This window comes from Rattus rattus, chromosome 14, assembly GCF_011064425.1.
Source record: "Rattus rattus isolate New Zealand chromosome 14, Rrattus_CSIRO_v1, whole genome shotgun sequence".
In the NCBI taxonomy this organism is placed as follows: Eukaryota; Metazoa; Chordata; class Mammalia; order Rodentia; family Muridae; genus Rattus; species Rattus rattus.
The window spans coordinates 49,759,165-49,827,199 of record NC_046167.1 but is presented as its reverse complement, the minus strand read 5'-3'; the positions used below and the strand labels follow the sequence as shown (position 1 = coordinate 49,827,199).

The window sequence follows — 68,035 nt, the reverse complement described above, 5'->3', positions numbered from 1 at the left end:
CCAACTGTTTTCTGCCCTGCTGTGACCTGGACTCCTTGACTGTGTGTAGCCAAGCCTTGTAGGCTCCACTAGCATCATCTTCCCCTAGACTGGCCCCCTCTATGCCAGGAGACACTGCCAAGGCCCCATCTCAGGCCCTGGGAAGCATTTGCTCCCTAGGTATAAAATTCCTGTATTACTTATTTTCCTTCATTGAGCACTTGGGCCATCACTGCCTTGACCCTCCCCAGAACACACTCATTGCAGCCCTGAAAATTCAGCCATATACTCTACCTTTTCTACTCAACAGAGGGTGGTATTTGAGGACTCCCCAAATGCCCAACTCTTCTGTAGCAGGACTTATATTGTGCAGACTTGACCACAACATAAGGGAGATAGGAACATTCACAACAATGAGGCAAAAATACAGAAGCCAAGTCCAAGCCACCCACTGCAGAGTCCAACCTCCAAAATGTCTATTTAGTTTTGGTGTCTAAAGGGTACCAGAGGGAATGGGGGACCACATATGTGATGTCCCTATTTCTTAAATGTGTTTAATTCTGTTGCAATAAAGCCCAGACTAATGTATAATTCTTATTTAATTAATATATGACTACTTGTATCACATTTTTTTCAGACTATAAAACCGTCAGAAGGCTGAGGCAGAAGGATCACAAGTTCAAGGCCAACCTGGGTTATATAGCAAGATCTTGTTTAAAGAAAGAAGGGAAAATAAAAGGAGAATTAAATGTGCTGGAAGTCCCAGCCCCCCTCACCTTCTCCCACTAGAGGGATAGCCCTCCTAACAATAACACGAGTGTGGCCTAGAACATCAGAGGAAAGTACAGCATCCCATGGTCACTAGGAAACAACTGAGGTGCCCGTTGTGAGCACCAAGGCCAAGGTCCTACCACCACAGAGCCTGGTTAGAGGCTTATGCTGGGAATCAGTTGGGAGCTGGGGTGGGGAACACCTAGGTCAGGTACTCTTGACCTATAAGCAATGAACACAGAAGGCAGAACGGCCAAAGGCATGCAACTCCACCTGCTTCTTCCATCTGACCTTCCCAGAGAGAAGGTCATCCTCTCCACAGAGGCAGACTTCCGTCCACGTGACAGTTTTGTCTAACAAAGCCTCCTTTGCTTACCGTTGAAATCCCTGTCTTCCTTTTCTGTACTTCCAGCCTGTGGAACTCAGTCATTTCTTAAATGATCCATACTGCACCTCACCCAAGGCTACAGACATAGCAGAGGAGTGAAGGCCAAACCCTTGTGGATAATAATCTCTCTCTGGCTCCCATGAAGAATCTTTGAGACTTTGAAGAGACATTTAGGAATTCCATAAGCTAGATGAGTTGTGTAAAACAACAGCTGAGCTATTATTATTGGTGGTTTATTAATTATTGTTATTGTTGTTGTTATTACTGTTGTTGCTTTTTTATTATTACTATTTGCATAGAAAATGAAAGGCAAATAGTCTAAGACTAAAAGCAAGAGACTGTTAAGGGCCATGTAGCTCCTATAAATGGAGTGTGTTTATCCCAGCAAACATAGAACGATTGTCTATTACGAAGGTCTCAGAGGTGGGACCCAGAGGAAAGGGTTTGTTGGCTTACACATTCCAGTCAGACTCTGTCACTGGAGGAAGTCAGCAGGAACTCAAGCAGGAACCTGGAGGCAGGAGCTGAAGCAGAGTCCAAAGAAAGACTGCTGACTAGCTTGCCCTCTGTGTCTTGGTCAGCTTCCTTTTTGTACAACCCATGACCGCCAGTCCAGAGACAGCATCTCCCACAGTGGGCAGGGCCCTCCCACATCAATCATTAAACAAGAAAATGTCCTCACAGACTTGCCTCCAGGCCAACCTAATGAAGGCACTGTCTCAGTTAAGGCTCCCTCCTCCTGAATAATTCTAGTTTGTGTCAGTTTGATAAAAACTGGTGTGAGTTGCATGTCTTTGGAGGGTCCTTGTGATTAATGGCCTGGTTTCCAGGCTGGAGCCATTTGTAAATGATAGAACGTTTAGGAGTTAGGACCCAGTGTGAGGTTCTTTTTCAGAGCGATATGTCCCTCAAGGGACTGTGGGAATCTCAGCTCCTCCCTAACTTCCTGTGGGAGATGTAAACTTCCCACACACATGCACACACATGCTCAAGTTCCTCCAACCTGAAGTGACTGTGGTAGGAGTTCTTCGCCAGACATGAGCTGATAGAGATACCACACCCTACACCTCCAAGACTGAGTTAAATCAACTGCCCCGGGTATTTTATTGCAGTACTGAAAGCTGACTAATGCTTTGTGCTGACTGATGGAGCCAAATTAAACGTCAGCAACAGAGAATTAAGAAGCCAAGTACTGTGTTTAGTAACACGGCGTCACTGTCCCACAGTCATGGAAGACCTTTTATTTTACAAGCAAACAACAAAATTACATTTATACTGTGGTTTCAGCCAGCATACCAATATGCACAGGCACTGGAAGGGAACATTGTTCTTTGGTGGGATATTCAGGATCCCTTCCCAAGAGGGATGGTGCTGAAGAGCCCCACCCCAGGATATGTGGCAATGAGGAGCCCCTCAAGGTATGGTGCTAAGGAGCACCCCCAGGAGACAGAGAGGGAGAAGAGCTTCTAGCTTTTCACTTGTTCCTTCCACCATCGAGATGTCCCTGCACTAAGGAGGCAGGGTGCCCATGAGAAGCAGGTCCCACCTCCTGGGCCTTGGACTGTGCAGTTGTAACTTGTGAACTACATGTGTTCCACAATGACCACCACCACCACCACCACCACCCTGGAATTTCCTTCACGATCACTTAAGTGTCTGATCAGGAAACAGGAAACAAATATGGTTGTCACAGAGGCTTCGAAGCTATGGAGGTGACTATGCAGCTGAACGCTGTGAGAGAACTGAAGGAGACGAGACCTGTTTCCTAAGACATGTAAACTCTGAAGGAGACCTGTTTCCTAAGGCATGTAAACTCTGAAGGAGACCTGTTTCCTAAGACATGTAAACTCTGACTCTGATTTGCTCCTAGGGGTCTAAAAATAGGACTGTGCATATGTGGTTGATTGACCAGTGCTGGATTCACCTGAGATGATAGGTCAACCATGGTTGACCCTATTTTGAGTATGTGTGGTGGGGGAGTGACAACACTCAGGGCCACATCCAAACTCAGGATCCTCTCATTTTTCTTCCCATTCCCCTGGAGCCCAGGACTGTCCCTGAATATTGGCAGCCTTGATGTGTCACCTAAACAGCTTCCCCTCCTCTTCCTCTCTCTCTCTCTCTCTCTCTCTCTCTCTCTCTCTGTGTGTGTGTGTGTGTGTGTGTGTGTGTGTGTGTGTGTGTGTGTGTGTGTGTTGGGAGGGATAGGTTTTCACTGCTCTATCCCCTCCCTTCATGCTGTAGCCTCACGGTGAGAAGGAAGTGCCTCTCTGGACACGGCACACCAGGAGAAAGCTGTCACAGTGAACCAGTAAAGGGGAAACCGAAAACAGCTGTTCTTACCAGCCTAGTACATGACCCAGGCCTGGGCCACTCCCAGGAGTGAGGCCAGGTACACCGGGCACATCTCCCCTCTTCTGAGCCTGCATCCTGACTGCTCCCACACAGACTATGACTGACTCATCAGTCAGCCCATCCAGAGAGGTTGCTCCAGAACTTCCCCGTAGAGCATGAAAAGGGCCACTTTCTTAAGATTGGAGCCACAGGGTTTCTTGTGAGATGGTAGAGTATGGACGGGGAGGCCTGCAGTTGTTGCCAGGCAAACAGAACAGACAGCCACTCTACCCTCATGGGACAGCCCTCTGGTGCCACACTATGATGTGGACAGAGTTCCTAAGGAAAACTGCACATGGTGCGCACCTGCAGTCTGAAAGGAGGTGCTATAACATCCCTTGAGAGCTTGCAGACACCCCCACCTTCCAAATCTCACCATCGGAGTACTAAGCGGGGCGCATGGCAGCATTGGAGTGGGAGCTTGGGTGTGGGATGAGCAGGCCGGGCCAGCCGATTGGGCTGGGGGAAGAAGGAAAGATGCAGGGACTGAGCTGGTAGCAGGCAGGTTCCTCCAGTATGTTACTCATGTGTGTGGCCTTGGCAAGGGGAAGGAAAAACTGGCACACTGTGCACCCACATGAGATGACACAAGTCATTTCCTCTCATACTCGGCCTGTTGTAGTAGGTGACAGAGGGAGGGACACTTCAAAAGCATGACGTCTTTCCATGATGTCTCTGAACAGCTGAGACTATCCAGAGAGGGGAATGAAGCTATAGATAGCCACTTAGGTGGCCTGCATGCTCCCGGCTTCCCTAGCAATGGTAGGCTGGGATGGGATGCTGGAATCTGTTGTGATGGTAGATGGGGTGGGCTGGGGTGGGAGGGACCGGGGTGGATGGAGTGGGGTGGAGTGGGATGGATTGGGGTGGGTGGGATGGATTGGGGTGGGTGGGATGGATTGGGGTGGGTGGGATTGGATGGGTTGGTATAGGTGGTGTGGGATGAGATGGGATGGGGTGGATGGGGTGGTGTGGTGGTGTGGATGGGATAGATTGGGGTGGGGTGGGATGAGATGAAGTGGGGTGGGTGGGATGGGGTGTGATGGGGTGTGGTGGGGTGTGAAGGGTGTGGGGGGATGGATTGGATGGGATGAGATGGGTTGGGGTGGGATGAAGACGAAGAACACCTTCTGGCTGGCATGAAGTTCAGGGCAAAGATTGTCTGCTAGGAAGATGAGACAAGCAGCCGACGTCTCAGCAGACAGAACCCCCAAGCAGGGGCACTTGGTCCCGGGTGTGCCCACACTACCGAGCCTGTTGTAGTTTGCCTTGTAGCGACCCTTCTCTGATCCACAGATAAGGGGTGGAAACGGAGGTGATGATGTGAGGGAAAGGTGTCTGCCTGACTGGAAAGTGCTGGACAGATGTCAGACACTTCATGGCTACCGCAGCCACAGGTCAGAGGTCAGAGGTCACAAAGCCCATGACTGCCATGTCTCCATGTGGCTGCAGTGAGATGATCTTGCACAACAGTTCTCAACAAGCTGACTTCTGAGAACAACTCCTACAACACCCTCTCCTCAGGCTCCAGTTTCCAAGGCCCAGTCTGGCAGGAGTGACCTAGCTACACCCCGTCAGCCTATCATCAGGACTCTCCTGGGAAATTTTCATTTCCTCATGTTTTCTAATATTGTAAGATACTCTTTGGGGCCGTTGCATGGGTGTGGATGCAATATGCACCGAGAAGAAAATGTTATTGTCGGTGGCAGTGGATTGGTAAACGTGCTTGGTGCTTTACTTCGGGAAATAGGAAGTCATTTTTTTTTCCTGCTCAATTCAGACAAACCCAAACAAAGGAAAATGATAGATATTAGGATACTGTAATTGCTTAGCACATCTCTCTTACGTAAGAAGTAGGCTGAGCCCTGAGCTTTAAAGGGGGTTTGCTTGGCATGATGTCTAGCCTGTGTTTCCATACAGTCCTGGGGGAGGGAGCGGTAGGAGTCACAAACTCTGGCCGTAAGTAGAAAAAGACTGGATCTGTGACGGATGACTCGTGTGCTGTTCCCTCTACATCAGTTAGTGTTGAGGAGTGGTGACAGGGAACATGACCAATGCAGAAAAGCGTTTGTGCTTTCTGCAGATGAGCTGTAAAAGGACCGTAAAATATAAGCCGTGTGAGGCGTCTATAAGGCATCCTGGGATCACCACTGTACACATCAAAAATGGCTAATGATGTCAGAACTGTTTTCACAGATATAGAATCAAATCCAAGAGACAGGTCTTAGCTCAAGTCTATAGTTTGCAGTCACAATAAGTTGCTAGGTACTGACAGCCATAAAGGAGGGGAGGCCAAGACATTGATCTCTCTGCCACACACCCCTGCCCCCACCAACCCAGGGAGTGGATATGCAAACAAAAGTGTTTCTAGAAGACTTAAATGGGCCTTGTTAACTCCTTCACAGAGAACAGGCACAACCTCTGTGCCACTTCATACGTGTGTGTCCATGTGCTATCTATGTCCTCAAGTACACCACATGCACACTGAGGGCAGGGATCCATTGCTCAACACCCTCCTGCAGACGGACAAATGGAGGCATGAAGACCACACAGCCAGGTTGCCAGAGGTGAACCCAGGCTCCCCAAACAATCCAGGTGACCTCCTCTTTCTCCTTCACCTGTCAAGAGGGATGGCTGTAATAGTACCTTCCACACTGACCAGTTTCAATAAATCTATTAACATCTTTCAGTTGATTTTCTTAAATCTACCCTTCTAGTCCAGAAGGGAGTTGGGGTGGGGGAGGAGGGAGAGAAGGAGTGCGAGGAAGGGAAGAAGGGAAGGAATGAGAGGAAAGGAAGGAAGACGGGGGAGCAGAAGGGGGAGGAGGAGAAGGAGGAAGAGGAGGTGGAGAAGGAGGAGGAGAAGGAGGAAGAGGAGGTGGAGAAGGAGGAGGAGGAGGTGGAGAAGGAGGAGGAGGAGGAGGTGGAGAAGGAGGAGGAGGAGGAGGAGAGAGAGAGAGAGAGAGAGAGAGAGAGAGAGAGAGAGAGAGAGAGAGAGAGAGAGAGAGAGAGCGAGCTAACACATTCTAAAAGAATATTGGGCCACCCAGCTTCTGTCAGGTCCACACACTCACAGTTTGGTGCAGGGAAGCCTAGGGAAGCTACTGAGATATGATTATAGGTCCCTGAGAGTCGCTGTGGCCAGGTGCACCTTTCCCACTGTCATCCTGATGAGAGGCCACCATTTAATTTTGGCTTATTAGGTACAGATTTGAAGAAGGTAAAACAACTAACGGTAAGGAAGCACTCCTGTCCTGTACTTCTGAGGATGTGGACCTCCCCGCAACCCAGGCTGGTTAGAATCTTACCACTACACCTGTCTGAAACTGTTAAAACAACATGCGAAGTCACAGTGAGATTGCAAAACAGAGCAGCTACTGTGGAGAACAGTAAGAGCGCTCCTCTGGATTACATGTGGGCTCACTATGTGCTAAGGTAAGCTGAGGGCAGACCCAAAAGGGCTGCAGGCAGGAGTCTGTGATGGCCACCCTCCCAGGTACATATCAGCATTACTTACAATAACCAAGGATCGTCACATAAAAAGGGAAACACTGATATGAGGTTGCTAGAGGAGTTAAATCTGTGGAAATGCGGGGAAGAACAGAAATCGCCAGGGGTCAGGGTCGAGGATGAGGGATGGTTTAACTAAGTGCAGAACTTTAGTTCGGGAAGGGGAAAAGGTCCTGATGGTGGATGGTGGTGACCAAGTCACAGCCACTTGGGTGGCTTTAATTCCACTAAACTGGGTAATTAAAGGTGGCTAAGATGACACATTTTAATACGTATGTATTTTAAGAGTTGGACCACACATTTCCTCAGTCTTCAATTCTCTACACACAGCCCGATGCCCTTTACTTCTCTTTAGAGAGGACGTGAGTCATCCTCTTGACCTACACAACAGTTGCCAGGGAGATCAGGCAAATTCCACATGGCACATCTGTAGCATGACCACATGACATCTGTAGCGTGACCACATGACACCTCTGTAGCATAGCTGGTATCTTCCAATCCCAGCTGAGGCCACGGCCAGGCTGAGACAGTGGCCAGAAGTCGCTGGTTCTCCTTGCAGGATACCTGGTCTATGAACGGGACCTGGCTAGGCCATGCCTCTAGGGGACTGTTCTGAAGCGCAACTCCAGGTCCTGACAGAGGATGCAGGTTCCGGCACATGTGAAGAGGTAGCAGAACTGAGAGCATTGATCTTCTGAACATCTGCAGTCTAGCCCTGGGCCCCAGATGCGGCTTCTGTAGCCTTGCCAGCATCCACCCATCAGTGCCTCGGGCTGATAGAGATTCGTGTCTCTCCCCTCCTCATCGGTCACCTAATCAAAACCAAATGAGGCTGCTAGCAGGGAACTAGCCTCTAGTGTTTCAGTTCATGCCAGAGGCGATGGCCAAGGATCTGGGGAACTACAGAGCATTTCTAATAACTGAAGAACTGTGTGTGACCCGGGCGTTTTCCCCTCACAAGCTGACAGTTGATCAGCAGAGAATGAAAATGCGATCATAGAAATGAGTCAGAGCTCAGCCTTTTCACGAGGGCCACTCTGCCTCTATCTGACCCCAGGACCACAGCTTCTTCACGAATGTCTTCAGTGCGATCCCAGTCACAGGGCTCCACAGGCCAACGTATGTACTGTCACCTTACTTCATTAGAAAGGGACAGAGTAAACACCCAAAGGATCCCTGTGATCTCGCTACACTGAAGTGACCATTTCTAGCAATGCGATTCTCACTGTGATGATGCACTGTTACTTCGTGGGCACAATCCGAGGGCTACACAAGTACTACGTCTGGGACCAACTGACTTCTCCCTGTATGGACTCTTCCTATGTCTGGAGATTCTGCCTCTCCCTTTGAGAGACAGAGTTATAGAGCACCCAAGCTGGGCTCTTTCTCACTAAGCTCTTGGTTATTTTAGGCTTATCTCAGTGATTCATCAGTGGAAATTCATCCCCAGTCAGTGAGAGGTCCCTGAGGTATCACCCGAGGGAGACATAGCCTATCCCAGCACACAAGCTGCAGGTAGGGAGGAGGTCAGAGGCCCAGAACTCATGTGGTTCTGTGGCTGCTAGACCTGGGCACTTGACACAAAGCCACTCAGAAGCCAGGATTGTCATGAAGGGTGTAGTAAGACTGTGACTGAAGGACTTAGTCTGGCCCGTGGTAAACATGCTGCAGGGAATGTGGGGACTTTAGGTGCAGGAATCTGGGGACTTGTCCACACTGTCTAACTTTTCTTGGGGATGTAGGAATAAATGTCCATTCATCCCAAAGAGAGTGACAAAAAATATCCAATATATGGTTAGCTTAGTGAACCAATGAGTTTGTTGTTACAGTCAGGGGTGACTCAAAAGCAGCTAAGCCACCACAGCATGAGTGACAGCTTACAAAAACTGCACCCCTGGCACCACCTGCACAACTTACACTAGGGAGTCCTCTCTCCACAGTTCTTACTGCTCATGTGACCTTAGGGTGGGGGGCCCTGAGCTACTTGCAAGTTCAGGAGCTTCCTGAGACTTGTGAGTTTTCCCTTCCTGAGTCTGACAAATTGTTTACTTCTTAAGTCTTAATGAGCCTCCCTCTAGAACAGACAGTTGCAACTGGGAGAAAACAGCTATTCGACAGTCTCAGAAGAGAGAAAGCAACGGAAGAAAAGTCTAAAGGAAGCTGGTACCATAGGCAGAGAACACAGGCTGGGGAATGTTGGTCTCCAGTCCTCACCCTTCCTGCTGCCCCTCAGTACACCACCTGATAGGTATCACTAACCTAATATCCTTTGGTAGATGTGGAAACTCACCAAGTAGAGGACATTGCCCTGAGGAGAACCAGGATTCTGTAAAAACTAAGGGGAGTGGGGTGTGGTAAACTCAGGAAGGGAGGGGGAGGGGAGGAGAGAATAAGTGTGTAATCAGCCCCGGCCAGGATTCCCAGCCTCCAACAACCAGTTAAAGACTTCACATTGGATAATGCTCTTCTGAGTCCCAGAAGAGACCAGCAAATTGTGTTTGATGAGTGGGTGGGGGTAAGAGAGTAATACTGACTGAACTTTTGGTGACACTTAACTGTGAGGCCGTCCATGTTCAGCCTGTCCTTACCTTTCTTGACCTTGAAATGTTGATGTTCCAAAGTTGTCACAATATCGCTCCTCGATTTTTTGCTTTTCCCCATGTAAGTTTAGGATTGGCAATTTCTAGGGACATTATTAGAAAAATGAACACTATGGCCACCCTTGGAAGGGAAAAGGTCCCCCAACCCCCGCCTTCGGCTCTGATGTCCCTAGAAAAACCTACTTTTGATGTAGGCCGAAGGAGAGAGAGAGAGAGGAAGGGAGGAAAGGGAGGGAGGCAGGGAGGGAGGGAGGGAGGGAAGAGGAAGGAGGGAAGTATGAGTGAACATTCCAAAGTGATTTTTCTGCTATGTATGTGCAGGTTACTGCCTCCGGTAAGACCTAGGCAGTCATTTTTAGGACGTCCTCTTAATGCGCTTTGAGACAAGTTACCACCATCCCAGCATTCACCAGTCTGTTCTCTCTTTGTCATCCTTTGGCTCTTTTCAGAATGCCACAGCCATAAAGTCGTGCATTGGAAATCCAGTTTCATTCACTTGGAAATGGACGTTAAGATGAATTCATGCAGCCAGGTGTTGTTCATGTATTCCCTACTCCTGGTACTCGGGAGGCTAAGGCAGGAGTTTCAGGCTAGCCTGTCTCAAAATAGCCAAAGAAAAGAAACATCAACACACGTGTATGTGAATATTTTGCTTTTCTTAGTAAAATTCCTGATAGGAAACAGGAACAAGGACTTTATGAAAATATCCTCACCCTTGGATTATTGAGTTATTAGTTTGTTCTTTTTTGTTTTAATTCTGTGAGATTTTGTACACGTTTTGATCATATTCATCATCTCTGCCAACTTGTCCCAGATCTCCAATCACCCAACTTTGTATCTTTAAAAAAAAAATCAACATCAATTTGTGTGTCCCAGATATCCTTGGGTGTGTGATATTTCACCAGATTGTGGTGTGTAGGATGATGTCACAGGAGAGGCAGGTACAGGATAGAAGGAGGCCTGTCATTGGAGGAGAAGAAAGGATGGGCGGGAGAGAAGTTTGAAGGAAGAGGAGGAGACAGGAGAGAGAGAGGGGAGAAGACATGGCAGGTGATGTTAAGATTCTGCTCTGTGTATTTACAGGTTGTTATCAATGTTCCTAAGGGGTGATAGTACCAGGCATTGTATGTTTAAGTGGGCAATTATATCTTACCAATTGAATCTAAGATTATTGTGTTGTGTGTTCTTTTATGTGAGGGTTTGAGTGTAGGAAAGTGTGCGGCGGGGATGTGTTTCCGCCAAGATATCTAGCAGATATCTGGGCACTGCGGCGCGGACCTAGCAGGGTAAAAGACACCGTTATTTTTTATAATTTATATATTTTTACAACAACAGTGGTGGACTTCCAGGGAGTCACAGTCTTAGAGGAAAAATGTCTCTCTCCAAGCACCTAACAATTGCCAACAGCTCCACTGATAGGGGTGGGATTTTTATACCCAATTCTCATCTCCATGCTAAGATTGGCTTGGTCTCACATGGGTCTCATGCATACTGTTGTAACTCCTGTGAGTTCATATATGTCTGCCCTGATGGGTCCAGAACACACTGTTTTCTTGTAGTTATCCTATGGCTCTTCCAATCTTCCCATCTCCTCTTCCAAAATCATCTGGAGCCTTGGGAGGGGGAAATGAATTATATATCTGAGAATTCTGGGGTCTCATTCTCTGCATCCTGACCGGCTGTGTTAGTCTCTGTGTTAGTCGCTATCTACTGCAAATAGAAGCTTCTCAATGGGGGTTGAAATATGCACCATTCTATTTGTATAATGTTGTCATTAGGAGTTGGTTTAATACTATATCCATGTTTCAGAACAATAATAATAGGTTCTTCACTAGTGCCCATAGGCTCTTGGTAGGATTAATGTGTTAGATATGGGTTTCAGCTCGTGGAGCTGGATTTAAATCCATTTAAAAGTGATTGGTTACTCCTATGTCTTTATGCCCTATTGCACCAGTGAGCATGTCTTGGTGGAGTTATTGTAACTCACTAGGAAGAAGCCACCTGAAACTACTTATGGTGGAAATTCCCTCTGGCTCTGAGGTTGAGTAAACTTCTTTATCCAGTGAGTAGGACTAAGGCCAAAGACGTAACATAGAGTCCAGTGGACACCAATGAGGAGTGGAACATCTCTAAAGCATGCTTATGGCCATTCAGGTCATAGTCAAAGCAACTGCAACACAGAAGTCCTGGGACAAGTATTCTACTTGTGTCCAGGCTCCCCGTCTCCAACCCAGTACGTTTCTCAGGTGTCAATCATGGTAGTGATACCATTTGGGGCGCCAACTCATGTGCTGGGTAAGTGTGGCCCCAGGAACACAGGAGGCTGAAGTTGATATCTTATCTTCATAACATGTGGGGCTCCTGGGGATGTCCCTTACATTGAAGCAGACCAAGGGTACATCAGCAGATATTCACCTCACGGATTACAGTAAGAACAGAACAGGAAATATCAGGAGGCCAGGGCAGAGTGAAGCTAGTATCTGACACACAACAGCTGCTCACTTGCCTGGGACCCCCATTTTGTTCCTAATATTCTCCTTGTATTTTTCTTCCCAGTGTTATTTCCTTTTTCATTCACTCTTTGCCTTCCCGTGTGTTTGATTTATTTGAATTTTCCTCCTATTAGTGGACTGTTCCTTTGACTTTTACTTTAGCAACTGATTCATGGGACTGCTTCCTTCAATAAAGTGAAGATGACTGCACGGTATTGTGCGTGTCTGCACTGTACAACTCTAGGGATATCCTTACATTGTAATCGCCATTAATAAATGTACACATCTACTGATACTTGTGTATGTGCTTGCTACGACTTTGTGGTGACTGGCTATACAATTGATTTAAAAAATGTCTTGTTTCTATACTAGCCCAGCTAGGCTAATAACTACCTTGATTACAATCAACCAGAAGTGTAGACAACGGACTTTCTGGTTTAGAGCAGCTTCAGAGTTTCAGAATAATTATTCACAGCACAGAATGTGAATTCTCTCTGCACACTGTGGGATCTGACTGCCAAATTGTCACGCTGAGATAGTCAAGTCACCGTCTTCTGCACAGAGCAGTGTTCAGTGTGTGCTTGTTTCCAATTGACCTTACTGAAGTTACAGAGCACTGCTGATCTCTGCCATTGTGAGTCCTGGATAACCAAAAGGCAAGTCAAGAAAGTATGTGTCTGGAAGCTTCCAGGTGAACACCGCTCAACAATGGAGGACCTCGGCATACTGTGGAGGGCCAGGTACCTGCAGGTTGCTGCTGGACATCTGCCCTGGTGGGGTTTCCAGGGATGGTTTCTCACCTGAGAAAATCTGGACACAAAGATAGGATGTGATCTTAAGTCTCCATAGGATTCGGAAGTCAGAGCTGTGACTCCTGATTACACACTGAATCCTAACCTTTATAGGCCAATAGGAGAGTAATAGTCACTGGTCACATATGAATCCTGAGGACTTGACATACACCTGGTATGCATGAAAGTGTGTGGCAAGTACAAAAGGATAAGGTAACCCAAATTCCTGATAATTAAATAAATGTGAGCTGTATGTACGTATGTATGTATGTATGTATGTATGTATGTATGTATGTATGTATGTATATATGTATGTATGTATGTATGTATTCATTTTAAGACCTGCTGGGAAATTTACCATCACAGAGGCAGTTCACTCTGGCAACTTGAATTGTGTTTGTCTATGAAAGTCCCAGAGTGAGTTCTGTATTCAGGATGGGAAGAACATGGCATGGTCAATGGAAACTTGAACCCTCAGCCCCATCAGTTCCGTGGCCTAGGAAGGCCCCATATCTACCTTGCGCCTATGCTTTCTTTTCCTTTAAAGGTGTCAGGAAGCCCCGTGATGGCTCCTGAGTTTAGGTAAGCCACAAGATAGATGCCCTGTTTCTCCTCCTTCCCTGTTTCTCCTGGTGGTTTGAGGTTTAGACTCTTAACTGTCCATAGATAATCATTTTCTCAGGGTATAGAGGAAATTGTTTAATGTGATTGTTCTTCCTCTAACCCCAAGGGCATGAAGGCCACACTGCTCAGGCATGGGAGGACATTTGGGGACCAAGAAATCATCAACCAATCAGAGTCAAGCGACTTTGGTTCTCAGTGACTTCTAGAACGCTGCTTCTCTCTGGCTCCTCTTTTCTTTATTGTGGTTTATTTCACCAATCAGGGACCTTGATGCAATCACTTCCCTGTAATTTGTAGATAGCATCTGCCTCACTAAATATAGAACGCTGCCTCTGTCAGCGCACTTTACAGGCAAGCCCTATCTTGCATGGAAATTAAACAAGAAGTTGGAATTACTAATACCGACCTAACAACTGAGTTTAAGATGTCTGAACAAAGACAACAGCATCACTGGAATAAAGATGAAGAACAACACAGCGACGCTCACCCACCGCAATGTTTTCCGCTCATTTCCAGTCACACACCTTCCAAAGCTCGTGCCCTCATCAACACAGTCCTCTGTCATTATGCTTGCTCCCTAAGTGGGCATTCAGCAAAGGTGGAAAATGTCAAGTGGTGGGGGCTCCCTGCCTGTTGGACTGTTACCTCTGGATTGAGAGGTCACTCTGGAAAGCTTAGGAACAATGTAAGAAAAAAGGGTGGCCGCTGTCTCCTCCTTAGTCAGCATGCTTCCATCGGTATATTCTCTTGGACTAAAGACTTGAGGTCTAAGACCTTCCTCGGGTCTCCAAACTTAGGCCATGCAACTCTGTTCCTTGTTTCCATGTGACTTCTCTCTCAAACCTGGGTGACCCCAAGCAGATGGCATGCTCGGTCCAGGTAGGGGCAGGTGGCAGCCACATGGTGACGGCAGCAGGAGGAAATTGAAGGTGTAAGGACTTGTGCTGTCTTTTCTGTGAGTGTGATCGTGTTCCCTTCCTCTGCCCGCTGTTGGAGTCGATGAAGAGTGAGATGCAGTAAAGAGAGGCCTCAGTGGGAGTGGACAGCTCCTTGGTCACAGAGTACATAAAATTCAGGGAAGGAGGATGGAGGGCCAATGAGACCTAGGCACATGTAGGCAGTCACTGTTGTGGTCCATTCCTAGGACAAATCCCTGAGATTGGACCTGCAGAGATGGGAGCTCTGAGACTCTTCTTGTTAAAAAAAATTATTAATAATGACGATGATGATGATGATGATGATGATAATAATAATAATAATAATATCATCTTCCTTTCCTTCCCAGTCCTGACTCTCAGAAAAACACACTAATTGTTTACTAAATGTTTTGGCCATAAACTTTGGTCATTCCCTGACCAGATCATAACTTGTTCAACCCATTAAAACTATTCAATGTCTACCATGAGGTTAGTTACCCCTTCTTTAGTCCCACTTATTTCTTTGAGTCTCCTCTGCGTCTCACTCAGTGTATTCCTTTAAGTCTGTCCCCTCCATCCTTCTCCCATCTCATTTCTCGAGATTCTCTTCTCCCCAGTCTTGTATCTTAGTGTTTTCCAAAATCCTTTCTTCCTGCCAATGCCCCCGCCTTCTATTTCCTGCCTCAGCTCATTGGCCATCATTTTTTTTTATTGACAGGTGATGTCTATAAGAGATTCTCTCTACATCTCCCATCCCCAGGGAAGGTCCTGGTGATTTCCTTCCTTCCCACCTGAAGTCTATTCAGGACCCACCATTCAGCCATCTGCCTCCAGTCAAGGCTTACAAGGCAAGGCTGCTCTATGCTGTTAGCAGCAAGCAAAAGACTCCAGGCCCCTCTCATGTCTGTCACTGCTCCTCTTGAGAATCCTAATGCTTGGAAAGCAGCTAAAACAGAGGGAGGAGGAACGGGAGTGAAATAGCCAACCACTGCCCAGGCAGTGCCAACAAATGCTTACAACCAGTCAGCAGCAAGAAGAGATAAAACTCTGGTCTGCGGTGTCTACAGATTCCTGTGCAGTAATAACATCCACCACAGTCAGCTTCAAGGTTCCGTCCCAACTCCAGATGGGATGCAGGCAAGTAGAGGAAATGACCGTCATTTGTAAGGGTGGACTGGAGGGTACCAAACCCCCGACTCTTGTACTCACCCTGATTCGAACTGTACATGGTACATGTAATGAAACGTTGCGCACACCCCCCTGAATATATACACGTTTTGTTAATTTAAAAGAAAAATGAAGGTCTGGAGAGATGGCTCAGTGGTTAAGAGCACTTGCTACTCCTCCAGAGGACAGAAGTTCAGTTCCTAGCACCCAGGTTGGGCAGCTCCCAACTTCCTGTTAAGTCTTGACCAAGGATGCAGCACCCCTCTTTTCCTCAGTGAACATCTACACAAATGCATAATGCCCACACACAGATGCACACATAAATAAAAACAAATCCTTTTAAAGAAATTTTAAGCACAGAGATGATAGCAAAATGTAGTTCAAAACAGACATGACGACTATTTGTTCCTTTTTGTTCCCTAACAGAATTTATTATAAGTTTAGGCTCCCTGTTAAAGAACACTAAAAGGAGCCACTTGGCTGCAGCATGTCCTCAATCCCGCACGAGCCTCACTGCCTGATAGAACCCAGGAAACCTTTGTGCATTCAAGATACGTGTATAAAGAGAAGCACATGCACAAGGGAGAAAATGAGAAGTTTCTATTTCTCACTCTGGCTTATTTTAATTAACACTGTGATTTCCTATTCTATCTGTTTACTTGCAAATATTCTGATTTTTCTTTTCAGTCAACTACAATTTTATTATGAACATGCACTATCTCTTTAGCTATTAATCTACTGAAGGGTGTTATTGTGTTTTCTAGCCTTTGTGACTAGGATCGCAATAAACATGGATGGGCAAGCATCTCTTGATTGCCCTTAGGATCCTTTGGTCTATTCTTGGAATAAAAAGGCTGGGCCATTGGTAGTTCTATTTTTAGTTTTTTGAGAAACCTCCATGCTGATTTCCATAGAGGCTGTATGGGTTCACACTTGCCCCAACACTGACAAGGACTCCTCCCTGTCTCCACTGCTCTCCTTGCCAGTGTCTGTTGGTGATTGTTTCTTGAGTCCCTGTACAGTTTCAACTTGCACTTTCCTGATGGTAAATGATGTTGAACAGGTCTTTAAAGTTTTATTGGTCATTTGTGTTTCTTCTTTTGATAACTGTCTATGTGGTCCTTTAGCCCATTTATTGAATAGAAAATTTATTTTTTGTGATATATATATATATATATATATATATATATATATCCCACCCCAAGATATTAACCCTTAGTTGAAAGTGTAGTTGGCAAACAAAATCCCCCTGTTCTGTATAGTCTGGATCCTGACTCTAGTGACTGTTTCCTTCCTGTGGGGAGGCTTTTTATTTCCTTTATTTATTTTGTTTAATCCTATTTGTCAATCCTTGGGGTTGTGTCCTGTGTCATGGGTGTCCTTTTCAGAGATTCGCTGTCTATGTTTCTGTCTTGTGTCAATTACGTCTAGCAGTTTCAGTGTTTCAGGTCTTATATTAAGGTTTTTGATCAATTACAGGTTTATTTTTGTGCAGTATGAGGCACACTAATCCGATTTCACCCTTTGACATGTGTCTATCTGGATCTCCTAGTATTGTTTGAAGAACCTACCTTTTTTCTAATGTATGTTTTTGACACCTTAATCCAAAATTATTTGGCTACAGTGTGTGGCCTTGTTTCTGGTTACTCTAACCTAGTTCATTAGTTTAGTCTGTTCAGTGCCACTGCCTTTGTCACTGTGGTGCCATTCGAAGTCAGGTATTACGATACCTACAGCATTGTTCTTTCTGCTTAGAATGGCTTTAGCTCTTTAATGACTTTCATGATACTGTATAAACTTTAGGATTTCTGTCAAGAACAGCGTTAGACTTTTGTTGGACATTGAATTGAACTATATTCCCTTTCAGGGTCTAGTTAGTTTTACAATATTAATTTAAGTCATTCCATAAGTATGGGAGACATTTACATCTTCTAATGTCAATTTTAATTTCTTTCTTCACTGTCTCAAAGGCCTCGCTTTAGAGGCCAGCCATATTCTTTATTAGGTTCATGTCTAGCTGTTTCTGAAGCTCTTATGAATAATTATTTTTTTAACTTATCTTTCTTAGGTAGTTTCATATTTCTACATAGAAAAGCTACTGATTTTGCATGTTGTTTTTGTGTCCTGTTTCTTTGCAGAAAATATTTAATCATATCTAAGAGGTTTTTGGTGGAGTCTTGAGTAGAGTTTAAATATATACATGCTATATGCAAATAGGGAAGCTCCATATGCAAATAAGGATACCTTGACTTCTTCCTTATTTATATTCCCTTTATTTTTTTTCACTTACCTTGTTGCTCTAGCTAAGACTTTAAGCAGTATATTGAAAAATAATGAGACAATGTGACCTTGTCTTGTTCCAGATCTTAGAAGAAATCCTCTTGCATTTTCTCCATTTAGTCAGCTGTAAGTTTTTACAAGGTTTGTATAATGTTTCTGCTATTCCTTGTTTATTCAGGAAGTCCTTCAATGTTAAGCATTTTCTTTTTTTTTTAAATGATTTATTTATTTATATGTAAGTACACTGTAGCTGTCTTCAGACACACCAGAAGAGGGCATCAGATCTCATTACAGATGGTTGTGAGCCACCATGTGGTTGCTGGAAATTGAACTCAGGACCTGTGGAAGAGCAGTCAGCGCTCTTAACCACGGAGCCATCTCTCCAGCCCAATGTTAAGCATTTTCAAATGCCTTTTCTGCATCTCTTGAGACAATCTTCTGATTTCTGTCCTTAAGCTCACTATAATTACAGGTTTTGTTTTGCATATGCTAGACTAATCGTGCTTTCCTGAGGTGAAACGAACTTGATTATGGTGTATTGTCTTGTTGACCTCTGAATTTGGTTTGCAAGTATTTTGTTGTGACTTCTTAATGGAAGTTGGTCTACAGTTTTTAATTTTTGTTGTTGCATCCTTTCCCAGTTCTACAGTCAGGGTTTTGTTGGCTTTGTGAAAGGACTTTGGTCCTGTCCCGTCTCTCTCTATTTGGTGGAACAGTTTGAGAGTATTCTGTTAAATCTTCATTAAGAGTTTGGAATAATTAAGCAGTGAATCTATCTAGTTTGAGACTTTTCTTTGTGGGGAGATTTTTAATTACTGCTTCAATATTATTGGTTATTTTTAGCCCAGTTATGCTGTTTATATTTTCTTGATTTAACTCTAATAGATCATATATGTTTAGAAATGTATCCATTCATCTAGACTTCTGAGGTTTGGAAATTTAATTTTCAAAGTATTCCCCAATGGTCCTTTGGATTTCACTGTAGTCTATGTTAGCATCCCCTGCTTTGTCTCTTGTTTTCTTCATCTGAGAGTTTTCTCTCTTTTGCTCTATAAGGATTATCAAACTTATTTATCTTTTCAAATACCAACTCTTTGGTTGGCTTTATGTATTGCTCTCTTAGTCTCCATTTTATTGATTTCTGATCGTATCTTTATTTTTCTTGCTATCTACTGCATACAAATTTTGTCTCTCCCCCCTATTCTTTCTTTTTTTCTTTCTCCTAGAAACTTCCAGTGCATTATTTAATATTTTATTTGAAGTCTGCCTTATTCTTTCTGTTAATGGAAACACATGTGGCTATACCTCTTTCTCTAGGTCTGCCTTAACTGTGCATCAGAAGCTGTGGTAACTTGAGCTGTTACTTTCGTCTGACTCTAGGGATTCAAAATTTTCTCCTCTTGCTTCTTCAATGACTCACTGCTCTTTTAGAAGTAAATTGCTCACTTTCCTAGAATGTGCGTAGTTTTGGGTGCTGTAATTTTTAGTTTTAGTTCTATTCTACTATGGTATGATGAAGAGCAAGGGGTTTCAAACATTTGTTTTGTTTGTTAAGGATTGTTTTATGATTTATAATGTGAGTTGTTTTGCTTCGCTCTTCACTGATTAATTTATTCATTTTACATCCTGATCACAGCCCCCCTTCCTCACAGCCCTTCCCACATAGCTCCCTCCCCATTCCTCCTCTGAGTAGGGGGACCCCCCTGGGTATCACCCAACCTTGGCACATCAAGGCACTGCAGGACTAGGCACATCTTCTCCCACTGAGGCAAGACAAGGCAGCTCAATTAGGAGAATAGGATCCATATGCAGGCAACAAGTTTAGGTTAGTTTTTAAGTGGTCAGTTTTAGGTTAGATTCCATGGTTAAATGAGAATAGTGTATACTTTTTATCTTTTAGATGGATGAAGCTGTTGATACCTGTTAAATCCAGTTGATAGCTGGCCTGCTTTAGTTGTGAAGACTCTTTGCTTACTCTTAGTTTTGAAACTCCTAGTTTCATTCCTGTTCCTGTAACTTAAAAAATACTTTCCTCTGTCTCTGTCTCTCTGTCTCTGTCTTTCTGCCTCTGTCTCTCCCCACCCCATCCCACCCCCTGTCTTCCTCTCCCTCTCCATCTCCTTCTCACACACACAACCACTTGAGGAGAAAAAGGTCTGTATTTCAGCTTAAATTTCTAGGTTGCAGTCCATCATAGTGGGAGAGTCAAGGCAAAAACATCAAACAGCAAGTCAAATCAAAACTACAGTTGAAGGGAGAGAGAAATGAATGCACACGTACGTGCTTGTGCTCAGCACATTTATCCACTCTCAAACAGAACAGGAGCCCTGCCTAGGGGATGGTGCCACTTAGAGTGGGCTGGGCCTTCCCACATCAATTAACTTACATCAGACATTCTCCACAGGCTTACCCAAAGACTAAGGCTCATATTGACAGTCTGGAGTCCCTTCCCAGGTGATCCTAGACTTTATTAGGTTGCCAATTAAAGTTAGCCATCCCAGATAGCTGTCTGAAGATGAGACTAGGCATGTTGTCAGAATCTTTAATCTCAACATGCTAAAAGCAGAGGCAGGGAGACTTAACCCTAACCCTAACCCTAACCCTAACCCTAACCCTAACCCTAACCCTAACCCTAACCCTAACCCTAACCCTAACCCTAACCCTAACCCTAACCCTAACCCTGTGGACCTCTGTGAGTTTGAGGCCAGCCTGATTGAATAGTAAGTTATAGCCCAGTAAGGCTTCATGGTGAAACCCTATCTGGCAAAAAAAATTGAGTGGGAATTATTGAAATCTCCCACTGTTATTGTACCTGGATCTGTCTTTCATGCATTTTAAGGTTTCTTAATGAACGTGAGCCCTAGTATTTTTGTGTAAATAGTTACCCTATTTTCTTCTTTCTTGGGTCATCCTTTGTTTTTATATGTTTAAAAAGCTATGTTGGTTTTGTTTTGCATGTTATACTTTTGTATACTATTGTTTTGCTGAAAATGTTTATCAGATCTAAGAGTATTGTAGCAGTGTCTCTGTTATTAGATCCTGAAGAGCTGTCCCTTCAGTCATGTTGTAACGACTTATTTGTCTCCTGGCTATTTTTTGACTTGAAGATTTGAACTCTATCAGATATGAAGGCAGTCCTGACACTTTGGTTTTTGTTTCCGTTTGCTTTGTAAACTGATTTCCATCCTTTGACTCTTAGCTTGTGAAGTCTTACTTAGGGCTTCTATTGTTGTGATAAAACATGACTGACAATGCAACTTGGGGAAGAAAGGGTTTATTCCAGCTTAGAGCTTGTAGTCCATTTTTTAATGGAAGTCGGTGCCAGAACTGAAGCAGAGGCCATGGAGGAGTGCTGTGTATTGCCTTGCTCTCTCCACGGCTTGATCAGCCTGATTTCTTATAGCACCCGGGACCATAACTCCCTCCCCACTTTAATCACTAATTAAGAAAATTTACTACAGGCTTGCCTTCAGGCCAGTATTATGGAGGCATTTTCTCAACTGAGGTTTTCTCTACCTAATGACTCTGGGTTGTATCCTGTTGATGAATAACTTTGCCAGTGGTGTGAGTGTCTTAGAATGGCCTTTGTTCCTTGACCCTTACTGGCTGTAGCACTTGGGAGGGTGAGCCCTGCCCCTCACCAGGACAACACAGTAGAGCTACCTTGGCGTCAGAGGTGGAAGTGAGTCAGCCCCGAGGATATGAGCATGGGGGAGCTGGCACCACACTTTGTCTACTGTGGCATAGCATGGATGAGAAAGAGATGCCCTCCTCCCTCACCTCACCCCTCTCCACCTATGGCCACAGGAAAAGCTGGCTTCAAGGTCAGAGAGCAGGAGAGCTGGCCCTGTCCCTCACTAGCTGTAACACTCAAGAAAGTGGGTCCTGCACCTTGCCAAGCAGCAGAGTACAGTTGTCCCTGCTGGTGTTGGTATGGGTGAACCTTTTTCAAGGACACGAGAGCTAGGAAGTTTGCTCTGACCCTAACTGCCCATGGCATTGGGTGAGCTAGCCAGTGCACTGCTGGAGAGCTCACACTGGTGGTGTGGGTGCAGGAGAGCTGGTATGCTGAACAACTCAGTTACCACTCAGGTCCAAATCCGAGGCTTTGAGTTGGCCGACCCCAACATCTACCCCATCTATGAACTGCTGAACTGTGTGGAAGGGGAGAGTCCTACAGGACCAAAGCTTCAGGATCTCCATGACATAGAACAGCAAGAGGATATTCTATCTGAGAGGAGTCCTGGTGAGGATCCAGTATGACAGTGTAGCAGAAGCCAGAGGCCTTGAACCAGACCCATGACTTATTGCAATGAACACTTGCACATAAAGAAGTGTGGACAAAGGGTATACTGTATGACACACTGTGACACACTGCAGCTTCCAGAACAAGATTTTTGGGAGGTGGGGGGTTGGTGGGAAGGATGGAGGGTGGATATGAAGGAATGCGAGATAAGTGAGATTGGGGTACATGATGTGAAATTCACAAGCGATCGATTAAAAGTTAAGAAATAAAAAAAGGAGTGGTCAGTGTTATGCTATAGACACAAACATTACAAACCAAAGTCCATAGCTTCTGTGACTGATAAGCACTACTGGGATGAGATATAACCTTAAGTACAGTCTTTGATAGGCTGGGTTTAGTGTGAGAAAAATTAGATAATTGAAGGTGTGCCTTTGAGGGAGCTTATAGGACCTCAACTCTGCCCCACCGTCCTGTGTGTGTGTGAGAGAGAGAGAGGCCTGTGTGTGTGTGTGTGTGTGTGTGTGTGTGTGTGTGTGTGTGTGTGTGTGTGTGTTCTGGCCCACATTCAGCTCTGCTCAGACCCATCTCAGCATATCCATCATTCTCAGGTATTGATCCACACAGACAACCATGAGGTCATCCTTCATCATGCAGCTGTGGTCCTTTCTAACCCATGTTTCTCACCATTCCTTCCAGCATACTTCTGTCAGATCACTGTTTCCCAGTGTTCTGATTGTTTTGATCCCTGGTCCCAAAGGAGAGAAGGCAAAGTAAAAGAAAGAGTATAAAATTGTTTCTCAGTGGCATAGAAATGCCACCCTTCTCAGAACCAAACAGGGTACACATGAGAGGTGAAGTCCTTCTAGAAAGAAAGGACACTCTGTCCTCATGAGAGAGATCTGGCCAGGCAAGCAGGTGGGCAGGAGAAGTCTTCCAGGGAAGAACAGGGTACGTGCATAGACATACTGAAGGTAGCCCTTGACCACTGGCTCAGGCTGTAGAGAAAACATCCTGGTAGGCCTTGAGTACCCTATAATTCCTAACTAAACATTTATTGAAAGTCATTTCTGCTAGAAAACATAAGATATTACAACCAACCCTGTAGTCTCTTCCCAGAAATAAGGCCATGTTTTTTCTGGGATGGATGAGCATTGCCCATGTGCAAAGCACCACTGTGTTTGTCTCAATACTACCAACTAATTACAAAAACCAAATCCAACAGCAAAAGTTCTAATTGGAAAGAAAAGTCTAAGACCAGCGGTCCCAGGGGAACACAATACCACTTAAAAACTCAAGTCAGGCAAGCTCAGGTTCAGTAGTAGAACTCTCTGGTGAAATCCTGGCTGTGCTTGTTAACCTAAGCCTATCTATGCTAATAAGACACAGAAAACTCCCAACATAGAAATAGTAGAGCAATTGGTTATTATTTAGTAAATACAATTGATTCCTGATGTTCTGGGCATTCTAGATCCTTGCCAAAGGCTTTTCTCAAAGCTCTGAATCTCTGGGATTTTCACAGGCCAAGGTCTTATCCTGGACTGACAGTCTTCCTATGACACTGAAAGATATGGAAGCTCACAGCCTCGTCAGGAAGTGTGATGCAGCTGAGAACGGCATTCTTTGGCTTAGCTTCTCAGAGAGGAATTTCAGCCAAGGTTCTCTTGGGGATACCCAAGATTCCACCTACACCCTGTGCCTCTCCCCCAGAATCTCTCCTATCAGAATGTGGGCTCACTATACTGAGTTCGTTAACCCCCATGACAACGAACTCAGAGGAAACTGAAGCATAAAACAAAACATTAAAACAATCAAAAAAATATTTTCCCTGGTTGGAGAGATGGCTCCACTTGGTTAAGAGTGCTTGTTGCTCTTCCAGAGGACTGGAGTTCTGTCCCTAGTTCCCACGCATGTGACTAACAAACACCTGTAACTACACTCACAGGAGACCAGACGCCCTTCCTTGCCCTACGGGTACTGCATGTGCATGTTCCTACAAGGACGTAAACTCACACACTCTAAATTAATTTTTTTCTAAAAATGAAAAAAAAAACCCACAACAAACAAACAAAACACCAGGTCTACCAGGCCTTTCAGAACATAGATCTAGGGAGGAGACAGAACAGGAGCAGCACAGTGTGACTAGATGCTCCCCTCAGACTCAGACTAATGGTGGCATGGTTATAGAACTGGCTTGCTTTTCTTCCCTCTCTCTCCCTCCCTCCCTCCTTACCACTCTCCCTCCCTTTCTTTTCTCTTCTCTTCTCTTCTCTTCCTCCTCCCTCCTCTCTCTCTCTCTCTCTCTCTCTCTCTCTCTCTCTCTCTCTCTCTCTCTCTCTCTCTCTCTCTCTGCTGAACACTTTAGAGATCTGATTTCAGGGACTCACAGGCAACCAGGAAGGAAGTCGGCCGCTGACGGCCTCACCAAGAACCCAGCAGAGAGAGGAAGTGTTTCAAGGGCTGTGAGGATGGTGTTAAATATGCTCCACGGTCAATGTTCTTAGAAATCCTTTATTTATCAAATATTTTAAAACACACGGCTTTCCTCATGAAGCAAGTTTACAGCAAAATCCATGAGCTATCCCTCCAGCACTGCAGGCAGGATGGTACCTGCTTTCCTGTCGGACTTAGACTTGGCGGACATCCAAAGTACAAGCTCTAAGCCAGAGATGCACAGAGGTGCACAGGCAGAAGGGCACTGATGCCTTTCACCTTGAGGTGGGTCCACTTGAGTGTGACACATGTAGCAGTGTCTAATAAGAACTGGCTTTCCAAATGCATCTTCTACTTCAATATACTCTGGAGACATGTTGGAAGTGAGTCCAGGAAAACCAGCCTGGCCTGCGTTCATGTGACAGTGAACTGCCGTCGGCAAGGAATGAGTGAATTTCACTTACAGCTCGGGCTTCAGTGAGTGAAGACTCAACTTGCAAAAAGATGTGTGTGGCACGGCAGCGTCGTGGCAACACTGCACTGTATGCAGCAGCCATGAAGTTTAAGGAGATAAATAACAAAAACAGAGACCTTAACAATTTCACAATTTTCACCAATAACAACAACAACAACAACAGCAATAAAAGTATTCACCAGCAGGACGGACAAGACTGCCTGGAAAGGGATGAGAGGGCATTTAAACAGCCACTCAGGCAGTACATTCGGGCCTCTGCGGTCCTGGCATTCTCACGATAAGGCAGGCCCCTCCTTGCTCCAATCCCAGAGTGTATCTGGGTCTTTCCAGGTGAATTCTACCACCTTCTCTGTCCGGGGACAACAAGAGAGGGGCTTCAGGGCTTTTAGTTTTAAGTTAGACACGAATGCCTGCACAAGCACTGGAACCAAACCAACAGCATGTACCCGTTGCCCATTTTCACCCTAGGATGCAGTGCTCCTCGGCCTATCTCTTCAACAGCATCTTCCAGTGAGAGCAAACGAAATTCTACTGTGTACATCCCACTTAGTCTCAACGGGGATGAGGGAGGTGTTCCTTTCTGTGTCAGAAGTGTTTGCCTATCTTCCCATCCCTCAAGATGGAAGCCATCAGCATGTATGTCTGTCAGTGAGACATGAATTGGGGGCCCAAACCATACGCATTTCCCAGAAAAGTCAGCTTTACTGTTAAAGCAGCATAACAGCAATGGGGGGGGAAAAAGAACTCACAGGGCAATTGAAACGAAGCATCTGCTTATGGGACGAAGAGTCATGGTCACACAAGACTAGGCAAAGAGCCTTGGGGAAATGCAAGATACGGTTGATACACTCCGGTAGGACTGCTATGGCTTGGGGCCTCTGGAAATGAGTGCTTCCCAATTTTGCCTTCATCTTCCCTTGGGATAATATACCCCAGAATGTTTTGCATCTATAAGATGTATAAGCGACTTCAGTTCACAAGACTCAGAGGACTGCTGGGATGCACTCATGACAGGTGTCTAAGAAGATGTGTAAACCGCACCCAGGGCACACTGCGGTGGGATTCCACATGCCACTCAAAAGATGAGGTAAGTCTGTATACTTGGGTACATAAGAATGTCATCACATCTCTCTCTCTCTCTCTCTCTCTCTCTCTCTCTCTCTCTCTCTTTCTCTCTCTCTCTCTAAAAAAAAAGGCAACTTCATACATAAGTATTGAAAAGTAAAACATGTTTAAAGAACAGACTGAACTCTTGGAGCTAATTCTAGGAAGGAAGATTCAAACACAAAATGCTTTTCAGTTTTCCCCTTCTCTATGAAACATGCTTCCATTTTCTGCGATGTGTATTATTTATCAAAGGCTCCTTTTAAAAAAATAAAAACATAGATGACACCCCAATGGTCCACTGCTTATTGAATGTATGCTGCTGCTGAAAAACTTAAGAAGAAATATTAAGAGTGGCACGTTAAACAAAAAAAGAAGTAAGTGCCAGTTGACTCTTTCTGAGCCTGGAAGAAACAGAAATTATGTTGTGGTAGGAGAAAAATTCTGGAGCATGGCAAAGCTACCTAAACAAAACAGTAACAAGAAAATAAGGGATCAGACCATTTATGAAGGCAAGGGAGACTCTTCAGGATTCAGTGAAAGAATGTATTGTTGGAAAAGCCTGGTAATTTTGAGACTCTGTCAAACTATTATTAGCACAAGGAAGCATCTAATATACAAAATAAGCAGAAACAGCCCACTGAGTCTGCAGCTGTATACTGAACCACTGGTGTCCGGGACAGTTCCCAAACTACTCAAAGGCTCTGCCCTTCCAGTGTTGCCATGGAGACTACTGATGGCCAACAAAACAAATAGAGAAATGGCACAGGATTTTAAAAATCTCTCTCTAGTATTCTCTCTCTCTCTCTCTCTCTCTCTCTCTCTCTCTCTCTCTCTCTCTCTCTCCCTCCCCTCCCTCCCTCCCTCCCCCCTTCCCCCTTTCTTTAAAAAAAAAAAAGCAACAATTCTAAAGAATGAGAGGCAAAACAAAAAGGGGAGACAGCAAAAGTACTTTGCAGTTTGCAGTCGTTGTTAGATTGGAGGAGATACTACGAAACTGCTTCATCTTATATGTCCCTGATGCTTTTTTGGCTCAAGTGTGTGGCAACAAGAGTCTACCAGCTGGCTTTTAGAGAAGGGCTAGAGGAGGGAGCAAACAGGATACAGGGTCCACTCAGAGAGAGTCTGTAGGACCAGGACGTGATAGCCTAGACTGGGACTAAGAACCAAGACCCTTCACTCAGTGGGCATGGTCCAGGAGACCTACAGCTACTCCACTGGGGAGTGCACTTCTCTGTGGATGGACAGAGTAGTCTCTGGTTTAGACTTCCGTTCCCTGAGAAATGGACCCATAATATGTATGTCTTTTATCAGGGATTTATGCTGCCACGGGTTTTCAGTCTTCAAGCGAAAGGCCATCGACACCAGGCTAAAGCCAGTATTTAAGTACATGTAAACACGACACTGTCAAGTTTCACAGTTATAAGCCGGGGTACAGTCACCCAAGTACTGGCACTTGTCAAGACCTGGATGACAAGCACTTTTCTGAACCAAGCTCCTCTGTTGGGCAGATACAGCTGTTTCTCCTCACGAATCCATGTTTTTGTCTTCAAGCGGGAACCCGCTTCTTAGCTCCAACTGGCTGTCCTGTCCGAGTATTTACAATTAAATGAAATCATTCCTGCTGTTGGCTTCTCACTCTTGGATGGAAGAATGACGGAGGGACCGGTGATAATCTGGAGTGCTAATGTGTTCAGGTAACTCGTAGCCCCTCAGAAAATGTCCACTGTTTTGTTGAGCAAAGAAATACAGTTGTCTGGCTAGCAGAGGTTCCACCTTTAATAAGACATTAAAAAAGGATATCACTAAAAATTCTTCTCAACAGCATACAGTTGGGGTGCCATAAAATGACCCTAGGACTCATAAGTAAACCCACAAGCTACATAGGATAACACAGCGAAGCAGTTCACGTTCAGAGCCATTTGAAAAACCAGTTTTGTTTGCCCTTACAATACCTGGAATAGAATAGCCTGGAAATAGAATTCTCAGTTCTATAATTGAAGATATACATGGCACTTTGAAACCAATTGCCTAGTGGATTTTATATTTAGCTAATTAACTGGACATTATTGGGTGAGACGGTCAATTAAAAGGCTAAGTAAAATGCAGGGGAAGTTAGGCTCATGGGCCTGACAGAAAGAAGGGCTCACCCTGAAGGACCAGATGATTGTGCAATAGACACAACTGTGAGCTGCAAGGAGAAGCCAGAGCTGGACAGCTGCGAGACAGCGGCTCGCCGGCTCTGTGGATCTAGTTTGCTATGAGCATCGATTGCGTTCCCAGGCAGTGCCAGCCTTTACCAAGTCAGGCTGAGCTCTCTGTAGCAATCAATGCTGTATAAATCAATGCTATATAAATCAAACCTTTTTTGTTATTTGATATATAATGACTGCTATGATTCCTCTGTGAGCACCCATATGAATTAAGTATGTAATAAGAAAACCAGGAGAGATCAAGGGTGTGTCCATGCATGTTTTCCATCTACGGACCGTATGGCAATATTTTGAGGCCCTTTGCCTAGAGGACCATTGTTGCCCCCTTTTTTACAGAGCCCTGCTGCACCGAAAATCCTTAAAGTCAGATATATGCTGGGATTTACTCTCTACTTTTGAAATACTGCTTATCTTTGCTAGGTTCATTCACACATCTGCAGTCTCATTTCATATCAACCACCAGTTAGAACCGAGAAAATGCCCAAGGCCAGTTTATAGTTTCGTTGCCTTTTCTTTCTTTCTTTCTTTCTTTCTTTCTTTCTTTCTTTCTTTCTTTCTTTCTTTCTTCCTTCCTTCCTTCCTTCCTTCCTTCCTTCCTTCCTTCTTCTTTCTTTCTTTCTTTCTTTCTTTCTTTCTTTCTTTTAAAGATTTATATGTATGTGAGTACACTGTAGCTGTCTTCAGACACACCAGAAGAGGGCATCAGATCCCATTACAGCCACCATGTGGTTGCTGGGAATTGAACCCAGGACCTCTGGAGGAGTAGCCAGTGCGCTTAACCACTGAGCCATCTCTCCACCCCATTTTGTTCTTGGATTTTACTTTTGCCAAGAAGGGAGGCCGGATGTTCAACATCAGTGCCCAATCCCCATCCCAGGCTGGGTGCAGAATCTCGGGCCTAGCAAGAGCCTTCCATTGAGCTATATGCCCAGTCTTCAATTCCCACTAAGAAACATTATCAGAGCTAATATCCCATTTGCACTGAGATACTGTGGATATTCTGGGAACTAGCATTTACTCAAAACTGTATACTTTTCAAGATATGTAATTAAGTAAAATTTACTAATTAAAATTATCAGGTATTCAGAACTACTTCATAATTAGGTGATCGCTAAACATATCTAAATGAACCCTGACTGTGAGGATGGACTAACCTACCTGGATACCTGGGAGGACTCAGTCTCCTCCATGACCCTTGTCCAGCTATTAAATAATTCCCTAAAGTCCAGCACCAAAAAGATGGCCTGGGAACTATGTGAAGTTATGAGGAACTAGGAAGCTTAATACACAACAGGCAGCCTCCTGGCGGGGAAAGTTCTACTCCAGTAGATTAGACAGCATTTTTAAATACCACACAAGAAGCAGAGATGTCAAGTGCAGTTCTTGGTCCCAACTATTGAAAATTCCTATGAAAGGGAAGCTAACAGCCTCTCTGAAACGACAAAGAATACAGAACAGGCTGAGCCCTGGGTTCAAGGCATCCGCCCTGCTGATTCTGTGGTGACAGAATTTGGTTGGAAGTAGGCTGTGGGTCCCTGAGCTGCGTTGCTCACTGGAGCCTGCTTCCTCCTACACTATTTTAAGGTCTACATTTATTTTCCCAGGTGAGTTGACATTTACTCGTCATTTGCCACTTCTCTAAAAGGGACAGCTCCACAGTGTGTGACTTAAGGGTGATGTAAGTGGTTACTCACATGAGCTGTGATAAGCTTCCTCTGTCTCTGAGGGTCTGGAAACTCCTCACCAAAGCACAGAGTCACCTGGAATCTCGGTGCTGGCCGACCGTGGTGAGCAAACACTTGAAGTTCTGAAAACCCACAAGAAAGAAAACAAAAAAAACAACTGTTCAGACACCTGGTAAAGTGGGTGAACAGAAAGCAAGAGCCTTGCGTGGCTCTGCTTCGGGGGAGCTCAAGCTCCGTTCCCCTAAGTCCAATCCTTAGGACAGACCCCAGACACAAACTCACATGGTCAGGTTCACATATGATTTCCTGACTCGACACTAGTTTTACTTCATTAGTCTGAGGGAACATGACCCATGCTTAAGAACTTGAGTCTACAGCACTAGACTCACAGGAATGCACAAGAAAAACAGAGGACAAAAAAGAAAAAGGAAAGCAGCCACGTTGAACAGCAAACGAACAGCACAGGCAAAGGAGGCGTTTTAATGTAAAGAATCAAAATGCTCTGATGGCCCAGGGTTATCTTTAAACCTCACTAGCTAACCATGGAAGTCACGTCGTCTTGGGTACCGAGGGTATCTGTCTCCCACACTAGCTGTTGGCAGCTGGGTCCCACATGATACTAGGTCTAAAACTCCAAATTGGAGAACCAGAATAGACTTCGATCTCACTTTGGAGACACAGAATGATACAGGGAGAAGGCCCTCTGACCAGGATGTCATGCCGAGGCTAGTCCTGCCTGAGACACATGAAACAGACAAGGTTGCCGAAGAGAAACCTGACCATGGCTGGGGGCATCGCCACTGGATGCAGAGCATTTGCCTTGTGTGTACAAGGCCCTGGCTTCCACCTGCAGCACAGCCAGAGAGCCACATCCAGTCACTGGCATTAACCTTTATTCCTCCTCCTGGCACTAGGTTCCCAGGTCTTATCTGCATGAAAGGACTTACATTAAAAAGCTGCCCTGGGGAGCAGTCATGAGGACTCTACCCTGATCAGATATGAATTCTCAACTGTGCCTATGGGGACTGTCCCTTGTGGGGTGCAGATCCTGAATGAGTAGACATCAAAGATTTCCACTGCTCTCTGCAACCGAAGCTCACAGAACCGACTTCCTGCGTTTCTTTCTCTTTCTTCTTCCAGATTTTAAATCAAACACAATGGGTTTAGTCACAATGTGTAGAGGACACAGCACTGTGGCCGGGAAGACACCTACATGGGGCTAGGTCAGAGTAGCAAGTGATACAACTTTCTGAGAAAGTCCACCTCAGACTACTATTTCCAGAACACAGGGCAGGGATCCCTAGGTACAGAGGCTGTTGGGCCTCTCTGTGGCAATGTCATCTTCCCTGGACCTCTGCGAGGCTTGGGAATTGTGGACAGCAAAACAGCAGGCCCCACTACAGAAGAAGAGGATGAAGGGGAACATCTCTTACTCATTAATAACTAATAAGTCCCAGGAAGTGAAATTCTAGCTCTGTTTTGGCACTTGCCTCTTGCCTGGGTCCCCTTTGGCACACCAAGACTTAATGTACCTCACAGCCCTGTTGCTAGCAATTGTTATTGTTCTGAGCTACCTTAATCAAACAGGAAATTGGTGGTATCCTTCTGGAGGGCACACAAGGACTTCCAGACCCCAGGGAAGATATAGGATGTGTAAGCTATCCATCTCCAGAAGTTATTTTTTCTTTGCCTTGAACCACAAACACTAGAACTCACCCCAAGAGAGACAAAGGCTTAGTCTGGCCAAGGCTTAGGTCATGCCCAGCTCCAAGGGTCCTCATCAGGCCTTGGAGCCGGAGACGATTCTCTTATTCAGTGCCCCATCTCTCAGGAGAGGATATTTGTCAAGGAACGTGTTTGTTTTGGGGGGAAACGAAAGGATTTGGATGAGCTTAAACAAATATTGGCCACCAGAGCTCAAAAGACTGAGGAAACGCCACTAGTACCAAGCACACTGGGGCTTTTTGTCTTCATTGTAAATGGACAGAAGGAAGAAGCACATTGGGATTCGTCAGTCCCCTTCTGTGTACAGACCCCAGGCAGCGCAAATTAGGTTAGGAGGCAGCTACACTCCCCCATTCAGCAGCATCAGTCAGAGCTACTTAGACAAGGCATCACCCACCAATGACACACAGACGAAGAGAAGGTGACATGTGACATGATACAGGTAACACGGGAATATCCCCAGCCTTTACAAAGAAGGAAGGTCTGTCGTTTGCAACAGTACAAGTAAGCCTGGAGAGCATCGTGCCAAGTGAAATTAGCCATGCACACAAAGTCAAAGATTGCGTGATGCTCCATTGCAAGCTCTAAAACAGTTGAACTCGTATAAGTAGCACCAAATGGTGACCACCACACGTGGGAAGTGGCTAGGAAGCTGCGGGTCAAAGAATGTAAGTGTCACTGAGGCAAGAGGAGTTTGTTGAACAGAAGCTGAATGATGGCATATCCTCATGACTAATAATGGACCAGGGACTTAACTGTTGAGAGTAGATTTCAAGTAATGTTCTTACCAAAATAAAAAGACACATATGCAAGGCGATACACATGCACGTGCCAACCAGCAAAAGTTACCCGAACATAGTGAACATGCATTTTAAACTATCACGATGTGCACAGACAAGAGGAAACAAAGAAGTTCAAGTTCAAGAAAAGGAAAGCACACGAGAGCCAGAGGCGTGGGCTGTTTGGAAAGGGCACTGGGAAGAAAGCAAGCTCAGGATATGATGGGGGTGGGGTCAGCAGTCTGCAGAGCAGCCCACTCCCCCAAAGGCATCCTCTGCTGGATTTCTAGGGAAGGCTTCTGGGTGGTACCCCGCAGTGGCAGGGTTAATGACTTCGCATAAGCCAGCCCTGGGCTAATGTAACTACATGAAGCCAAAATTCAAACTGTAAGAAGTACAGGTTCTGGAAAACGTGATCAGAATCCTTCATATGCCAAAGATAAGACCAAGCCTTCTCTGAATACACACACACACACACACACACACGCATACACATACACACACACACATACACACATACATACACATACACACACATACATACATATACACATACATACACACATGCATACAAACACATGCATACACATACACACACATACATACACATATACACACACACACATATGTACATATACACGCATACACACACATGCACATGCACATGCACACACACATACACACATACACATACACACATACACACACACACACACTCTATCTGTGCCTCCCCACACACATGCACACACACACACACACACACACACACACACACACACACACTCTGAATCTGCTCCTTACATTCTGAGCTTTGGTCCTGCCTGCAGTGTGACACTTTTTATAAGGGTGACACATCTCATAACCAAAAATGTTAAGAACGTGTTTCTAACCTTCTCAATTTTTCTAGAAACCCCTAATGAGCTGAAATGTCAGCAGATAAACTTGCTGAGAGCATAGAGCCAATACGGTGGAACTTTCCTGGGGGAGGGGTGCAGGCTGCTGAAAACCCACATTTTAATTCATTAGCCAGATGTAATATAATCACGAGGCAGGAGGATCTCTAGTTTGAGGCCAGCCTGAGCTACAGAGATTCTGACAAAACACACACACAAACAAAACAAACACGTAGAGTGAAAACGATCACGATAAATTAAGAGATCAACCTGCACCATGCAAATGTGGATCCTCTTCCTGGCCCTCTGCCAATAAGGGGAGCACACAGCAGACAAAGGTCAGGCATGAGTCGAGCAGAAACCCTATTTCTGGGTGAGCTCACTGATCCCAGGAGGAAGGCCTCTGTCTGGGATAGGCAAACACTACCATTTGAGACCTTCAAGTCCAGTACCCACCGCCACCTCCATTCTAACGGACTGTGAGGTGTTACCTGATAGAAACTGCTGCGTGTCAAAGAGCTTGCAAGTGTGGTCTCGTTCTAGTTTGTTGGGCCGATCACTGGACAGTGCCAAGGGCCCATCCCAGTAGATCCTGCTCTGGCACAGTCTTTTGGCATAAAGCCCATCTGGGGCCATCCAGAGGACCAGTCCCCTCTCCAGGTGGCTCAGCAACTTCTCAATGTTCTTCCTCTGCCCATTGTCGTCGGGGTAGGGGAACAGGACCTGGTCCAGGTTGCTAACATCATAGGTATGTCCGTGGGAGATCCGGCAGCCCTCGGGGCTGGACGTGGTCAGCTCCTTCACGAGGATGTCCCGGTAATACAGGCAGATATGCAGCCGGCAGTCTGTGAACAAAACTCTGGAAGGTCAGTGCTGATGGACTTGAGACAGGTGCCACCACGCTCAGAGCCCCAAAGACTCAGTGCCTAGACTGATAAGAAGTCCAACAGGTGGAATGCGTGTGTGCCAAGACGCTTCGTGAACAAGCAAAAGATCCTAGGGCCAAGGAAGTCTTGGAGATGCTAGCTACTCTTATTCCCTGTAGATTCTTAGACTCCAGGCACGTTCAATACTAAGAGAAGCTCATGGAAAGAAAGTGATGTCTCTAACGACGATTTCAAACATTGCTGTGGCCAGTTACTCGTCTTTGGGAGGGGTATATATTTCTTGGATTTTTCAGCCAAATTTTATTAGGAAGCGCCTCTGTTATGAAAGCCTTCGGATGATGGTGTTAATAGTGGTGGCACTTTTGTCTACAATATGAAATAATACTATCGGATCGGAATTCATCTTCCAACAATTCAATTTTGATTTTGGGGTTGAACTCTTCTGAGACATCTCAGAAGAAAAGCAAATGTGACTTCAGCTCTGCGGCTTCCCTAAAGTGTTCCCATGATGTCATTAAGTAAAAGCAAAACAACAACAACAACAACAACAACAACAACAACAAAACCTCAAATATGTTGGAGAAAGGTGCTAAAAGAACAATTTCTGGGCTATGGAAAATGACACTTTTATTTTCTTGTTTTTTTTTTTTTTTTTTCCAGGGCTGGGGACCGAACCCAGGACCTTGTGCTCCCTAGGCAAGCGCTCTACCACTGAGCCAAATCCCCAACCCCTATTTTCTTGTTTTTAAGTCAGCTTTCTTGGGGTCGGGGAAGGAATTGATGAGAAATGGTCTAAAGGTCAGTGGTTAATGTAAACCCCCTGGAATCCCTCTAAGCTTTGTGCTTGACTCTGAAAAGAGCCCAACGGTGTCTTCTACAGCTTTAAGACAGGAATCTAGTGACAAACGATTTCGTCGATTTCAGAAACCACTTTAAAATACCACCCACAGGCTGAAAGGGCACACTGGGTGTGCAAAGGCTCCCCAGGCAGAGACCGATTCCGGTGGGGTGGCTGGAACCCAAACAATACCTGGAAAGACTAGCTTTCTGAAAAGTGCACCCAGGGTTGATAATTAATTATGCAAACCAGAAGAAGAAACCCACAAAAGCCTCGCATTCTTCAATGGCATGTTCTGACAGCCCACACCGTGGTGTCCTCCATGTCTGCAGCTACGAACAGCAAGTCAGGCGGTATACCCAAAGAGGGGGGCGTTGGCCACCTGAGGTGACTGGTAGGGCGGGTTTCATTTCATTTAATGTCACCAGAATCACAAGACTGAAGAGATATTCATAGCTATGTATTTCCTACTCTTAGGGCGCCCACGCAATTCTTAGGTATTCCAGAAGAGGATCTGGAGCTTCCTAGTGTCTGTGACAAACCCTGAGGCTCAGAAGTGTCCCTTGCCTATTCTTGAGTGGCTCACAAAGTCTCCCTGAACATCAGAACTGGAAGGAACTAGAGTTTAAGATGTCTTCCTCCCTTGAGAACAAGGGAAGTGTCTAAAATTGTCAAAATGTAGTTGATGTTTTCAGCAACAGACTCTTAGGGTAGCCAAAGGCATGATGAGAAGTCTAATAATTCCATTTGAAAACATCCAAAATAAATCATCTAAAGACTAAATGGACATAGGATGTCTGCTTCAAGTGAGTGTGGCTTTCTAAAAAATGGTCGGTATCTCCAGGTGCAGGCTTCCTTAGCAACGGAACTTTAAAATGAGATCAAATGTAAGCATGCTCAGCGATTCTATCAAAATCGTGAGGGAGTCAGAGCTATATGGTCCTTTAGGGGCATAGGAACTTCTCAGAGGCCAGCGTGGAGAACCAGTGTTCCCTGGAAGCAGTTCAGGACCACTCGTTTGTGGCCAACCCTAAAAGGACCAAAAAAGCATTTGAACATGAAAAGCCTCTGTGTCCATAAAGCCTTTCTACACTGCGAGAATGTCGGCTGGAGGCGGGGCCGGGTTACACTGGAAAGCTGAGCAGCTCGTGATGCAGAAGGCTAAAGACATCATCCAAGTAGTGTTTATAGCAGTCGGTACTGCTGGGAGATTTCTAAGTGTCCTTTATTCAGTGTGATGTCCGCATAGCCTGGACCATGTCTACTCCTGACCCTGGGGACTGCAAGGTCAGAGTCTAAATCCTCACCCAACCTCAGCAGAGGAGGGATACCACCTCCCTCAGAGCTTTATAGGAAGCGCCACACTCACCTGAGAGCGCCAAGGCTTCAGCAGACCTTATGCTTGGCTCAATGGGGATTCCAGGAGCCTGGGACTCAGGTGGGGCACAAGCATAAAAGGTTCCTGTCACCTGGCAACCTGCATTTGCAAATAAAAATCAGATGGTGTCTAAGTAGAGAGTCCGAGTGCAGGGAGGCTCCAGAGTTGGGAGAAGCCATGGCCAAGCTTCCAACCCAAGCTTGACAGCCTCTAAATACCTGCTAACAGCAGAACGTGTGATTATGAGGCAAAGGCCAAAGACCACATCCAGTGAGAAAAATTTGGGGTGATGAGGAAGGAGCTACAGCCCAACTCTGAATGGAAACATGAAGCGCTCTCCAAAACTCATCCATGGGGAAACCGAGGCCCAGAGGAGAGGGATTTGCACCAGACCAGCCCACATAGCAAGTTACCAGCAGGGTCAGAGTTCAAATTTCTATAAGGCTGGTTAAAAAAGTGAATTAATTATTCAACCCCCATTTACTCTGCTCAATGTTTCTAAGTTAGGGGGAAGGGCTGGACCATGTTGCCTGGCAGCAGAGAAGTTATGTTACACTAAGATTAGTCTGAGCATGTATGGAATGAGGAGGGTGTTGGTGAAATTGTGACAAGAAGAGTATTTCCAGAATAATATAAAAGGACTCCTGGAGTGGTGACCGACGTCAAGACTTACATTTAAATAAGGAACCTGAAAGTCCCAAAAGCTTGTCTTATGTCAGCCTGGTGGGGTAGGCCTGTAATCCCAGTGCTCAAGAGTTAAGGCAGAAGGATCCAAGAGCAAATCTGGGTAATTCAGCAAGACCCTACTTTAAAATACACAGTCAAAAGAGGGCTGCGGATGTCGCTAGGTGCACTCTGCTAAATGAGCACTAAGGGAGCCAAGTCGCGCTGAATATTGTTTGTGAAATTTTCTGTGTCTGGTTAACTGGTGTTTCTTCTGTGCAAGCTTCTCTGGTGTCTGGGGGACCCCTGTGGGTCTTTTGGAGCCGGACACTCATTTGTAGAGACACTTTGTGGATTACTTCCGCTCTGATCCTTAGTACCAAGAACAGCTACAGATGACTCATTGCTAATCAAGGGACATGAACCAGCCATGATCTCCTTAAGTCCCTGCCGGGGTGGGCTGGGCACAGCTGTCTACGGGAGAGAAGAACGATATAGACTAGGGAGATAGTATGGCTCTCCATGGGTGATAAGGACAACTCAAAAGGGAGACTGACAAAACCTATCCCTCTGTCTTAATTGGACAAAGAAAACACAGTGCTATGGAAACTAAAAGCATGTTTACCAAATGATCAGACAAAATGTCAACGAGTTTTATAATTGATTCCTATGGCCATTGAGACCTTGTGTTCATCTGTGCTCTTCTCTATGTATAAAAAACGGGGCACTTTTCGGCTACCTGGAATGATTTCTGGGGTCTTCTAGTTAAGTTCCCACACAGAATTATGCCTATTGTGGTTCTGAGGACTTCAACACTTCACAGGACAAGGCAACGCCCCCCCCAACCCCCTCCCACAGCAGCAGCAGCAGCAGCTTCACGTGCTGTGTCTCTGGTATCTCAGTGGAAGGGGAGTTGCCCACACTCTGAACCCAGGTTGTTCTTCTTTCTGCTGCCCTGGTACAATCCTTACCATTTTCACAAGATGGGCTTTGCCAGTGGTGGCCGCGCGGGCCAAACGTCACAGGACATTGATATGGGATTTCTGGGTGTGACTGGTCAGGGGCATAATCCCTCCAGCTCCTGTCATGGGGTGGCATCATGTAGTTATGAACCTGCTGACAGAGCACAGCGATTGCTGAGAGGACGACATCAACGGGTGTCAGAGTCGCTTCATGTCACCCAAACTCCTCAGGGAACCCCTTTTTTTGTCCAGCAGCCAAGTCATTTTGTCCAAAAAGTGGCAGGGACTGTCTCTCACGCTAGGTAGGAGACAGCCATAGAGGGGCTATCAGCACAATGGGGGCATTGTGTAGGCAGCTGTGATTTTTGTAAGGTTTTATCATATGGCTAAGCCCGGCACCAAAAATACTGCAGTGAAATCTTCCCCTTTTAAGCCACCAAAGTGAATAAAACAGTGCTGTAATTCACATCAGGGAAGCCTAAAGAAGTCAGCTGCCCTGTGGTTTCACATGATAAAGCACTACTTCCAAATTCTTTGACTTCCACAAAAGGTCTGCTTCCCAGAAGATTTGACCATCGGTGGAAGCGTGTGTCCACAGGTGGGGCACATCAAAGTCCCCAACTTAACCATGGCGTCAGGGACAGTGACACCACACTGAAACTGAAACATCCTTCTCTCACCAGGTTTTTGTTCAACATTTGTCCTGGCCATAGCAAATAGGAAGTCAGTCCTACAGTTCTCATCTGTGTCTGCCTCTCTGAGAGGAGTCAGCCGAAAGGATACAGCCCAGCCTTCCACAAGACCAAGAGTCACCACTTACCTGGGTTGGCAGAGAGCCATAAGGTGCTGTCATGGGGTAGGGGTGGCCCATGGCCATCTGCGTGTCTTCCAAAGTGAGCTGCTTTGCTCCTGTGTGTTTGGGGGAAAGGAAGAAACAACACAGAGTAAAAGAAGGAACTGACTTAAATCTTATAAAATACCTAAGCACTTAATTCTTAGAATGCATCGCCATATTGACCAATCAGATGCTTTAGGTTTCTTTCGTCTTCTGTTTTTTAAACAATTCCTTCAGAGAGATATTTGTCTGTGTCATTAAACTGATTAAACATGCTCTGACTTGTGAGTCACAGCCAGGGAAGGAAACACCACCCAGGGCCCTGTGACCCACCAAGTGGTTTCTGGTAATGAGATGGTACCCAGGTAAAGCAAGCTGTATGACCGGAACCAAAGGCAAACTCCTGGACTAGTTGGACTAGTTGGCATCTCAGAGGGAGGGAACTCAAGATCTGAGTTTTCATAACTACCCTGGCAGGCCATGTTAAACTAGAAGCTCTAGCAATTTTATTACAAGGAATGATATGTATGAGACGTGTGGTGTGCTCTCTCCTCTTTAAAAGTGCTTAGTTACTAAAGGATATTAGGTAAGTAAAATTTTTAGTGGCTTTTTCAGATTTTGTTTGGAAATTTGACCTGTATCCTAACTGAACGGAGTAACTAAAAACAATGCTTTTAAGTGTATACCCACACACCCACGGGGCTTAAAGTCTGTGAGGTCATCCTACACTAACACCACGGGTTGTCACTGAGAGAGCAAGGGCAAAGAGACTGCTGGGCTTAACCTAAGGCAGAGGTAGAAAGTGACCTTCTCTAGAAAGTACAGGCTCTATGAGTGTCATAATGTGTCTATCCTGCGACCTGTGCTGGGAAAATCCCTTACCTTTTTTGGCTCCCTCCGGAACAATCCTGTAGACCTTGTATGGGTCGGAGATATCCAGCTGACTCCTCTCTACCAGTTCCTCAAAGTCATTGCTCTTGTTCAGAGCGCATCGTAATCTTGTCTTCCAAGTAGGAGGATCTGGCTTGTCAATCCCTTCTCGGAACTTGCCTTTAAATAGTGCCCAAGCCTATGAGGGAAGAGAAGGAAAAGTCAAGCTCAGATCTTCAAAAGAATTCTACGGATTGTATTTCAGAAAGGAAGGTTGGTGTTTCAAATTTGCTGTTGCCCGAAATGTAGAACATGAGGATTGTGGGGCCCTCTAAGGGAAGACCTCATCAAGGACCTTATGGTGAGATAGGGAGACCCTATATGGGCTGTACCCACCTAGTGCCTGAATACAGTGTGGGCAAGACAGAGCTGTGGAAGGGGCAGGCCCCAGAGAGGACATCTATAAAATCACAGAGGTACTTTGAACAAATTCCCTCAGGAAGTCCCCTTCCTCCGCCCTGCTGGCAGGTGGAGGCTGGGGGCTTCACAGTTCAGTGAGCCAGCTCTCTGGGGACATCAGTCCTAAGGACTCACATGGGGTGGGGGAAGGGGGTCCCAGAGAAAGACTTTGAAGAGTCAAATCCACTCAAAAAAAGGAAAACAGAGATCTCAGCTTCTAGAACTAGAACCAGACAGCAGAGGAGCCTAATCAAAGAAACAAAACCCAGAGAGAGGAACTCAGAAAAGTAGCAAAACAGAGACAGGGAAGCAGGGAAGTCCTAGCAGTCGATGGTGGCAGTGGCAAGAAACAGAGAATGGGCTATGTGACTGTTACCTCCGTCCCCCAGGACGCTCCTGGATCTGGAAGTTCTTTCCTCTACACAGACTTAGTGTTGGGACCTGATTTCCTGGCTATGTAATCCCCGGAGAGCTTGCAAGCTCTTTCTCTTCTCCTGGGACTTCTGCTAAGCAGGACCCAATCGCTCGGGCCTCCTTGCAGGAGCCCACCTGACATAGTCCCTTCCTTGGAGCCACATCACATCCAGAACCATCAGACTTTCCCGCTTCCCTGCCCAGGGATCCCTGAATGCCGCTGACCTTGAAGAGGGCTGCGTCCTCCTCCCGGTTGTAGTCCTGTTTGCCCGCGTGTTTCCACGGGATGCGGAAGACGCTCTTCTCCTCGTTCTCCCACACCAGCCCGGGGTACTTGCCGCTGTCGATCTGGTCGATCAACCACTGTCTGAGTTTCCCGTTGCCGCAGCTCACCGCGCTCATGCCGAACTCTGAGCCCCGGCTGCCCGTCTCCAAGTTCATGACGCGTGCTGACCTCCTCCGCGCTCGTGCGCTGCGGGGAGACAAACTTTCCCTGCAGCCACCGTCGCAACGTTCTTGGGGGAGCCCTGTCCCCAAACTCTTGCAGTGCCCACGAGGCCCCGGAGTCTCTGAGGCTGCCAGGTGCTCGCGTGCAGTGCCAGTGTCTCCGGAGTCCCCCAAGAGAAGGTACTTTGACGAGGGTGTGGGGAGCATCCCTTGGCGCGCACCATCCTCAAGGTCCTTCCTCTTACCCCATCTTCCACTCACTGTCTACAATCTCAACGCACTCCATTGGAAGCTCCTAGATACACAACTTCTCTGCAGACCCCGAGTCTTGCGCTACGCTGGGGCGCCCCCTTTGCTTACTTGCCCCTCTCTGCCAACTCCAAGCAGCTTTCGTCCCACTTTTTCCTTACTCTGCTTATACTCCCTCCCCTTCCTGGGTTCAGGTTGCCCTGACGGCCCCAGACAAGAAGGACCTGGCACGTGGACTAGCCCTTATCTAGGTCCTGTGTCCCTATCACGTAGGTGTGCAGTACCTAGCTCTCTCCCTTGACTTTCTTCGATGAACCCCTCACTTTGTCCCCGGAATAATGCCAGGCCTACACAACCAGAGACCCTTCCATGGGTCCTGGAAGCAACAAGTGGAAGTCATATTATTGGACGAGCCTTGCAGCCAAGAAACAGGAGATTCCAACCTGCAAAGAGGGCCAGCGGGAACCCAGGCAGGAGTGAAGGCGAGGCTGGGAATAAGGGGTGTTGTGGACAGCAACACCAGCTCCCTTGCGCGAGAAGTGAAGAAGGGAAGGGGTTCTGAGTTCCCCAAGTTTGAAGCGCTCAGCTCTCCTTGGCCATCCGGCCTAGGAATCACGCGCTGGAGCCCTAGATGAGTTTGGGTCCTTTATGAACCAGGGCTGGGAAAGGAGCTTTCGACTGGAGCAGAGCCAGAGGCTGTCCCCCTGCCGACAAGCTGCGGCCAGTACGATCCTTTGATGACACCACAGTCCCAATAGCTCGTCCCGCCCAGCCCGTGGGAGATGTTCTGGAACGCCCGCCCAAGCAGCTTCATACAGAACCCGCAGTGCATACGTCCTGGGGCAGCGTAGAAGAGTGGAGCCTGAGTCCGCTATCTCTGCACGCTCCCTCGGGGGGGGGGGGCCTCCGGTTCAGAGATGGAAGCCGGGCTTCCTCTACCACTAGCCTCACGCTCCTCCTTCTGCCCAACTCCAGGCTTTAACTCACCTGCACTCTGAGCTGAGGGCAGCAAAGGGTCCCAAGTTCAAGTGGTGAAACTAGGAAAGCGAGGTGAGAAAGAGGAACTTTATAGAGCTAGAGGCGGGGCGCGGTGATGGACGGGGCGGGGCTCAGGGGCCCCGCCTGAGAGGGCGTGGCTCGCCTAGACCCAGGACCGCCCTCCACCCCTGCCCTGTGCCTAAGTGTTCGGCAGGAACAGGAGCCTCGGACTAGAGCCTACCGGGTCAAGGGCTATCCCCTTGCCGACAAGCCCTGTTCTCCATCCCCTCCTGTGGAGGGGGCTTGGGACTCTGACGCACTCAGAAATCCTCAGCTGGATGGGACAGTCCGTATGGCCCGTTCCTGTGAAGGTGGAGGCTTGCAAAGGGGATACTGGAATCTGCACTGAGGATAGCCGATAACTTGTAACGGTTGGGAAGTGATGGTGCGTCTGGAGCCCAGGGGACTTGGTTCTCACAGCATGTGACAAAAGAGATAGACTGAGAGAGGTGGAGAGCATCCTCGGTCCTTTCTCTCTGAGCCTTTAGAGACTATCATGCTCACTAAAACGAAAAACAAAAAGGCAAGTTTATAAACCATGGCCCAGATAAACTGTGCTTGAAACGCTTGCTTATGCAGGTTGAGTGAATGAAACCAACGAATCCGAGATGACTCAGACAACGCACAGCACCCAAAGTTTCAATTATGGCAACATAAAAGAGATGGGGGATCCCTAAGTATTCAGGTAGTTACCGGATGTCAATTCACCTTAAAATGATAATTTTAACCTCAGCCTCGTGGGAGGCAGTTGCCGGTGGGGGTACTAATGCCCCAAATAGAAATAGCAGCTAGGTTGACTGAAGGTTTTACTTCATTCTCATGTTTTCTTCGGCCTTCATATTTGACTCCATGAGCTTTCACCACTGACTTTCTCCAGCTCGGTTTGGATGTCTGGAGCATGTATGTTCACTTGGTGTTTTTGGCAGACCACCAGTTTCTGTATGATTTTAGATTGCTGCCACCACAGGTCAACTCGGAGCGTTTGTAAAGCTTTTTCACTTAAACTTATTTCTCAGTTTTTCTTTTAATGTGCGATCTTGGGTTCTGGAGTTTAGGAGAAGCATCCGATTTCAGGCACAGGAAAACTGGTGTGGAGATGCCCACCCGCATGCGTTTTCCTAACACCAACAGGCTTTCTCAGAAATTAACAGGATGCTATGTCTTGTTATTTTACCTCAATAAGTTTTCCATTGTCAGAGCCCTAGTAGTAAACAACAGAGTTTCGTTCAAAGAAAATTTTGGTCACACCCATTTTCCCCTCTTCTTCCTTTGGGGCTTCAATTCATTCAAAAATATTCTTTGAACACCTTCTATCTGTCGGGAACCGTCCTGGCCACCAGAGACACATCTCGGAGCAAAGCAAAGATTGCTGCTTCAGATAGCACAGCATTGCTGCTGAGGGACTACATGGGTTTTTTTTTTCTTTTTTTTTTTTTTTTTGCACTTTGATGCGCGTGTCCTCTGCCTTGGCTTAGATGGTCTCAACACTTTCCTCAACTATCCACATCCTCTGTTTTCAGAAGTTTAGACAACAGCCATTACAAGACACCTTTTTGAGACTTTACAGGGCTCTCTTGTTTAAAAGATAGGATCACTAATCTTCAACGCCATCTTCTGGTTTGCTCTGCTGCTGTGTGGATCCCCAGAGACGATATTTTAATGATGAGGATGAGGTGAATGCAGCAATAAGCCACCCGCACCATCAAAACTTCCTATTTTATTAGCATCCTTTAGCTGCACAGCAGTGGTGGATGTCATGACACTACCTTTACCTCCTCTGTTGCTACCCCTTACCACTCATCCTCCACCCCTCCCTTCCCCCCCCCATATCTTCAACCAATCTGCCTTTTACTTTCTTACCCTTGCCCCCACCATGGGAAAGCATGTGAGGCACGTGTGTGAGAGACTGCCTTATTTCACGCTATGCACTGCGTTCCAGTGCCAACCGCTCCTTGCAAACACCATGCCCTCATTTCTCTTTCCGGTTGAATGAGATGTCCTCATGAATCACTGATGTTCTCACTGAACACTGAAGTGTTCACGTTGTCACCGGGGGAGAGGAAGGTGTGGCCAGGTGGGCACTGCCAGCGGATCACTAAGAACTTCTTAAATCACAGTCAGAGTGGAGAGGAAGAAAACAATTTAGGGGGTAGGAGATTTCCCATCCTCTTGCCCACTGACACTTAAGAAAAGTGATGTATTTCGCAGTGATGGTGGACTGTTGCTGGAAAGTGCCACAGGAAGTTAGTTAATTGAACATTCCTCCCAAAGGCAGAGCTCCCTACTTCACATATAGTTTACTGGGCTAAAGAGTCACTGAGGAGGGATCCAGTTCTGAATGGGGCAAAGTTTTCATTCATATCTCCCATAACAAGACTGCAAGAAAAGCTAAATATACCTGATTCAGTATTTTAAGAATTGACCTTTGAAAGCTACACATTCACAAGTAAGAAAGCGTATTTTATAGAACCAGTCAGTGTCAGACATCTAAAAAGACATTATTTAGCCCAGGGTATACCTTGGCAGTAGGGTATTTGTTTAGTGAGTGGAAGGCACTGGGTTCAATTCCCAGCAATCAGAAACAGAGCAGTCTCCCCATCAAGAGACGAAGACCTTGTTTTGGATAAAGTGTATTTTCCCATGAACTCACTCATTAAAATGAGAACTACAGTGAGAAAAAAAAAAACAGTAAAATTCTCTTAGGGAAAAAATTATTTTAAAAACAGTAAAAAATAAAACAGGAAAGAAAAAAAAAACCTCTATTGTTTTAATGCATTGCCTCTGGTTTAAAAACAACCAAACCGGGGTTGGGGATTTAGCTCAGGGGTAGAGCGCTTGCCTAGGAAGCGCAAGGTCCTGGGTTCGGGCCCCAGCTCCGAAAAAAAAAGAAAAAAAAAAACAAAAAAAAAAAAAAAAAACAAACAACCAAACCTCTGATGCTCTGACACTCTGATTCTGGGTGCATGGAATGATGCCCACCATGAGCCCTGATGACCACTTCATGGTAAGTGGCAGGAGGAGGTGTCTGGAGTTCACAGGAGTGAAGGCGTGGGTGGCGTTTAACTTACCCATGTTCAAGAGTGACAGTGACCTTGTTTTCTGCAGTGTCATAACAAGGAAATTGTGTACATCACAAGCATTCGCCCACCGACTGTGTATGCCTGTATTGGTACTTGGGGACCGTCACAGACATAATGGCATGTATTCTTCAACCATACCTGCATGGTGCTCAGTCCAATTGTGCACATAAGAAGAGAGATCCAGAGGGGCCACTAGTCATCTCTGTGACTGGCCCAAGAACTAAGCTTTTGTGAACCAGTCTTTCCCATGCATATATCTGTTTGCTGCCCTTTGGGTTAAAGTCAGGGGGGATGAGGAGATGGTGCAGTCAGTAAGCATACTTGGCTTACTCTGCAAGGATAAAGACACAAGTTCAAATCCTTAGCAACCATGCGAAAAAGCTGGGCAATGCTTAACATATATAACCTTAGTATTGAGAGGCTGACACATGCAGTTGCCAAGAGCTGAGCCGAACATTATTAGTAAAGTGATGTAATCTTGGGCTATAACACAAATACTTTAAATGCAAAAGTGCAAAGCATTTTGTCACTTCAAACAGCTCTAGAATCAAACATCCCTAGAGCATAAGCCATCGAGAAGGAGAAGCGGTTGGGAACAGTTAATACCAGGAGTTGGTGCGTGTGGTAGAAAACAAACACAGTCAGGTTTATAGAAAATGAGAGTTGTCATTTTAACCAATTATGTAGTAAGGAGTCACAAAGTCTGTGACTCTGGGGCAACACTGTCCCTTTCTTCTTTCGTCATGTTTATAAGCAACCAACTGTTGCCTTTTTGTCTCCTTTTATCACATGCATTCTAAGAAGTTTCCTTGTAATGCTCCTTTCTCTGGCTTGTTATGCTTGCTACGTAAATAATGACGTGGCGGTAAGCGAGGACCCACTTGACACTGCCAACTCCTGTTCCCAAGCCAACAAAAATGCAAATCCTCTGCAATCCCTGGAGACAATGTTCCGAAAACTGAAGCAAGAGGTGAAAGGCAAACAGCATTGTCTCGTTTCACGCATTGGTCACGTTGGTCGCTTGACTCCAGAATATTCTAAACTGTGTCCGCTGTGTTTGCTTTCAGCAGACACAGTAAAACAGTGCCCCAGCACGTGTCGCTCAGGACTGATGTTGGGGCACCTGTGGAGGTAGAGCTTTTCTTGCAGGGAAAGTTGCATTGTGTATGGCCAACCTGAGGCTCGGGGTGGGTTCTTTCTTGTTCATACAGGCTATTCAGGACCGGTTAGTCTGAAACACAGGCAAAGAGAAAGGATTCAGAAAGAAACATACTGTGCAGGCAATATTCATTATTCATAGTGCCATGACACTCACCGCCTTAGGAGATGAGAGCCGCAGCAAAGAAGGAATTATCTGGCTGTGGTTGGGCACAGAGAGGAATGGCCAGGAGTCCTGGGAGGATTCTACAGAGAGAGATGAGTTCTCAGACAGAGCAGGCAGATGGGATGATAAGGAAGAGGCCCTGAGGCCTGATGGTGGTGGATAGGCAGATCCAGGTGCAGAAATTAGGAAATGGTACCACGGAGAATCCACTTCCCAGATTCTCACAGAGGAAGTGTGACTCTGAGTTGGAGGGTCACGTGGTGGGTTGAGTGTCTTATATCCAAAAGGTTTGGGCTCTCGCTCCCCTGAAACCAATCTGGCTATCATAAAATAGGATCCTCCGAAGCCTGCGCCTTGCTCTGCTTTGATCCATCCCTGCTACGCCTTCCAGGAGCAGAGCCCCTAGGCATCCTGTCTACCTCTTTGCCTAGAGGAGGTTTGCCAGTTGCTGCACATAAAAATATGTAATGCATTATTAAATTAGGTATTTCTGATAAAATGTGTGTAATTGTTTAGTGTAAGTATGCTCGAAGCAATATTTGAAATGATTTTGTCTGAGGTGCAAACATATATCAGATGCTGTAATGTGAATGTCCCCCCTCCCCTCACAGTCATGGGTTAGCAATTTAATTCCTCAGTGAAAATGTATTTGGTAGGGGTGGGGCCTTTGGAAAGTAATTAGGGTTAGCTGGGGTCTTAGTAGAAGAGGCTTTATCAGAAAGAGAAGCCTTAGCTGGCTGCTTTGTATCACCACATGGTGTCCTATGCCAGGCTGTAATCCAGCAAAACAGCCTCTCCAGTGGTTGTAAGGATCATGCTGCCAGCCCTTCCAGACTATATCTATATCTATATCTATATCTATATCTATATCTATATCTATATCTATATCTATATCTATATCTATATCTATATCTATTATACATATGTATGTATGGACATTCAAACCACAATACCAGATATGCATATAGATCTCAGACAAGAAGCTTCATTGAACATACTTAAATATTTGTATTCTCTCCCTCTCCCTCTCCTTCTCACCTGTCTCAGGTATTTTAAGAAAGCCATGAGAAGCAGGCTATCACTTCTCTTTTTTGCCTCTCTTTTTGCTCAACCAAGGACAATGCAAAGCAAACATTTAGCTATGATGAGCATGAATTGCTAGTCATCAAGTCCTTGTTCAAAAGAGTCTGTACTTCCCTTCAGAGTTGCCCATCACCATGGACCAACAAGGACTAAGGATCTCCAAGTGGGTCCCCATGGCCCTCTGCATTGTATGAACAATAGCTGCATGTCTTCAGAATTCAAGAAATAATTTTACTGGATGTGTATCATTTTCCTGCCTTATAATTTTTTTATAAAAAAGACGAAGTCAAACTAAGGTAACTTGGAGAGCATCTATACTGTGATTCCTTTTGGTAGCAGCCCCTACGATGCACAGCACAGCCCTAAACAGGCCATCTAGTCACCTGACCCTGGCTGTTGCTCTCTGGCCAGCCATTAGGATGGGGTGGGAGACACATAGGTAATCAGATAATAGGAGCACTGCTGACTTGTGGAAGGCAAGTCGTACTACTTCTCATAGTAGGAAGAGCCCTTGTTCCCAAGGCCACCTGGGCAGTTCCTCCTGCTTGCTTCCTCTCCCTGTCCTGTCTCCCTCCCCTTCTCCCCCACTTCTCCTTTCAACATCTTGACAGTTTGTTAATACAGATTGTCCTACAACAAGGGACGGAAAGAGAAACTTTCACAGGCATTAAAACTCTCATTGCTTATATCTGATGACTATGAGTACACAGAAACAGAACTTCTTTGGTTCTGCTGAGGCAAGGAGAGAGAGGGAGAGAGAGAGAGAGAGAGAGAGAGAGAGAGAGAGAGAGAGAGAGAGAGAGAAAGGATGTGGTTTCTGATCCAAAGCAGTCTTAGCTCTCATGTCATTCAAATAAACACAAGTTCTTCCCCACATTAGGGGATCAACTTTTTTCAATTTAAACTTACTTTTTTTTAGGTGACTAAAAAAAAAAAAATAAACACACATGAAAATTGTGTGTACTACTGGGGTGCTGTGCAATGTTTTGATACGTGTGTGTCCCATGTGTTTTTATCCATGATGCAGGAAGCCAGTGAGTGGCAGCAAATGACACAGGACTTGGGTGAGATCATTGTACGTCCCTGAGATTTTGGCAGATAAATTCTCCACAGTAGACCCAGGCATGAGGCTAGTCAGAGAACAAAGAAACTACAATATGAGAAGCCATCTATAAGCAGAACTCTGTCAGAAGTACTAGGCTCCTCCAGGCTGGGCAGGGTAGAGGAAAGTCCCAGGTTAGCTCAGCCCTCAGCCCTAATCCTAGGTTAGGCAGCCAATGAGCCTCATATATGCTACTCCAAAGAGAAGTTGTGCTGTCCCAGGCTACAGTTTCCACAGTCACTTATGACCAGGAGGGGAAGTAAGGTGGGATGGTGGTCCTATTTCAGAGAAGAATGTGGTGACATCAGGGTGGTCACCTGGACTTGCAATGAAACCAATTGGAATTGAGGACAGCCTCATGGCACACTTTGGCCAGCTTATGTAACCTCTCTGGGGTCACCCACCTGGATGGATCCCCTTGTCTACTTCCATTTGCTCCTCTCCTCAGACTCATCCTAGTCTTTGGAAGGCCTGGCCAAGTAGACACAGCCTGGCTTATTGAGAAGTATTATGTCCCCTTGGTTTTACACCTCACGATTCACAATGGCCAATGCCTTTTCCCTATGTGCAACCCACCTTGACCTGCTTCTTTCACAGAGAAACTAGCATGTGAGATTTGAGCATCCTGTGTCTCCCCTTCCACTCCTTCCTTCTCAGAGGAGGTTTCAGGCTCTGTTTGTAGCTTGCTCCCATGGTCCAAGAGTGAATAAAAGAATTATGGAGTTCACCAAGGGATGCTTGTTTTGTGTTGTTTCATATCAAGTAGGGGCCATAAGGAGTATTAATGGTGGAGACTTGTTAAGAAATGTGAGATAGAGTCCTCCTCACTTCTGAATGAGCCATTTCATGCTCCTTTCCTCCCTCCATACCTTCCGGGTCTCCTTGCATTGTTTCTCTCATATGCCCTTGGAAGCATCTTCTTCTAAGGGTCTCTTTGCCCAGCCTGTTTGAAGTTTTCAGTGACTGAAGGAAACCTGGTTCCTTATCAGCTCAGACTCACGGGGCTATGAAAAGCTCTACCTGGAAATCACCTTCTGATCAAAGCATTGTGCTTTTCCCTTGACTCTTTGCAAAGTCATGATCCAAAGGCAGTTTCTTCTGAATAAGTACACAGGCTTGACTACTTGTGATTACAGAATATATTGTTCTTATTTGATATCGTCCACTAAGTGTAAGAGAAACCAGTCCACACAGAAGGGAAGCCCCCGAGGGCCACCTGTGAGTATGCCTAGCAGGCCTCTTCACCAGATACACTGCTAGACCTAGAAGAGTCATGGTGCACTAATAGTGTGTTCAGCTGCAAAAAATGATCTCTTCTGGGTTACAGGTGGGCGTGCTTAGAGGGAATGGGCTATACAGAACGTTGGAAGCTTAATGTGTTGACTTTTTAATACTTTTAAGATTTTATAGCACCTCCTCCTTTATTGAGCAGAACTCAGGTACCCTGGGGGGTGGGGGAATTTGACATCAGATGAAACTTAAAAATGACAAGGAGAACCACACACTGTCTTTTTCATCTGCCCAGCATGCCACAATGTAATCTGAGAAAGAACATGACTTTCCAGGTCACATGGACTCACTGCAGTAGCAAGCCTTTAAAGACGAGTGAGCCGGTGCCCCCTACTCTTGTGATTGAAGATCCAGCTCACCCTTCATACACTCTTTCCTTCTCCTTTGTGCCATGAGGCGTCCTTCCCAAGGACCAGTGAACACCTCTCTGCTACTCCGCGCCCTGCTCTGGGTGCCGGGCTGTGGGTGGTGCTCAGCAGTGCTCCCTAGGTCCTATCACATTCAGCCGCCTTGGTCAGGCAAGGCTTGCAAATATGCAGTCCTAGAATTGGTGGCCCTGTTACTGTGACTCTACATCCCCACATCTTTGAGTTCTACCTCCCCTTGCTATGGCACCCTGAGACCCAAAGCCCAAGCTACAATGGCCAACTGCATGGACCACTGTGACGTTCTCCAAAGTTCTGTGATTTATCTCAGCTTTTGAGCTCCTGTGAGGCACAGGATGAGGCAGTGTGGCATGGCCAAGACCCAGGGTTGCCCAAAAGAGTATGCTGACAGTGACTCAGCTTCGTACTGGGTATATATCACTCACCCCCCAAAGGGATCATTCTCTGGGAAAGTACCAAGTACGGGAGGAGTGGATATGATTGAGAGAACCATAGGCAACCCCAGCAGGAAGACTTCTGTTCTGAATCTCAGAGTTACAGGATTTCCATATAAGACATGAAGGAAAAGAACATTCTAGGTTGCGATTAGCATGGTTGAAATTCTTAAGAGTGTGACAGGGGATGCTAGTAGAAGAGTAAATAACCAGAGGTAGGGGTGGAGACCCAGGAACTTAGAAGAGAAGACCACAGAGAAATCTCAAACTGTTAAGGTAATTGTTTTGGACAGAGCCTTAGTTCTCCTGCATCACAGGGGCTAGCTCAGACACTGGGATTCAGGCAGTAGAGCTTGGACCTGCATTTCTATCAGATATCAGGGGGACAGGAGTGTGGGGACAGATTGTTCACAACTCAGAGAACAGGCAAGGCATGCATGTTAAAAGTTTGCCCTTGTAAGTGATATAGTTCGACTGGAATTTTAGGAAGGCAAGTTTGCAAAACCAGCCTGGATAGAAGTGCAAACTGTGGAAAGATAGGACCTGCTGAAGGAGGACGAGGCTGTGATTCAGAGGGCAAAAGCAAGGGAGGTGTGGCCTCAAGGATGGTAAGCATTGGGGACTGTGGTGTCCTCACCAGAGAAATCAAACAATGACAAAGGTGATATTTAGGATGGAAGCTGGAAATGGGAAAGTTAGTACTGATGGTCAAATACACAAAATGGAGTCAGCATTGCCATGGAAACAATCCATGTCAAGTTTCTAGATTGCATCAATTGAGATCTAAAAACACACGTTGACTGGCATCATTCCATGGATGAGACAGAGAGAGAGAGAGAGAGAGAGAGAGAGAGAGAGAGAGAGAGAGAGAGAGAGAGAGAGAGGAGAGAAAGCCTTCCCAGCCTTAACCACTGTATTTGTTTTGCTCCCTTGTCACTGATACAATGTGACCAGCGCCTCATGCTTTCGCCACCATGACTTCCCACAATACCCTGAGACTGCGAGCTTGAGCACTCACATCTAAGACTCATTTGCACACTCAGAGGGAACATGGGGATGCTGAAGAATCTTGAACACTGGATATTGTGGTGAGTAGCCGGCTTCTCTATTTTCCTGCCTCTAACTGGTTAGGTTGGGGCCAGGGGGAGGTCAGGAGGAACCAGGTTCCTTATGACCATGGGCACTGATCACTTCCTTCCTGGCTGCAGGTCTATTCGGCGTGGATTTGGAGTCACTCTGAGTGGGAACGGTCATGGTCACTTCCTTTTGAAGCCTGTAGCAGGTTCCTGAGCATAGGAAGGGAATGCTGTCCTGTCTGGAAGGCATAAGGGCAGTTGTCTGAAGAAAGGGAAACGGACCCTTATTGGACGGGCATGGTGCGGGACACGGTCTAGGGGAACTTTCTTGGAAGGGAGTGACTTGAACATTCTTGCCCTGAGATGACTTTGAGATACTGAGTTCCGGAAACAGAACCCGGAGTTGGTGCGCAGCTTGGGCCCTGCTTCCATCCATCGCTCAGAGAGGTCTTTCAATGCCATGAAAGAGTCTTTGCCACTCTGGATTTTGGGTCAGCCTTGGGCATCAACCTGTACAAGGACCAATCTGACGTCTGGTCTGAGACTGAGACTGTCTTCATTGAACCTCAGTAATTTCTCATTCAACTGAGCATCTCTATTAGAGAGTACAGCTAGGTCAAGATAGACTGGCCAAGCTCTTCAGAATCAGCTGTGAGGGCACATGCCTCATCGAGAGAGGCCCCATATGAACAATAAAGGATAACACATCCACGTTGCGGTAAAAATTAAAAAAACGGCGGAACAGTTCCCTCGCGAACCCTGGCGGTCGCGCTCTCGCTCGTTCTGGCTCCTACCAGCCATTGGAACTAGCGCTAATTTATCTCAGTGGCTCCACGATGCCCCCAAAGCACTCTGACCCAGACAGGTCACTGCTATGCCAGTTTCCTACAGAGACCGTCTATCTCGAAGCTCTCTTACTGTGGACCCTGTTCCCATTTCTAGCATCCACTCCCTGGTCCCAGCAGCGGCTACCCTCTCATAACTCTCTGCCGCTGCTCTGTTTACATTCCCAACATCCACCTTCTAATAATTATGGTATAAATTCTCAACAACCCGTTAAAATCAAGACTCAACAAACTGTAATCCAACAATCAGGGCCTTGCGTTTGCTACTACCACTGAGCTAAATCCCCAACCCCTATATGTTAAATTCTTAATCCACAATACATCCACACAATAAACTTACAACCAATTGATAAGGATATAAACTGCCCACCTAGATAAGATAAATTTGCCTACAGAAATCCATCCCAACTACCTTGGCAATTCAAGACCACCCGGATCTGGGTCATCTTTCTCTGTCTCCATTTTGATTCTCCTTCCTTCTCCTTCTATCTTGCCTTACAAAAACTTTGTCCCTGCCTTATTTTTTTACTGTCCAATCATGGCCTTGACCTAAGTGGTGCCAGCCCTCACCTGCATAAAGATATCAACCTACATATCCAGCCTCATTAGCAATCACTTCCTTGGAATGCTGCCTGCTCTCTGCCTTCCCTCAGGCCTTTACCCTAGGGCCACCTTCTAGGGAACTCACAGTGATTTATCCACAGAGCTCTGGTTGCTGGTCATATTAGGCCTTAGTCACTCCAAGTTTGCTCCACAGTCTGCCTCCTCTGACCACCACACAGTGGGTCTATGATTGTCCTGCTCTCTGATGTCGTCTCTACTAGAACGCATCCCTCACCCAGGTGCGCAGAGGATATTTTCTGATTAAGTGAACAAAAGACTGACCATTGAAGAGACAGCAAATGCACACGCATGAGAATGAGTGCTGGTGACAACCATGTGGCTAGAATCAGCATATTTCCTCTAGTGTCTTCAGAGATACTCAGCACCAACTGAGGGGACACTAAGAAATACTTTAAATATTGAATCATGGGGGACAATTAAATATGCATTGGTACAGCTGCAGAGTTGGAAACTGATATTTATGAAAATTATCATCAATTTTGGGGAAAAGCTTGTGATTCAGGGCCAAGGGGAGATAGCAGATGCAAAGTGCACGCATGATGTGATCTGAACTCTGAGAAAAAGATATGGCAGTTAGGGGAATCCCCAGTGTGTTACCAACATAGTGGGGGACCACACAGTATATAATTGTTTTCTCTACCTCCTGCCCCCAAGTTTAACGTTCTTTGGGGATAAACATAGAATAATCTTAAACCCATAAAGATATTTCTTAAGATCAGAAAATTAGTTCCCAGCACACTTAACTAATCATGTTGACTTACGGCAAACTATAGGCCACATCTCTCTCTGCTTTAACGGCACCTTCTTCTATGGAGGTCCCGCTTCTTTCTTTTTGTTGGAGAGTTGATTCCTGAAACATGACATTGATTCCAGAAAGCCATTTTCTGGATTACTTGAAATCTGGTGTTGTTGAAGCTTGGCGGAACCCACTGCCCTGCCCCGTGCTAGATGTTAGGGGAAATACAGACACAGTGGAGCACGGTTCCTGTCCAAAGCACACTGTCAGATGAGTAGCTCTTCTCTGGTCTTTACCTTGAAGGAACTGCATTTACCAAAACCACCAGTGACATTCTCCTGGCAAAATTCCAGCGGCCTCATCCCTTTCCAAAACCTCTGGGTCTCTCGGCACTTCTGCAGAGGTGGCCGGTCCCCTCGTGACATCTCTTCACTGTGGTCACCTCAGTCAGTGCTCACGTCAGGATCCACCAAGCACCGAGCAGCCCTCCTGCCTACTCAGACCCCTGTGCCTCACCACACCATGCAGTTGGCCCCAGTGGGGTGAGTCAGGACCTGAAGGGTTTCCCTCTCCACCACCCTGCCTCCACCAGTGTCCGTTGGCCTATGCTGCACCCCATTGCCCCGCAGAACCTCTCTGCTGCCCTTCGCCTGCAGCCTCCACCTCCTGAAGAGTGGATTCGATGTTCTCTGCAGGACCGGCCTCTGGACACCCAGCTCTGGCCCTACCATAGCTTCCTTCGTCTGGATGCCGCTGCCTGACCCACTCACCTCTAAGGGCCACCTGAAGTTACTGTTTATGGGATGTGTAGTATCTATGCGAACTTTGAAAAATATTTGCTAGCCAAACCGAACTTTGTTTTTTTTTTTTTAATTTGTTGTACAAAATAGTAGATTCCGTTAATGACTTCTATGCATATTAGTTACCTTGCCGGTCCCTTCTTCTCTCCCGAGGGTTCCCCTCAAATACTCCTTCCGCCTTCACATGATCATGTGCGTTTGCTTGTGTGTGTGCATTCTCCATGTGATTTAAAGACACGATTTTTTTTACTTTTTCCTTCTCCCCATCACTCTATCCTGTTCGCTCCCTTTAGTATCTTCCTTCTTCTCACAGTGTCCCTCTGCTTCCAACCATATAGATATTAATATTACCTAAATATTAATATTACCTGGATGAGATACAACAGAAAATTATATTTGTTTTTCTGAGTCTGGTTTAGTTTCTTTTTTTAACATGATATGCTACAGCTCCACTCGTTAACAGAATTTTATTCTCCTTTCTGGTTGAATAAAAGGTAATTACACATACACACACATATTTTATACGTATATGTATATATGTTCATGCCACATTTTTCATGTCTGCTTATTTGTTCGTGAATGTTGAAGCTGTTCCACATGGAGGCTACTGTGAATAGTACTGTAGTCAATAGGAAGTGCTGCCCTTCAGGTATGCTTCTAGGGCTGTGTTAAGGCAGAGTCACGCATGTGGTGGTTCTATTTTAAGAACCTTAAGAAATTTTTTCTTTTAATAAACTTCTGTACTCATTTTCCATAGGGACTGGACCTTTGTATTTCCACTGGCCATGTAAAAGGTCTCCCTTTCCTTATAGCCTCACCAGCATTTGTTATTATAATTTTCTCAATAATAATAATCATTCTGGCTGGGACAAGACTCTACATGTAGTTTTAATTTGTATAAAATATTTTTTGTAGTATGGAATTGAAAATGAGCAAAACATGCTATTCATTTTGTTCTGATCTTCCTTCCTTCCTCCCTCCTTCTCTTCCTCTCTTCCTTGCTTTCCCTTCCCTCTCCATCCCTCCTTCTTTCCCTTTCAATTTGAACTGACAAATAAAAACGGTACATATTTATCGATTTCTGTGACAAAACTGTGATCTAATTAACTTAAAAGGAGGACAATCTTGCCTTGGATTATGGGCTAACCCATGGCTCCTGAAGCCATTCCTTTGGTTCTGAGATGACAAAGCATGTCGTGTCAGAGGTATGCAGAGAGAAGGCTGCCCCATCATGGCAGCTGGGAAGCCAGAGAGACAGAGTTCTGGGCCAATAGCCCCTTCATGTGGTAACTACACCTGGCCCAACTTCCCTCCACTAGACCCCACCTCCTAAGGTCCTGCTGCCGTTCAGTAGCTGGTGACCAAGCCTTTACACACGGGCTTTGGGGACATTCCAAACCACAGCATTTACGTACACAACAGTATACACTGGTGTCTGTATGTACTGTGGAGAGGCTGAGTTTAGTGAACTGACCTGCATCTTCCCATCTATCTACTTAGCAAGAACACTTTCTACTCTTCAGCAATTTTAAAATGCATACATCATGTCTTTAACTGGAGTCACGTGAGATCTCACAGAGTAGGCTCTTCTTTTCTGACTGACACTTCGTGTCCTTTAACTAAGATCTCTCCCATTCCTCCCCTCCCCGGGCCCCGGTCTCTGGTAACCACTCTCCTCTTTGCTTCTAAGTGGGATGTCTTTCGATTCCACATAGATGAGGTTCTGCAGTGTTGCCTTTGTGTGTCTGGTCTGTTACACATTCTGGCTTCCACATTCCCTGTTGTTACAAACAGCAAGACCTCTTCTCTCTCATGAGCTTGCCTTGTAATACTTGACTTGCACAGTGTTAACTATATTTATCATACTGTGCATAGGACACCAGAGATCCCCTTTTCTGTCTATCTGAAACTGTACCCATTAGGCTACCTTTCCTTCTCCCTGAACCTTCATATCCACCATCTGTTACTTGTTTCTAAGAGTGTGACATTTATCTTTCTATCCCTGGGCATTTGTTTTAACATGGTATCCCCTGGATTCATCCATATTATCACAAATGGTCAGATTTCTTTCCCTTTGAAGGTTATATATTATTCAATTGTTTATTGCTTTCTGCATCCAGGCCTTTCTACAGGTAGATATATAATTTGACTAAATATCTTGGCTATTGTGAGTGGTTCTGAAAAAAATCACAGGCTTAAATCTATGTCTCGGACCTGTTTGTTTAAATTTTGTATATATAGAGAGTAAGGATTATTGATGCTTATGTACTTCGATTTCTTTTTGGGGGAATTTCCACGCCATTTCCCACAGTGGTTGTATTAATTTACCTTCCCGTCATCAGTGGACCACGGTTTCTTTTCCCTGCTGTGGGCATTCTTTTTGCTTTTGAAAGATTTCTTTATTTGTATTTTATTTGTGTGAATGTTTGCTTACACAGATGTAAGTGAACCATGTGTATGCCAGATGCCTACAGAAGCCAGAAGAGAGCTTTAGATCTTAGGGAACTGCAGGTACAGGTGATTGTAAGCTGATATCTGGGTGCTGGGACCTAAACCTAGGTTTTCTGTAGAAGTAGCGGGTGTTCTTGACCACTGAGCTATCTCTCCAGCCCCATGGACTCTCTTTCTTTCTTTTCTCCCTCCCTCCTTCCCTCTTCCCTCCCTCCTTCCCTCCCTTTCTTTTCTTTCTCTTTCTTTTTCTTTTTCTTTCTTTCTTTCTTTCTTTCTCTCCTCTGCTTTCTCTTCCTCCTCCTCTTCCTTCCCTTCCTCCTCCTCCTCCTCCTCCTCCTCCTCCTCCTCCTCCTCCCTCCTCCTCCTCCTCCTCCTCCTCCTCCTCCTCCTCCTGTACTTCTCTTGCTATGTTTTATCTTTTATCTCACCTAGGAACTTCCAAGAGCAAGGACCATATTTTTATTTATTTTTCAGCACAATGGAAATAGTGTCATGCACAGAGGACAAAAAATTACAACGTGGTGGACTGTTTTAAAAATAAAGCAAATTTTAAAAATTCTGCTTTGTTTTGCTCTTTTTTTCCAATAGCATTCACAATGATGGTTTTTATTGTGCCATCTTTATGCATGTAGATAGAAACAGTCCATCACTCACTGTCATCCACTCAGGTACCCTCTTCTGCCTCCCACACCTCTTCCCACTAGTTGCCTTCCTCTCCTGTGTGTGTGTGTGTGTGTGTGTGTGTGTGTGTAGGTGTGTGTGTGTGTGTGTGTGTGTGTGTGTGTGTGTGTGGGTGTGTGTGTGTGGGTGTGTGTGTGTGTGTGTGTGTAGGTGTGTGTGTGTGTAGGTGTGTGTGTGTAGGTGTGTGTGTGTGTGTGTGTAGGTGTGTGTGTAGGTGTGTACGTAGATGTGTGTGTGTAGGTATGTGTGTATAGGTGTACGTGTGTGTGTGAAATATAGGTTCTACATGTGTAATATTTGTCTTACGAGAATGATCTCCAGTTTCATTCATTTTCCTGCAAATAATGCATTTAGTTTTTGTTTATGACTGAAGGAAACCCCACTGTGTGTGGTTGACAAGCATCCAGGCTGGTTCTTTATCGTGGTTGTTGTGAATGATGTGGCAATAAACATGGATGTGAGGTATTTTCATGGTGTAATGACTTGGAATTCTCCAGGTCCACAGCTGGGACTAGATTATATATTGGTTACACTTTCTTTTTTAGAACTGCACACTCATTTCTAGTGTGGCCGTTCCACTATACATGTCTACCAGTAATGCACAGAGGTCTCCCTTGGGAAAGCTACTCGATGGTATGCGATAGACTCTCAGTGAAGTTTTTATTTGCATCTACATGACTGAAAATGATCAACTGATGTTACACCCCACAGTAACTTTCACATTTCTTTGAGAACCATTCTTCAATTCATTTGATCAGTCGTCGACTAGATAATTGCTTGTTTGATTTTTTTTTTTCTCCTTCGGTGTTTGCTGTTTTGACTTCTTTACTGATTCTAGATATTAATCTGTGTCAGACGCTGAGCTGACAAAGATGCCCTGCTGCTCTTTGGCTGCCTCTTCCCTCTGGACATTGTTTCCTTTGCTGGGCGGTGGGGGTAGGGACTTTTAATTCAAGTCCATTTCCTATGCAACCAGAGTCCTTTTTGAAAAAAAATCCTTACCCGTGACTCTTTCTTCAGTGTTTCCCTCCAAAAGTTTTTGAGGTCTACTTTAATATCTTTGATCATTTTAAATTAATAATAATTATTATTATATAATTCTACACACTATATAATATAGAAACAATATAAACATATAATATAAATATAATAATAAATGTTATTATGGTTACTATTATTACAATATTTGGTACAGGGGGAGAGTAGATCCAGTTTCTTTTTTATTTTAACCAGTCAGTCACCTTTTATTGGCACTAGTTCTCAGTCAGGAGGTGAAGGTTCAGCCAGCTGAATTCTTCCTAGATAGGAGCAGGGCAGGCAGTTGTGCTCAGCCATGAAATGACCTCCATGGTGACCCCTCTTCAGTGGTGCTTGCATTGCTGCTCCTGTTTGAGTCCCTTGTAAGAAATGCAATCACTGAAAACTACGTCGGCTGCCAGCAGCACCATGTTAATCCCTGAGATGCTGCCTTTGCAAACATTGATGTACTTGTTGTAATACTGGTCATACCCTCTCCAAAAAGTTCCTGCAATGCCACGGGGGGTGACGTCAATATCCAGCTGGGCAGCTCTCCAAGTTTAACCTCCACAAGCTTCTTCTCCTTTGATGGCATGAGTGACACCATCTTGTAGTCCTGGTGTCTGAAAAATATCCAGCCCTGGCAGAAAGGGCTCCAGTTTCATTCTTATACATAGAGATCATTCATTTTCTTTAGCACAATTTGTTGAAGAGGTTGTTGTGAGGAGACGGTTTCCTGGGTCCTCCCATCTCAGGGTCAAGGTCCATCTTGCTGGTGGGGCCAAACTGAATTCATGTTCCCAGGCCCCAGAACCAACTCCTCTTCTGCTTCCTCAGGTATTTCCTGTTTGTCCTCTAACCAGTAAGGATGCAGGGAGGGAAGTTGTCTATCCTGTTATCTGAACTAAGGCACACAAGCAGCCAATCGCTTGTCTGGATTTAGCTGACTCCTCTGCTCCTTTATTATTCTAAATTCCAGACTGGAGTCCAGGAGAGGACCCGACTGCAAAGGCTGAATCAGGACCCTGAAACCAGGTGACCCAGATAAGGCCCAGTCTTCTGGATTAACTCCTTGTGTCATACGATTGGTCAATGCAACAGCGTACTCTGCCACCCCCCGCCTTGCTTTGTGTTCCCATCTTATAAAAATGTTGTCCAACCTTCAGGGGTGCAGTTCAGAGGTGGAACTGGCTGCCTCCTTGTGAGCCCCGAAAATAAAGCTTTCATTTATAAATCCCTGGGGTGAGTTTTTCTTGGCTTCCGATCAGAACCCAATAGCTGTCATTTCTCTAGTATATATTTTGGGCACTTTTTTGAAGATGAAGTGTCTGGAGCTGTGTGGATGAATAAATAAAGCTAAGTTAATGGTTTCATTATTATATAGTGGCTCACACTAAGTTCCATCTCTTTTTATATTTTCTCCCCATACCAACCCAGAGGTACGGGGTGCCTAGCTTCTACCAGGGCATCAGGTATCCCAAACTCTATTTTGGTAATTCTATTTGATTTATTTATATATTTAGTTATGTTTATTTATTGAATTTTGTATGTGTGTGTGTGTGTGTGTGTGTGTGTGTGTGTGAGAGAGAGAGAGAGAGAGAGAGAGAGAGAGAGAGAGAGAGAGAGAGAGAGAGTCTTGATATGTAGCCCAGGCTAGCCTCGTTGAACTCGTGGTGATTGCCCCAGCCTCCTGAGTACCACTTCGTATGGCTCTCATTTTGGTTTTGAGAGGGGCAGTAAAATTTTTTTAACCGCTGGTTCCTCTGTCAGTTTGGGGTCCTCTCTTGTCATCTGTACTGCAATGCTTTTGGGACCACTAGTCAGTGATTTTGCAGAACGTCTCTCCATCATCCGATGTTTGTTCTGGTTATATTGAGGTCAGTGCAGTTTTGGCAAAAGTCCCACAAAAGTGACACTGTATCTTCAATGCATGACATTAACGGACATGTGACAGTAATGGGCTTACTAATGTCGCCGTTGCCCTTCATAGTCCAATTAGGGCTCTAACTGAAGGGTTTCCCCTCTGATCACTGATCAGGTCTTCTTTCTGGTTGGTCTCTCTCTTGGGAGCGGTAAGTCTAGACTATGCAAATACAGTCTCTCCCTTGTGCTGTGCCTGGTGGTGACTCAGTGGCCCGGCAGTTGGCCCAGAGTTATTTACTGTCAAATATAATGGTGATTTTGTACTTTTCTTGTCCTATCCACACCTGCTCACCTGATTTCTACAAGCAAGAATGCCCCAGCCTTCTACTTACTGACTCATTCAATTCTATGTTAGTTTGGACTCACGTGTTTATTTTATTCCATGGGTTAGTCTCTAATGTTCCAGTAATTTGTTGTCCAAATTACACCAGTTTGACTTATCAGAAGGGTTTATTTATTTATTTATTTTTTGCCTTTTTTGTTTGTTTGTTATTTGATTGGCTCTGTAGCCTCTTGACACGTTCCTTTCTTTTTCAAGTACTTCCTTGTTTCCTGGCTGCACAAATGTCTCAGGCTTCTCACACATGCTCTCCCTTTCGAGTCCCGGCATCGACCACTCCATCCTGGGTTGGAGCTTTTTCAAAACAATCCCTGATTTCAGTCAATTCTTTCTTTGGAGATGCTGACCACCGACAGGCTAGGAGTAAGCTACTGGGATCCAGCCACAATCCTTACCACCTAGAGCAGCTCCCACACAGCCCAGCAGCTCACAGAGCACTTAGTAAGAACAAGGCAAGATCAACCACTCCCACCTCCTTGAGTGCCTTGTGATCACTCAGCAAACTGTCCTGGAGAATGGCCAGAGAGAACTGGTGCCGACCGACCATGAAGCAATTCCAGCTTCTGCCAGCCCGTGGAGCCTGGAACTAGGAATCAAACCTCTGTCCTCATTTTTCTAAAAATAGTTCTTAAGGAGACAGGATCCCAGAGAGCACAAGCCACTCGACACAGCTGAGTACAGCTTAGGCAGCCTGAAGGCAGGACACTCGGCAGTGACAGTGGCCATAAAATGTGTAAGAATTTATCAGCGTATAAGCACAGGTAACCGAGAGCCAGATATGGAACTGCTCAGCAGGCCCAGGGTGATAAACGTTGTAGCCGCTGACTGAGTGTTAGGGTGCTGCTCCATCTAAAGCTAAAAACTTGAAACCAGCACCCAGAGCTTTTCTCAGATTGGTCTGAACACTTTCCCCCGTTCACCGCTACTGCATGGCTGGCACTAGGAGAAGCAGAGCTTCAGTCACAGAAATTCCCGAGTGGCACGGTAGAATAGTTTATGTTTTACAAGAAAAGTCATATAGATTTCTGGATCATAATAGATCATCAAATGCTTCAAAACACTTGGCAGTGCAAGAACGAGGGAGCCCAGGGAGATTCGGGGTCACCTTTGGAAGCTTGTGGGAACTCAGGCTTTGAAGGTGCAGCCTGCTCTGGCCTCAGCTGCCCTGCCTCGGACATCATTCTTCATCTGTTACACGAGATGCTAAAACAACTCTGTAACTCCCTTCTCTGTTAAGTGGAGACACCATAGAGAGCAGCCCTTGAGACTGATGAATAGTCCCCCATCCCCACCCCCACCCACCCCAACAGACTTTGGACATTTTCTTGTTGAGTGCTAGACAAGTGCTCTACCGCCAAGCCACATCCCGGCCTATTTGTTTCTCCATAGCAACATGCTCTTTTGGAACTTCTAGGCCGCAAAGCCCAGATCCACTGTGTCGGCACCATTTTTGCTTGGCTTGGTTCTTGCCAATGGAAGCTCCTACAGGCCACCTCCTAACGTTCAGTGACCACACCTTCCCTGCTAGTTCTACAGGAATTCCTCAAGCTTGACCTAAGGGGACTGATATGGGAAAGGCCCGTAAGGGAGGCTTGTGGGGTGGAAAAGGGTTGCGAAGGGGAGAGGGTGCTGCCCTTGAGGAACTGAAAGAGCTGCAGGCTGTGCTAGTGGGCAAGCACTGAGGAGGCGGGGCTCAGTGGGTACTGCTGCAGGAGGCTGGCTCAAGGGAAGGCGCTCAGATGGCTTTCAAGGGAATTGGGCTGGGCTGGTTTAGGATGTCACAGGGATAACATCTACTGTTGGAGCATCCAATGCCTCGGAGACGGTGCTGCTAGAGGGATGCTGTCACTGCCACTGCTGCTGCTCTCATCGTTTCTGCTGCCATTGGCATGACAGGTGCTGCCTGCTGGGTACTATCTTCCCTTTCCACTGTGGCTACTGTAGGTACTGCTGCTATGGCTGCTGTCCTCTGATGCAAAGGCCACTGCCACCATCTCTTCTGTCCTCTGCATTAATCTCTACTCAAGAGACTGTAAGCAAAGTCCTTTATCTTGATCCTTCTTTGTGACTGAAGACTAGACCCTGGACACTCCTTAACTCTGCTGATAATTTAAAGGCAAAGTGCTTAGACCCAGTTTGGGAAGCTTGTCTCCTGGCCTTCGGAAGCTCCACTCTGGAGACCTAGAGTGATTAGGAGTCAGGGACTCCACATAAACTTTTGTTAACCACCAGTAAGTACATCAGCCTGGGCTTCATGGCAGGGTGGTTTGAGCCCTAAGCCTTCACTTCCTAGGCAGGCAGGTGGCAAGAATCTGTGCCATGCCAGGTACTGTGCTAGGACCAGCCCCTTGGAACTTGCATCTAAGAGAGGAAAGGTGTCTCCTGTCTACACAGCTGCTTGTTCCTATTGCAACGTTAGGTGTTAAAATGCAAATTGAAGAAGTCCTTAGTCCAGACAGACAGTGGCCTCACATAGGCACCTGTAAGGCACCACATGACCCCAGAGAGGATTCTACAGGTAGGAGGTCTCTAAAGGCCTGCAGGTGACTGCAAGAGCCTTCCGTGGGGACGACTATGGCTCACCTTGAGTATCTCCCTTCAGTGGAGTTGTGGGTCCAGTTTTACGTAGATGACCCTCAAGTGAACCATTCAAGCCAAGACAAATCAATCCCTATGCTTTCGATCCTCAAAATGGCTGTTTAATAGTGACATTGTCTCACGGGAAGGAGGCGGGGGCTTACTTTGGCCACATACACACACACACACACACACACACACACACACACACACACACAGAGTCTCCTCTCTGTAGAAGTTCGGAGCACATGGACATAGGAAAACCCCACACTCACTGAATGAATGATGTATTCAATAGAACTCACAACAGACATCTCTGGGGAGGTTGGCATTGATGAGTAAGGCATCATCCCCAACTTCAAATACTGACTCCTCCCCGTCCCCCTCAGTGTGGCAATGTATCATGCAGGAAGAGTATCATCACTTCTGCACAGACGAAGTTCTGGGGACGAGGGAAGGTTCTGAAAAGCTCAGCCTTGGGGAAGAGGGAGCTGGTAGGCTTCCTACAAGACAGCACACCAGACCAAGGGCCTGCCTATGAGGAAGCAGGGGATCCAAGTGGGTAAACCACTCTAAAGGCACAGCAGAAATTCCTGCACTGAGACTATCACCTGAGGCTTAGCGAGCTGGGCTCCAGGCACGGCTACATCACGCCACAATACAGCCTGTTGTCCTGGCCTGTGCAGCTGGTATCAAGGAACAGAAAGACGATTGCAAACGCCAGACGACTCGCTTAGATACCTGCAGACTTTGGGGGTTATAATTGGATCTCACACAGACTTGGGGACACAGTGTGTCTCACCGTCCATGTGCATTGCCAAGCCAGGCCTCACGAAGGTGTTCTGGAAAGCCTGCTTTAACCTACTCTGGTCTTTGCTTGTGCCTCCCAAGAGACAACTACAGTGATTTGGTCCACTATTTTCAACCTTTATACATACACTTACATAGCTCTGTCTTTCTTTTGCTTGCTTTAAAAAGGCTATAGGCATTGCCTGAACTTGGTGGTACACAGCTGTAATCCCAGCAGCACTCGGGGGCCACGGTTCGGGGATCTTGTTCCTGAAGCCAGTCATAGCTACAAAGTAAGACTTACCTCAAAAACAGAACACAAAACAACAAACGCAAATGAAAAAGATAAGGTCGAAGAGAATATATCTGAAATGAACAGTAACTGTACTTTTCTATATATTATATATTTTATTATATATTATATGTTTATTCTTACAAAAAGAGCAAACACAACAAAATGTTACCAGTGATTAAAGTAGGCTCAAAGTGGCCATAATAATCTACTTTGTAGGTTTTATATTTCCTTCCTTCACAAAAAGCAGTAAAGGGGGCTGGGTAGCTCAGTGTTTCAGAGGACATGGGTTTGGTTCCCAACACACTCATGGTCGCTTAAAACTGTCTGTAACTCCAGTCTCAGGGCATTTGATTCCCTCTCCGGATCTCTACAGGAACCAGAAATGCATGTGGTATACATATACACATGCAGGTAAAACACTGGTCCATATTTTTAAAAATCCAGTTAAACTTGAGGAGCAGAGAGCTCCGGCCCCCCCACCACTCAGTCCACTGACTTTCTGGGGACAGCGGCATGCAGAACTTCTCAGTTACTCCTCTGAGACTTCCTGGGACCCCGTGCATGGGCAGGTGAGCCATGGGCTGTGTCTGGTGCAGGACCTCACTGGCGGCTACTTTATAAAAGCTCGAATGCAGTCCTTGCTCTATCATTTTTAACTAAGTAACCCTCAGCAGGTTTCCCATTGGTTAGAGAAGAGAAGGAGCTGGAGAACCAGACCGGATGATTCAGGGTCTAAAATCTTCAGTCTGCACTTGGCGGGGAGCCCGAGGAAGTGACATGAGGCACCGCCTTCCTCCACTGTCATGCCCTCCTTCTGATTCAGTGGAAATAAGACCAATCTCTTTCTCTTTCCAAAGACATGGAAAGCACCTCCCAGGAGAGGGGCAAGAGTTCAAAACCCCTCTGAGTACTTTTTGCGGTGGTAACTCCAGCTAATTAGCATACACGGCTTCTCACCTACTTACTGTTTTCAACTCTGCAGTACAGCGACAGTAGTCACATGGTGTGCGATCAATCTCTAACTGCATGACGTGTATGTATTTCAAAACATTTCCGACACAATATTTTGGTCAAATAAAAAAACAGATTAAATCACAGATTAACGTGTGCTGTGCTCTTCAGGAGGAGAGATTGTTTATAAACACGGGACAGTGTATCGTCACTTGGCAATTTGGGAACCAGCTTCAGCCAAGGGCTAGAGCCAGATGGGAGTCTGCCATGTCCTCTCTCTCTGTCTCTGTCTCTGTCTCTGTCTCTGTCTCTCTGTCTCTCTCTGTCTTTGTCTCTCTCTCTCTCTCTCTCTCTCTCTCTCTCTCTCTCTCTCTCTGATCAATCTTTCAAAGCTGGGGAAAACATTTTATGGGTGCCACAGTCACACTTAAAAATAATCGTAACCCGAACCCTCTTATCTCCAAAGTAAAATGTCTCTAGAGTACGAATGAGAAAGGCAGACAGGGAGGAACAGTTAAGAAGTGGGATCTATGACCAGCTTCATCTATGAATTCGGGTGAGGTCAGGGGACAGAACACGGCTTTGTGGCAAGGGTTTAAAGCCTATGGGGAGTTGGGGAATGTCATTCTATAAGAAACCCTGAGGTGGGCTTCAGCTCAGGGATCATTCAGTCTCCAGGCAGAAACAGCTTCCAAGGAGACAGGTTGTCCCCAGCTGTCCCCATCAGCCAGGGTTTCTGAGGGAAGAAGAGAGTAACCGTAGGGAACAGGGACTCTTTTTGAGAGCCTCTCTGAGGTTCAGCTGCCCATCGACTGTGGCAGGCGAAGATGGGCGCTCAAGATTCTCAGACCAGCCCTGCTCACTAACACCTGTGGCGGGGCCCTCACAAATCAGATTCCTAGAAAAAGTGTAGAAGGAGGGAGGGAGGAGGGTGCGCATTTGCATTTCTTTCTTTCAATGGGAGTGAGAGCAAGAATGGCGTGGGGGAGGGGGCACAGCCCTGTTAGGCTCTGTTGTACACACACTAATTGCTGTTTCATCCTGTCCTGTGTCTCTAGAGGCCAGTTAGTTGAACGTTCAGTTCCTGTGACTCTGTGGTATTTCTGGAAAATCGCTTTAAGGAGCAAAAGATGTTTGCCCAAGTATTGGAAACAAGGGTACGGGCAGTCCCTCCATTGTCTCTTATTCCTTGTGTCTTGATTCTCTCCCCAAATGTGTAGGACATTCGGCCACTGCTTGCCAGAAGAATCCATGGGGCTTGAACATGGCTCCAAATACACATACCCACCCACACCCCACACACACAGAGAGACAGAGACACAGAGAGAGACATAGAGAGACGGAGAGACCATATGGAGAAGATACTGGTTTGAATTCGCATGGCCATTATAATGACATAGAAGTAGACGTGTTGACACAGAATGCCAGCATGCCTCAATGAATGAAAACAACCCACAATAGGACACTATCCATCAAGAGTACAGTCTGTGTCCACCTGTCCATCTGTGTCCATCTGTCCCGGCACTGCCTGACAAGCTGCTGGAGGAAGGCTGACAAGGTGTTGGGATTGCATCTGTCCCAGGAGGGATGGCGGCAATGCTAATCTTCCTCTCATATTTCACAGGATAGTATGAATCTATTATTATTTGAAGATGGATTAAGTCATCATCCAACTGTATAGTAAGAATAAGGAGGCCTGGAAGTTTCTTGAAACCAGAGCTGGAATGT

General features: G+C 45.9%; 1 protein-coding gene and 1 pseudogene across 2 annotated transcripts; both read right to left on the bottom strand.

Moving 5' to 3' along the window:
* Window positions 1–27,118: 27,118 nt before the first annotated feature.
* Irf4 (interferon regulatory factor 4) lies at window positions 27,119–41,210 on the bottom strand. 2 transcript variants are annotated; one of them, XM_032884857.1, is made up of 8 exons: window positions 40,995–41,210; window positions 39,909–40,095; window positions 39,012–39,100; window positions 38,201–38,345; window positions 36,558–36,665; window positions 33,955–34,308; window positions 30,076–30,188; window positions 27,119–27,944 (listed from the first exon to the last, which is right to left on the bottom strand). In XM_032884857.1, the coding sequence occupies exons 1-8, from the start codon at window positions 41,208–41,210 to the stop codon at window positions 27,804–27,806; spliced, it is 1,353 nt and encodes a 450-aa protein (XP_032740748.1). In that variant the 3' UTR covers window positions 27,119–27,803. The 2 variants fall into 2 exon arrangements, with proteins under 2 accessions (XP_032740748.1, XP_032740749.1); XM_032884858.1 differs by having other exon boundaries at window positions 38,201–38,342.
* An 18,378-nt stretch (window positions 41,211–59,588) lies between these two features.
* Window positions 59,589–60,039, bottom strand: LOC116883747 (annotated as a pseudogene).
* Window positions 60,040–68,035: the final 7,996 nt, after the last annotated feature.

What these genes read in the sequence shown, in the direction of transcription:
- Irf4 (XM_032884857.1), bottom strand. Translation starts at nt 41,210, where the DNA reads ATGAACTTGGAGACGGGCAGCCGGGGCTCAGAGTTCGGCATGAGCGCG. An exon ending in ATGGCTCTCTGCCAACCCAG is followed by an intron (nt 38,346 to 39,011) that starts GTAAGTGGTGAC and finishes GTGCTCTGTCAG; the next exon opens with CAGGTTCATAACTACATGAT. An exon ending in TGAAGCCTTGGCGCTCTCAG is followed by an intron (nt 34,309 to 36,557) that starts GTGAGTGTGGCG and finishes TTTTGTTCACAG; the next exon opens with ACTGCCGGCTGCATATCTGC.